Source organism: Neophocaena asiaeorientalis, unplaced genomic scaffold (assembly GCF_003031525.2).
Source record: "Neophocaena asiaeorientalis asiaeorientalis breed wild unplaced genomic scaffold, Neophocaena_asiaeorientalis_V1.1 scaffold57, whole genome shotgun sequence".
NCBI classification, from domain to species: domain Eukaryota; kingdom Metazoa; phylum Chordata; class Mammalia; order Artiodactyla; family Phocoenidae; genus Neophocaena; species Neophocaena asiaeorientalis.
In genome coordinates this window covers 1,642,541-1,714,629 of record NW_020172731.1, presented here as the reverse complement: position 1 = coordinate 1,714,629, position 72,089 = coordinate 1,642,541, and the positions used below count along the sequence as shown (strand labels likewise).

The window sequence follows — 72,089 nt, the reverse complement described above, 5'->3', positions numbered from 1 at the left end:
TTACACCAGCCTGAGGCGCGCCGTGAATTCTCCCTGGGAAGTTGTCCCTGGATCCCCGGACCCTGGCAGTGGCGGGCTGCACAGGCTCCCCAGAAGCGGGGTGTGGATAGTGACCTGTGCTCGCACACAGGCTTCTTGGTGGTGGCAGCAGCAGCCTTAGCATCTCATGCCCATCTCTGTGGTCTGCGCTGTTAGACACGGCTCGCGCCCGTCTCTGGAGCTCCTTTAAGCGGCGCTCTTAATCCCCTCTCCTCGCGCACCAGGAAACAAAGAGGGAAGAAGTCTCCTGCCTCTTCGGCAGGTCCAGACTTTTCCCCGGACTCCCTCCTGGCTAGCCGTGGCGCACTAACCCCCTGCAGGCTGTGTTCACTCCACCAACCCCAGTCCTCTCCCTGCGATCCGACCGAAGCCCGAGCCTCAGCTCCCAGCCCCGCCCGCCCCGGCGGGTGAGCAGACAAGCCTCTCGGGCCGGTGAGTACCAGTCGGCCCTGATCCTCTGTGAGGGAATCTCTCCGCTTTGCCCTCCGCACCCTGTTGCGGTGCTCTCCTCCGCGGCTTCGAATCTCCCCCGTACGCCGCCCGCAGTCTCTGCCCGCGAAGGGGCTTCCTAGTGTGTGGAAACCTTTCCTCCTTCACAGCTCCCTCCCACTGGTGCAGGTCCCATCCCTATCCTTTTGTCTCTGTTTATTCTTTTTTCTTTTGCCCTACCCAGGTACGTGGGGGGGTAGTTTCTTGCCTTTTGGGAGGTCTGAGGTTTTCTGCCAGGGTTCAGTAGGTGTTCTGTAGGAGTTGTTCCACGTGTAGATGTATTTCTGGTGTATCTGTGGGGAGGACGGTGATCTCAGCGTCTTACTCTTCCGCCATCTTCCCGGAATCCCAGGATTAGGGATTAGGGAAGGATTTAAATAGCTGTCTGTAAGAGTAAATGTAATCATTATTTCAACCGACATTTATTGAGCGCCAACGTTGTGCTAGGCACTGTTTAAGGGACTGGGAATTCCGATGGTGAACAAGGCATATGTGCTTTCTGCCTTCCCAATCTTAGTATGATGGAGTAAATAGACATTCTGAACAGTGAATTGACTCGGTGCTGACTGCTGAGTGTTATGAGATGTGAAGAACAGGACAATCTGGAGGTCAAGGAAAACTAGTGACCTATAAGAAGCAATATGAAGTCTGAGTGTTCTTAGTCAAGAACCTGCAGAGACACCAAGATTATAGCATTCCGAGAACTGAAGGAATGTTGCTGGGCAGACCCACAGGGGCCTTGGAAACAGTGTTAAAGATGTTAGATTTTAAAAAAAAAAAAAAAAAAAGATGTTAGATTTTCTTATCACAAAGGAAAGTCTTGGAGGTTGAACAGGATAGTGACATAGTAAATTTTACTTTTTAAAGAGAATTTTACGGATAATAGATTAAGTGGGACAAAATAGAAGTAGAGACCAGTTGGGAGGCTATTAGTAATCTAGATGAAACCATGGTGGCGAATGGGATTAGAAAACTGATAGAGGGGCTTCCCTGGTGGCGCAGTGGTTGAGGGTCCGCCTCCCGATGCAGGGGACATGGGTTCGTGCCCCGGTCCGGGAAGATCCCACATGCCGCGGAGCGGCTAGGCCCGTGAGCCATGGCCGCTGAGCCTGCGCGTCCGGAGCCTGTGCTCCGCAACGGGAGAGGCCACAACAGTAAGAGGCCTGCATACTGCAAAAAAAAAAAAAAAAAAAAAAAAAAACTGATAGAGGGAATTGCCTGGTGGTCCAGTGGTTAGGACTCTGCGCTTCCGCTGCAGGGTTTCAGTCCCTGGTCCAGGGAACTAAGATCCTACAAGCCGTGTGGTGCAGTCAAAAAAAAAAAAAAAGGCAACTATATATGGATCCGTATAGAGCATGGAGGAGAGAGCTAACCTTAGAGATTTGGAAAAATTTAGCATAAAGTGGATATTGAAGCCATGGAAATAGATGAGATTGTTTTAGGAGAATCTGCAGGGATGAGAGACTAGCAGATTGTAGGTTAAATTGGACTGCTGGTGGTTTAATATTATCATTATTGTTCACAGAGTGTTTTTTGTTGTTTTTTTTTTTGCGGTACACGGGCCTCTCACTGTTGTGGCCTCTCCCGTTGCGAAGCACAGGCTCTGGACGTGCAGGCTCAGCGGCTTTGGCTCACGGGCCCAGCCAGTCCGCGGCATGTGGGATCTTCCCGGACTGGGGCACGAACCCGTGTCCCCTGCATCGAAAGGCGGATTCTCAACCACTGCGCCACCAGGGAAGCCCTCACAGAGTGTTTTTAAGACTAAGAAATTGCACCTAGAAATAGGCATTTTGGAAATTCCAGTCTATATGGCTGCTTGCCTATAAAATAACAATTGGATTAAGCCAAATAGAGATTGCCATCTCTAAATGGGATTTGAACTATCTAGTTCACCATAGCCCCCATCACTTTTTAGTGTCTTAGACCCAGTACATATCATTCATTTTTACTTGCCTTTTTCTGAAAGCATTTGAATTTGGACTCTCTTGGCCTTACAGGGTCAGAATGGAAGAAGGTGTAGAACTTTATCCCTGAGAAGTATCAACGTTTATGGGTTTAGTAGGAAAAAAAGAACCCGAAAGGACAGTATGGCAGCTGGAGAAAGGAGGAAAACCAGAGGAGTATGACTTCAAGGAGGTCAATGTTTTAGAAGACAGGATATGATCAGCAGTGCGAAATGCTCCAAAGTGCTCAAGTTAAATAAGGATTAAGAATGTTCCATGGGGGGTGGGGGAGTCTAGGAATAAATAAGTAGGTTAAGGAATAATTAGGAAAATAAGTTGAGTTGACAATGACAGAACTCTCATTAAAAAATAAGGGAGGAAAGAAAGGAGTACCTGTAGAGGGTGATAGGTCAAGCCAGTTTTAGTTTTTGTGTTTTGGTATGGGAGAGACTTAAACAACTTAAATGCTGATAGAGAAGAATCCAGCAGTGGAAGATGATAAAAATACAGGAGGAAAAGGGGATAATTGTGCAAGAAAGGAAGAGACTGAAGAAGATGAAGTTGAGAGGATAGGTGAATGAATCAGCTTTAGATAAGAAGAAGAACATCTGTTAACACTGGAAGGATTAATAGATTTGGTGTTCTTAGGAGTGTAGATTTGCTTCCAGGAGGTTGAGGAAATTCCCGTCTAACTGAAAACCTCTATTTTCTCTATGAAATAGGTGGCCAGGTCATCTGCTAAAAGCCAAGATTAGGAGAAGAAAGGTGTGTGTGTGTGTGTGTGTGTGTGTGTGTGTGTGTGTGTGTTGGGGAGGAAAAGTTTGAGATTGGGAGATGTATTAGTTATTTAAGGCTGTGTAACAAATTGCCCCAAAATGTAGTGGCTTAAAATAATATTGTTATTTCACAATTTCTGTGGGTCTGAGGATATCACTTAGCTGGATTTTCAGGGTCTCTCACAAGTTTCTAATCAAGATGTTTGCTGGGGCTGCTCTCATCTCAACGCTTGGCTAGGGCAGAATCTGCTTCCAAGTTCTCTTAAGTGGTTGTTGATAGAGGTCAGTTTCCCCTGGGCTCTTAGACAGAGGACTTCAATTTTCTTTATACCACCTCCCTCCATTTGGGTCTCACAATAGGGACTGACAGCTAGATTCCATCAGAGCAAGAGAGAACAAGCAAGACAGAAGCCAAAGTCTTTTTTTTTTAATAGATTAAAAAATATATTTATTTATTTATTTTTGGCTGCATTAGGTCTTCATTGCTGCAGGTGGGCTTTCTCTAGTAGCGCCGAGCAGGGGCTACTCTTCATGGTGGCATGAGGGCTTCTCATTGCAGTGGCTTTTCTTGTTGCAGAGCATGGGCTCTAGGCACGCAGGCTTCAATAGTTGTGGCACGTGGGCTCAGTAGTTGTGGCTTGCAGGCTCTAGAGTGCAGGCTCAGTAGTTGTGGTGCACAGGCTTAGTTGCTCTGTGGCATGTGGGATCTTCCCGGACCAAGGCTCGAACCCACGTCCCCTGCATTGGCAGGTGGATTCTTAACCACTGTGCCACCAGGGAAGCCTGAAGCCAGTCTTTTTGTAACCTAATCTCAGAAGTGACATTCCATCACTTTTCTGTATCCTATTTGTTAGAAGCAAGTCACCAGATGCAGCCCACAGTCAAAGGAAAGTAATCATACAGTGGTGGAACTACAGGCACACCTCGGAGATATTGCAGATTCAGTTCTAGACTACCGCAATCAAGTGAATATCACAGTAAAGTGAGTCACGTGAATTTTTTGCTTTCCCAATGCAAACAAAAGTTATGTTTACACTATACTGTAGTCTACTAAGTGTGCAATAGCATTATGTCTAAGAAAACAATGTACATACCTTAATTTAAAAATAACTTTATTGCTTTAAAAATACTAACCATCATCTGACAGCACAGGGTTGCCACAAATCCTCAAGTTATTTAAAACACAGTGTCTGCGAAGTGCAATAAAACAAAGTGCAGGGCTTCCCTGGTGGCACAGTGGTTAAGAATCCGCCTGCCAATGCAGGGGACATGGGTTCGAGCCCTGGTCTGGGAAGATCCCACATGCCACGGAGCAACTAGGCCCATGAGTCACAACTACTGAGCCTGCGCTCTAGAGCCCATGAGCCACAACTACTGAGCCCGCATGCCACAGCTACTGAAGCCCGCACGCCTAGAGCCTGTGCTCCACAACAAGAGAAGTCACCACAGTGAGAAGCCCGCGCACTGCAACAAAGACCCAACGCAGCCAAAAATAAATAAATATTTAAAAAGTGCAGTATGCTTGTCCTAGCATGATCTTTGGGAGAAATCTTAGAAGCTGCCTACCACAGAATGGAAAGAGTTCAAATGGATCTTGAACATAATAATATCACAGTAGCATCAACAGGATCTGGTAGAGGTTGGTGACCTCGAATTTCTGTGATAGCAGTCTGTCAGACATCGTGATTTCCTCCAGAAGCATTTAGTAATCAGGTACCTAGAAGAATAATAAGGATGAGAACATAAGAATGAAGTTAGTGTTAAAACACAGTTCTCTGTGGTGCAGATTTTGTGTCAGTTAATAATAACTAGGTTTATAGATGTTCTCTGGAGTTAAAATGGATTCTTCAAACTTGAGAGTTGACAAACAAAGGGTAGTTCTGGCTACCATATTCCTGTATATGTTTTTGTTGTTGTTGTTGCTTTTGTTTATTTGTTTTTGTTTTTGTTTTTGCGGTACGCGGGCCTCTCACTGTTGTGGCCTCTCCCGTTGTGGAGCACAGGCTCCGGATGCGCAGGCTCAGCGGCCATCGCTCACGGGCCCAGCCGCTCCACGGCACGTGGGATCCTCCCGGACCCGGGGCAGGAACCCGTGTCCCCTGCATCGGCAGGTGGACTCTCAACTGTGCCACCAGGGAAGCCCCATCCTGTATATGTTTTAAAGCAACATTGGGAAGGAGATAGCCTTGTGGTTAAGAGTTTGGTTTGAAAGATAGCCTGGGCTGAAGTCTTAGTTCAACTTAATAGTGGGGTGACTTTGGGCAAATCGTTTAATTTCATTTACCTTCCATTTCATCATCTTTAAAATAGTGTTGTTAGGGGAAGCAAATGAGATAATACATGGGAAGCACCTACATTAGTACCTGGTACGTAGTAAGCTTTCATTACATGGTCTTCATTGTTATGCCCCAGTATAAGGTTTATATTCTGTTTGCTATCTGCTAAAATTTTTAAAAAGTTATTTATGGGTCAAAAAACGAAATCTTTATATTTATCAAATAAAAAATTTCCTATGTAAAAAAAAAAAAACGAAATCTTTGGGAATTCCCTGGCGGTCCAGTTGTTAGGACTCAGTGCTTTCACTGCTGGGGCCTGTGTTCAATCCCTGATCGGGGAACTAAGATCCCACAAGCTGTATGGCATGGCAAAAAAAAAAAAAACAATGGAAAGAAAAAGAAAAAAATCTTCTTGTGGTTGCCCAAAGGAACTAAAAATCCAGGATGTCCCCAGTGAGCCCACAGATACAGCAAGCTGATAAAAGGATCATAACAAGTCCAGATTTTTCAGAGCGGCACATAATATTTTACATATGCCACAAATAAGAAACTGATCAAATTATTAGGGTTATTTCCTCCTTTTCTTCCTTCAGGCAACATGCTGGAACCAGGATGTCAGTATGTGCTTGAGGACAGTTACTTAGTTGCTTCCCAACTTGTAGATGGTAACCTTTATTCTTATACTAGTCAAACTTTAATGTTGGCTTGGCAACTCCAAATTAGGAGAGTACTCAATCATTCCTGTGGAGCTGAGGAAGGCAGGACAGCAGCCGGATAGCAAAAATCACAGAAGACAGCAAGTTAAGCAGGGGATGACACACCAGACCTAGAAGTTTCTTTTCAGCATTGTTGCCCGAAGTGGCTGCTAAATCTTGAGTGTTCAAGTTCAGCTCTGGTCCCATCTTGGCATAACAACAATATGAAATGTAATAACACCCAGGTGTGGAAGTGGTTACTATTCTCCTGGAAGTTGGAGAAACTCATGAATGCTGATATTGTCAAAGGGTCCTTTAGGATCCATGCACTGTGCTTTTATTGTTAAATTTTTATTGCAAGCATGAAACTCACTGAACTCTCCTTGGCCTCTCTGGATATTCCTGTCTTCCTTAACTTCTCAATGTTCATGTGTCCCCCCCCCCATTAATTTTATTGTAATTCTAATATATTTGAGATTAAATCTATTTTGTTAACATTTGTTTTCTGTTTGTCTTACTCTTCTGTGTTATTTCTCTCTCATTTCTTGCCTTATTTTGGATTTTTTTTTTTTTTTTTTTGGCTTCTAAGATGACTTCTAAATAGGACTGGAACTAGGGTAAGGTGAGGGAGGCACTTGCCTGAGTTACCAAATTTGAGAGGGGGTCAAAACTCAGAAATCAAGATAAATAATATTCTCATATGATGTTTTTAGAAACAAAATGAATGCAAGACCTCTACTGCCAGGAAGATAGAGTAGATGTACTTTTCACTATTTAACTCACTAAGCACAACTAAAAACCTGACACTTTATGTAAAAAACAAACATAAGAAGACTCTGAAAGATAGAAGAAAGAAGACTGACTAGGGACCTCAGAACCCGAGGAACAACACAGTGGTAACTTCCTTGAGTTTTCTTTTGGCTTATGTATCCCAGATTCATAGGCAAAGAAGCCAGCAAGTCAGAGGTGCCAATGAACACACGAAAAAAAAACCAACAACCCTACAATAGCCTGCTCTCTCTAGTCAAAGGACCAAGAAAGGGGCAGCCTCACAAGACATAAAACTTTTAGACAGAAACTGCTCTACTGAGGCCAAACACCACAGAGAAGAATGTGGTCCCACCGCTACCCATGGCAGCAAAACTGAGTGAGGAGCCTAAACGTTTGCCTTCTCCAGGTTGTAGTGACGCATCCCAATTCCCCTCCTCTCCTGGGATGGTGTCACAGAAGGCCAAGTAGGAACCCAGATCTTAATCCAGACCCAGCAGTAACAAGGTTCCCCTCTCTCTCCTCCTGAGGTGATGTTACAGGAGGCCTAGTGGAGCATCAGGACTCTCACCATTATTCAGCAGTAAGAGGCCAATTCCACTGCAGTGTCAGTGAAGACCATGTGGGAAGCCAGAACATCCGCTCCTGCCCAGTAATGACAAGGATCAGCCTCTTCCTTGGGTGTCAGTGGAGGCCAAGTGGGGAACCTGGAGTTCTTCCTCCATCAGGCAGTAATAAGATGCTTCTTTCCTCTGCAGGAGAGGTGTCATAAAAACCAGTCAAAACAGAGGGTTTAAATAAAATCCAGAGTCTCATAACATGTGAAATATCCAAGTTTCAACTTAAAAAGTCATTCATCTTAAGGGGGAAAAAAATCACTTATCCTACCAAGCAAGAACCAAAAGATCTCAAACTATTTTCAATCAATAGATGCCAAAAAGATGACAGAGACATGAGAATGAGTAGACAGTTATTATCCATGATAAAAATGCTTCAAGGAGCAATTATGAACATGCTTGAAACAAATGAAAAAGAATACAAAGCCTCAGCAAAGTGATAGAAGATATAAAGAAGGACTGAATGGAAATTTGAGAACTAAAAATTCAGTAACTGAAATAAAAAGCTCTGTGGATGGATTCAGCAGAAGAATGAAGGGTACAGAGGGAAGAATCAGAGAACTGGAAGATGGAAGAATCAAAAGACCTAGCATTAATGGAAGCTGAGGAGCAGACTTAGGGGAGGGAGGGAGGAAGTATTGGGAGAAGAGACTGTTAGACTTGGAATATTTAACTCAGATTTTAGCATTGTTAGAATAATAAGACTTTATATACTAATGAAGTGGGGCTAAAATGACTATAAAAAGCAAAAGCATCTGTAGACATAAACATTTGTCCACCCACAGGCATATAACCACACATACTCAGAGAATAGTGAACAGATCTTTGAGTTACCACTCATTTTGCAAGACTTAAAACCAAAAGAACATATTTTCAGATGGTTAAATAAAGTATTCTGAAAAAAAAAATAACTCAATTTGAAGAACAGAGAGAAAAATAGACTTAAAAAAAAGAGAGAGAGAGAAAGAGAACAGAGCCTCAGGAATCTATGAGACTGTAACAAAAGATTTAACATTCATGTCATCAGAGACCCAAAAGGAAAGGAGAAAGAGTGAGGCTGAAAAAGTATTTGAAGTAATAATGGCTGAAAACTTCCCAAATTTGATAAGAGATTAAACCTAAGGATTCAAGATGATGAGCAAACTCCAAACAGGATAAGTCACAAGAAATCAAAATCAAGACACATCATAATTAAACTTATGAAGCCTAAAGACAAATTTTTTTTTTTTTTTTTTTGCGGTACACGGGCCTCTCACTGTTGTGGCCTCTCCCATTGCGGAGCACAGGCTCCGGACTTGCAGGCTCAGCGGCCGTGGCTCACGGGCCTAGCCGCTCCGCGGCATGTGGGATCTTCCCGGACCGGGACACAAACCCGTGTCCCCTGCATCGGCAGGCGGACTCCCAACCACTGCGCCACCAGGGAAGCCCAAGACAAATTCTTGAAAGCAGCCAGAAAAATAAATAAATAAATAAAATTAAAACTTACCTATAGGGGAAATACAATTCAAATGACTGTAGGTTTCTCATCAGAAACAAGAATGTCAGAGGGATGTGGCATAATATTTTTCATATTCCTTCTGTTCCATTTGCTATCTGCTTTTGAGATTCCAAATACCTGTGTATTAGACTTTCTACTTGCATTCTCTATGTCTTTGCCATCTCTTGCCTTTTCTCCTTGCTTTCACATGGACATTTTCTTCTGATCTTGAAGCTCACTGATTCTCTCCTCAGGTGTGTCTAATCTGTTAATTTATTGAGTTCTTAATTTGACTGCTATATATTTTAGTTATTTTTACCTTTTTGTTATCATTTCAAATTCTCTAAGTTTCTCAATCTTGTCTTTAATTTTCTTGTACACATTAACAGTGGTTATTTTACACTCTATGTCTCATCTGGAGACTCTGTTTCTTTGTTGCTTCTCGATTTTTTTATCATGTTGTTTTGTCTCATTTCTTAATTTTTTTATTGAATTCTGGACATTATGTGTGAAAATTTTTATAAATAATTTGAGGCCTAGGATGACTTTATCTTCCTCCATAAAGGATTTTTTAAAAAATCTATTTATTTATTTGGCTGTCAGGTCTTAGTTACAGCACAAGGGATCTTTTGTTGCGATGCGTGGGCTCTTGGGCGGCGCGCGGGCTCTCTAATTGTGGCATGCGAGCTCCAGAGTGCGCGGCTTCAGTAGTTGCGCTGCACAGGCTGTCTAGTTGTGATTCATGGCGTGCCTCCACAGAATATTTATTTTTGCTTCTGGCAGGCAGCTAGGGGCATTGGTAACTGGGATAACCTTATCCAATGTCAGAAATAGAGGTGATTCAAAGATTAACTTCTTGCCCTTTGAGGAACAATCTACTTCTTGTTCTCCTTTAATCCTAGGGTATAGGTTCTTAACCCACATCAAAGCCTCTTCTTTGTCAATATTGTTTGGATTTTTTCTCATTGTCTGTTTCTGGAATGTTATAATATTCCATAATTGTCTATGCTGGTAATCAATATTTTGTACTTACTTGGGCCAGACAGAGTTAAAGGGGAAGTAGTGCCATGCCCTGGCTAGCCTGAGGTGATAGTGATAAATAAGAGTTTTTCGAGTCTAAGGAAAACCACTGAGATAGAGTGAGGGCACATGGGTTTAGTGTGAGGATCCCTCTCTCACCACCAGGAGGTACTCCCTTTTATGTAAGCTTTAGAGCCCAGAACATTATTTTTATTGACGAAGGTAGCACCTTCTTATATGTTCACTGGTTTCTTCTGAATCTTTTAAACTCCTGTTTTGTTTTGTTTTTTCCTCTGAGGATCAGGCAAACAGAGTCCTGCAGTTGATGTCAGTCAAAAAAGAAAAATAACATTATAGTGGATATAAAGGAAGACATTGAGGATTGTGCTGTATGAACAGTCTGTTTATAACCTGTAGTGGGGAGGAGACCTAGGATGGTCTTAGTGCAGACTCTTAATTTGGATAGACTTCCAACCAAATAATTTGTCTTCCCTTGAAATAGATATAGCTCATAATCTCACTTCATAAGATGACATTAACTAGATGAAAAGAGGCAAAGTAACTTGTTCAATACATTTTGAACCTTTATTGAAATGAAATGATAGGAATAGCAGAATGGGACATGGAATTAGTTGAAAATTGAAGAATAAATGGAGTGAAATAATTTAGCATTTCCCCCCCTCACCACTAAGTACTTCAATTTAGTATCTGTTTCTGGCCAAACCGTTGTTATTGTTGTTGATACTGGTTTGTCTTGAAAGATTCTCGCATAGGGCTTAAGAAAGCTTCAGGTTCACACAAAACTGAAATGGCCTGTTAATGTGTGTCTCTCTCCCCTTAGATTGCAAGTTTCTTGAGGGTTGAGACTAAGTCTTATTTGTGGTCTCTCAGGGGTCTCTCTCATTTTTGGAAGTTCCTCACATATTAAAACACCGAGAAATCCTGAAACAATTTTCCAAAAATTGTAGCCTGTTTAAAAATTCTGATTTAATAAATTTCTGCTTTTTCACAAATTAAAGTATAATATAATATAGTTATGCTTTTCCAAAAACAATGACAGGATTTTTAAAAAGAAGATACTTAATAGTGCCAAACAGGGACAAAAAGTTAAAGTTGTAAAATTACCACCTTGCATTCCTGTCACTGTAGCTCTGTTTCTGAGGCCTTTCAAGTATATGACGTCTTAATTCAAATGGGCCTCCTGCCTCCTCTGGCTCCAACTCTCGCATTGGCCCTGGTCTTATTCATCTTTGTACCAGGAGCCTAGCACAGTGGCTGGTTCATAGCAGACATTCAACAAATGTTTGTTGAAATTTGTTTTTATTTATTCTTAATTTATTTTATTTTTTCTGGGTCTTATAATGATTTTTATTTAAATTTTTACTGGAGTATACTTGATTTACAATGTTGTGTTAGTTTCAGGTGTATAGCAAAGTGAATCAATTATACATATACATATATCCACTCTTCTTTAGATTCTTTTCCCATATAGGCCATTACAGCGTATTGAGTAGAGTTCTCTGTGCTATACAGTAGGTCCTTATTAGTTATCTATTTTATATGTAGTAGTGTGTATATGTCAATCCCAATCTCCCAATTTGTCCCTCCCTCCCAACCCCTGGTAGCCATAAGTTTGTTTTCTACGTCTGTAACTCTATTTCTGTTTTATAGATAAGTTCATTTGTACCCTTTTTTTAGATTCCACATATAAGCAATATCATATGATATTTGTCTTTCTCTGTCTGACTTACTTCACTCAGTATGACAATCTTTAGGCCCATCCATGTTGCTGCAAATGGCATTATTTTATTCTTTTTTATGGCTGAGTAATTTGTATGGAAACACAAAAGACCACGAATAGCCAAAGCAATCTTGAGAAAGAAAAACGGAGCTGGAGGCATCAGGCTCCCTGACTTCAGACAATACTACAAAGCTATAGTAATCAAAATAATATGGTACTGGCACAAAAACAGAAATATAGATCAATGGAACAGGATAAAAAGTCCAGATATAAACCCACACACCTTTGGGTGACAAAGGAGGCAAGAACATACAATGGAGAAAATACAGTCTCTTCAATAAGTGGTGCTGGGAAAACTGGACAGCTACATGTAAACAAATGAAATTAGAATACTCCCTAACACCATATACAAAAATAAACTCAAAATGGATTAAAGACCTAAATGTAAGGCTGGATACTATGAAACTCTTAGAGGAAAACATAGGGAGAACAGTCTTTGACATAAATCACATCAAGATCTTTTTTGATCCACCTCCTACAGCAAATAAAAACAAAAATAAACAAATGGGACCTAATTAAACTTAAAAGCTTTTGCACAGCAAAGGAAACCATAAGACGAAAAGACAACCCTCAGAATGGGAGAAAATATTTGCAAATGAAGCAACCAACAAGGGATTAATCCCCCAAATATACAAACAGTTCATGCAGCTCAATATCAAAAAAACGAACAGCCCAATCAAAAAATGGGCAGAAAAGGGCTTCCCTGGTGGCACAGTGGTTGAGAGTCCGCCTGCCGATGCAGGGGACATGGGTTCGTGCCCCGGTCCGGGAAGATGCCATGGAGCGGCTAGGCCTGTGAGCCATGGCCGCTGAGCCTGCGTGTCCGGAGCCTGTGCTCTGCAACAGGAGAGGCCACAACAGTGAGAGGCCCGCGTACCGCAAAAAAAAAAAAAAAAAAAGGGCAGAAGTCCTTGGGACCTCCCTGGTGGCACAGTTGTTAAGAACCCCCCTGCCACTGCAGGGGACATGGGTTCGATCCCTGGTCTGGGAAGATCCCACATGCCGAGGAACAACTAAGCCTGTATGCTACAACTACTGAGCTTGCACTCTAGAGCCCGCAAGCCACAACTACTGAGCCCTCGTGCCACAACTACTGAAGCCCATGCGCCTAGAGCCCGTGGTCCACAGGAGAAGCCACCACAATGAGAAGCACGCACACCGCAACAAAGAGTAGCCCCCACTCACCACAACTAGAGAAAGCCTGTGTGCAGCAACGAAGACCCAATGCAGCCAAAAGTAAATAAATAAAATAAATTTCTAAAAAAATATATGGGCAGAAGATCTAAATAAACATTTCTCCAAAGAAGACATACAGATTGCCAACAAACACGTGAAAAGATGCTCAACATCACTCACCTCACACTGGTCAGAATGGCTATCATCAAAAAATCTACAAACAATAAATGCTGGAGAGGGTGTGGAGAAAAAGGAACCCTCCTACACTGTTGGTGGGAATGTAAATTGGCAGAGCCCCTATGGAGAACAGTATGGAGGTTCATTAAAAAAAAAAAAAATAGGGGCTTCCCTGGTGGCGCAGTGGTTGAGAGTCCACCTGCCGGTGAGGGGAACCGGGTTCGTGCCCCGGTCCGGGAGGATCCCACATGCCGCGGAGCAGCTAGGCCCGTGAGCCGTGGCCGCTGAGCCTGCGCATCCGGAGCCTGTGCTCCGCAACGGGAGAGGCCGCAACAGTGAGAGGCCCGCGTATTGCAAAAAAAAAAAGTTAAAACTCACTTTTTTAAAAATAAAAATATGAATTTGTAAAAATGTGCTTTCAGTTTTAATTTTTCCACACTCTTATCCCATTCCCAGACTGAAACATTTAAATTTAAAATTTTAATTATTTTGCTGATTATGTCCATGTCACTAAATAATGTGTTTTTCAGAAACTTATCAACTCATCTTCTGTGGAGGATAATTGTGCTAGATAATTCCATTTTCTAGTCTCCTAACTATCTGGAATTTTTTTTTAACATCTTTATTGGAGTATAATTGCTTTACAATGGTGTATTCGTTTCTGCTTTACAACAAAGTGAATCAGCTCTACATATACATATATCCCCATATCTCTTCTCTCTTGCATCTCCCTGCCTCCCACCCTCCTTATCCCACCCCTCTAGGTGGTCACAAAGCAGCGAGCTGATCTCCCTGTGCTATGCGGCTGCTTCCCACTAGCTATCTATTTTACATTTGGTAGTGTGTATATGTCCATGCCACTCTCTCACTTTGTACCAGCTTACCCTTCCCCCTCCCCGTGTCCTCAAGTACATTCTCTAAAAACTCACTATCTTTTGTTGGTGGAGTAATAGTCTGTTTTTCTTTTCTTCATTACAAGGTTCAGTATTTTCTAAATGTTTTACACCAAGCATGTGCTATTATTAAATGTAAGCTCCATGAAGACAGATACATTTTTTTTGTTTCCTTATGTATCTGAAGTGTCCAGAACAGTGTCTTACATATAGTAGATGCTTAATAAATAATTTAAAATGAATCTTTATAATGTAAAAAATAAAATGAAAAGGGATAAATGTATTAGAATTCCATTTCCTGCTCTTCCTGGATTGTGTCTTACTTTAATATAATCTTCATCCCTTCCTTTAGAGCACCTTTGGCTAAAAGGGTCAGCAGTGGCCATACCTGCATAAGTCATCCCTAGCTCTTGATTTTTCTTCCACTCAACTTTACAAAGGTTTGCCTTCTATTCTTTCCTTTCACCTCTCCCAGCAGATATTTTTAGGAAGAGTGGTACAAAAGGAGTTTTCAGAAAAGTGGCATCAGCATCGTGGTGGAATACGTTGTCCCTTGTTTTTGTCTTCCCTGTCAACAACATTAATTTGCCATCTGTTCACGGACAGAGGTGCCTTTGTGGGAGCTGTGGGATCTCGTACCATATGCCAAGGGACCCATGAGAAGTCTTGCCCACCTGTGCACCAGGTAATATGCATTTAGATCCTGCCTATGGACACTACGGTGGTCCGTGATCTATCTCCAGCTTCCCTTGGTTGTGGCCCAGGAGCCCCTGGAAAGCACCATTTTAGAAAATCACCAATGGATGACAAGACCCTTTTGTGGAAGTCCAGGTTTCCAGAGAAGTTCTAGCATATCACTGGAGGGGAAATTACACACACACACACACACACACACACACACACACACACACACACACACACGAGTTTAGATGCATCAAAGGGTGTAAGAAAACAGCTTGACTTTACTTGCATCACCCCTCCCCCAAAGCAGCACAGTAAGGCCAAGAGAGGTTTTCTTGGTCTATGATATTCCTTATATTAAAATAAGATACACTGCTTCCCCAGCTCTGCAAGACGCTGACAAAGAGGCCCTCTCCCGCTGTGGTAGCAGGAGTGACCTTTGGTAGATGGCTAGTGAGCATGTGCATAAAGCCTGCCCAACTCTGCAAGCCAGAGTGTGCCCAAACTTGAGACCGAGCGCCACCTTTGGGAAAACAAAAGAGAGGCAGTCATCCCTAGGCCAGGTTCATTGCAGAATCCAGAGAAGGCATACAAGCTAAGAATTCTGCCACAAGACAGAGCAAGAAGAGTGGAGGAGGTGTACCTATAGCCGGTCTGAGATAGCCTCAGAATCCCTAGGAGGACTGACAGAAGACATTTCTCTCCCAAAGGCAGTTAGTAAAGCCTGAAGGAGGTGAGTGCTATTTCAAATGAGAAGACAATGATGCAAAACTTCAAGGAACATGGAAAGTCAAGGAGTAACATGAAAACATGAAAGCATACAACACACTGGGAAAGGTAAGTATATAGTCAAATACTCTAACACTGTAATATGGTGGTGTGTTAACCGCTTAACTCTAGTATAAATGTTAAAGGATAAGAGTGTTAAAAATAACTATAGCTACAATAATTTGTATGAATACATAGTATAAAAAGAGGTAAATTGTGACATCAAAAAGATGTAGTAAAAGGGTAGTTTTTGTATGCAATCAGTTATGTGATTATCAGCATAAAATACTGTTCTATCTATAAAATGTTTTATGTAAGCCATCTGTTAATCACAAAGCAAAAACCTACTGTAGATTCTCAAAAGATCAAGAGAAGTGAATCAATGCATACCACTACAGAAAATCACCAATTCACAAAGCAAGGCAGCAAGAGAGGAAGAAAGGAACACGGGAACTATAAAACAGCCATAAAATAATTAATAAGATTGCATTAGCAAGTTCTTACCTATTAATAATTCTCTATTTGGAAACAGATTAAATTCTCCAATCAAAAGGCATAGAGTGGGGGCTTCCCTGCTGGTGCAGTGGTTGAGAGTCCGCCTGCCGATGCAGGGGACACGGGTTCGTGCCCCGGTCTGGGAAGATCCCACATGCCGCGGAGCGGCTGGGCCCGTGAGCCATGGCTGCTGAGCCTGCGCGTCCGGAGCCTGTGCTCCGCAACGGGAGAGACCACAACAGTGAGAGGCCCGCGTACCACAAAAAAAAAAAAAAAAAAAAGGCATAGAGTGGCTGGATAGATTAAAAAAACAAGAACAACTATATGCTGCCTACAAGAGACTCACTTCAGATAAAATAACACACATAAGCTCAAAGTGAAGGATGGAAAAAGGTATTTGAAACAAGTGGAAACCAAAAGAGAGCAAGGCTAGCTATACTTGTATCAAACAAAATAGATGTTAAGCCATAAATGATAACGAGAGACAAAGAGGGTCGTTATGTAATCATAAAGAAGTCAATTAATGAAGAAGATATAATAATCAACATATACCCACCTAAACATGTTATTCAAATACTAACAGATCTGAAAGAAGAAATGGACAACAATTCAGTAACAGTAGAAGTCTTCAATACTTCACTTTCAACAATGGAGACATCCTCTAGAGAGAAAATCAGCAAAGAAACAGTAGACTTGAACTATACTTTATACTGAATGAAGCTAACAGACATATACAGAACACTCCATCCAACACATCCTTCTATCTGGGACATTCTCCAGGACAGACCACATCATAGGACACAGCACAAGTGTTAACAAATTGAAGAAGACTGACATCATACCAAGTATCTCCTGACCACAGTGGTATAAAACTAGATATCAATAACAGGGTGACAAATGACCAATCAAAAATATGCGGAAACTAAGCAACACACTCCTGAACAAAACATGTGTTGGCTTCCCTGGTGGCGCAGTGGTTGGGAGTCTGCCTGCCGATGCAGGGGAAGCGGGTTCGTGCCACGGTCCGGGAGGATCCCACATGCCGTGGAGCCACTGGGCCCTTGAGCCATGGCCACTGGGCCTGCACATCCGGAGCCTGTACTCCGCAACAGGAGAGGCCACAGTGGTGAGAGGCCCGCGTAACGCGAAAAAAAAAAAGTGTCAAAGAAGAAATAAAAGGAGAAATAAAAAATATCTTGAAACAAACCAAAATGGAAACACAATATACCAAAATATATGGGATACAGCAAAAGCAGTTCTAAGAGGAAAGTTTATAGTGATAAATGCCTATATTAAGAAAAAAATTCTCAAATGAGCAATCTAACTTTAAAGCTTAAGGAACTAGAAAAAAAAGAAGAAACTAAGCCCAAAGTTAGCAAAGAAAGGAAATAAAGAACAGAGCAGAAAGAATGAAAGAGAGACCACAAAAACAATAGAAAAGATCAATGGAAATAGGAGCTGTGTCTTTGAAGAGATAAACAAAATTGACAGACTTTTAATCAGACTAAGAAAAAAGTGACAGAAGAATAAAATAAGAAACATCGGAAATGGAAGAGGAGACATTACAACTGATACCACAGAAATACAAATGACCATAAGAAATTACTATGAACACCAAAAAACTGGATATCCTAGAAGAAATAGAAAATTCCTAGAAACATACAACCTACCAAGAATGAATCATGAAAAAATAGAAAATCTGAACAGATCAATAATTAGTAAGAAGATTAAACCAGTAATCAAAAACCTGCCCCAAAAGAAAAGCATAGGACCAGATGGTTTTACTGGTGAGTTCTAACAAATACTTAAAGAATAATTAACACAAATCCTTCATAACTCTTCCAAAAAAATTGAAGAGAAGGAAACACTCTAGAACTCATTTTATGAGGTCAGTTTTACCCTGATACCCAAGCCAGATATGGACACTGTAAGAAAAGAAAACTATAGGCCAACATTTCTGATAAATGCAAAAATTCTTAACAAAATTCTAGCAAACTGAATTCAACAGCACATTAAAAGGATCCTACACTATGTGAACCACAAGGATGGTTCAACATACACAAATAAAAAAATGACACACCACATTAAAAGAAGAAATGGTACAAATTATTAGATAATTTAATAGATTCATAAAAGTAATTTGACAAAATACAAAATATTTTTATGATAAAAACTTTCAACAAGTTTGGTATAGAAGGAGCATACATCAACATAATAAAGGTCATATAGACAAGCCATGCTAATACCATACTTAATGGTGAACGGTAGAAGATTTTCCTGTAAGATTAGGAGCAAGACAAGGTGCCAACTTTCACCACTCCTATAAACATAGTGCTGGAAGTCCTAGCCACAACAATCAGGCAAAACAAACCAAAACAACAACAGCAAAAAACATCCACCAGGAACGCTAGAAGTAATATTGTCTTTGCAGATGGTATGATTTTATATAATCCCAAAGACTCCACCAAAAAATTGTTGGAACTAACCTACAAATTCAGCAAAGTCACAGGATTAAAAATCAACATACAGAAATCAATTGTGTTTCTATATATTAACAACAGGTTATCTGAAAAAGAAAAAGAAAGAAGGAAAAAAAAGAAATAAAGGAAACAAACCCATTAACTGTAACATCAAAAACAATAAACTATTTAGGAATAAATTTAACTAAGGCTGTGAAAGATTTGTACACTGGAAATTATAAGATACTGATGATATAAATTGAAAAAGACACAAATAAATGTAAAATAGCCCATGTTCATGCATCAGAAGAATTAATATAGTTAAAATGTCCACACTATCTAAAGCCTTCTATAGATTCAGTGCAACCCCTAACAAAATTCATTGACATTTTTCACAGAAATAGAAAAATAATCCTAAAATTTGTATGGAATCATAAAAGACCCAAATATCAAAGCAATCCTGAGAAAGAAAAACAAAGCTTCAGGTATCACACCTCCGGATTTCAAACTATACTACAAAAGATATAGCAATCAGAACAGCATGGTACTGGCATAAAAGTAGACCAGTTGAACAGAATTGAGAGCACAGAAATAAACTCAGGCATGTACAGTCAACAAATATGTGACAAGGGAGCCAAAAATACTCAATGGGGAAAGGATAGTCTCTTCAATAAATGGTGTTGGGAAAACTAGATAACCACTCTAAGAAAAGTGAAATTGGATCCTTATCTTACACCACTCTCAAAAATTAACTTGATATGGATTAAAGACTTAAACATAAAACCTGAAACCTTAAAATTTCTAGAGGAAACATAGGGGAAATCTCCTTAACGTTGGTCTTGCCAAAGATTTTTTGGATACGACACAAAAGCCCAAGCAACAAAAGCAAAAATTAATATGTGGGGTTATATTAAATAAAACGCTTCTGTATAGCAAAGGAAACAACAAAATGGAAAGGTAACCTATAGAATGTGAGAAAATATTTGTAAATCATACAGCTTATAAATGGCTAATATCCAAATACATAAAGAATTCATAACACAATAGCAAAAAAAAAAACCCCAAAAAAAACCTAAGAAATGGTCAGAGGAACTGAATAGACATTCTCTTCTAAAGAAGACATACAAATGGCCAACAGGTACAAAAAAAGATACCAACATCACTAATCGTGAGGGAAATGTAAACCAAAACCAAAATGGGATAAAGCTTCACGCTTGTTAGAATGGCTATCACCAAAAAGACAAGAAGTAACAAGTGTTGGTGAGAATGTGGATGTACCCTGTTGATTGGAATGTAAATTGGTGCAGCCGTTATGGAAAATAGTATGGAGGTTGCTCAAAAAATCAAAAATGGAATGATCATATGATCCATCCATCCCATTTCTGGGTATATATCCAAAGAAAATGAAATCAAGATCTTGATGAGATATCTGCATTCCTATGTTCACTGCAGTATTATTCACAATAGCCAAGACATGGAAACAACCTAAGTGTCAGTCAACAGACGAATGGATAAAGAAGATGTGGTATATATACTAAATGGAATACTACTCAGCCATGATAAAGAAATGTTGCCATTTGCAACAACATGGATGGACCTTGAGGGCATTATGCTAACTGAAATAAGTCAGACAGAGAAAGGCAAATACCGTACAGTCTGACTTACAGGTGGGGGCTAAGAAAGCTGAACTCGTAGAAACAGAGAGTAGAATGATAGTTGCCAGGGCTGGGATGCAGGGGAAATGGAGAGATCTCAAAGGGCACAAACTCCAGTTAGAAGATGAATAAGTTCTGGGGGATCTAATGTACAGCATGGAGACTATGGTCAACAATACTGCATTGTATACTTTAAAGTTACGAAGAGAGTAGATAAATACTCTCATCAGAAAAAGAAATGATAATTATGTGAGGTGATGAAGGTGTTAACTAATGCTACAGTAGTCATTCTTTCACAATATATAAGTGTATTAAATCAACACATTGTACACCTTAAACTTACACAATATGATATGTCAATTACATCTCAAAAAAACGGGGGGGGGGGAAGAAAAAAAACAAAACCAAAATGTTTTTTGAAGAAAGCAGCACCGCCCCCTGGTGGCTAAATTTAAAACGGTAATGTTGATCCATCCTCTCAGACCAAGTGTGCAGATTTAGGCCACTGCAGGTTCCAGGTTTGCCCCTGAACCACAGTGTCACGGTAGAGCCTGGCGTGCTGCTGCCCCCTATGGTGAGTGGGCGGCAAAGTTCCCACTGCTTTTCTTCCAGCCTGAGGGGGCCCCAAACTTCCAGCCTGGAGGTTAACAAAGGCTGAAACTGGCTGGACTATTGAAACCACCCACAGTTCATCTCCTCCCCTCAAACCTCCCCAAATAATTGAGTCAGTCAGCAGGAATCGTCAGGCCCAGCACTGGGAGGGTGGGCTGAGATGGGGTCCCTTAACTGAGGTGCAGGACAGGAGTCCTTACCCAGTCAGCGCTATTGCCCTACTTGCAGGGGTGCAAAACGAACACGACATAGAAAGTGGACAGAGTGGATCTTCTGGCAGGGACCCAGAGCTAAACTGTCTGGGCTTTTTTGTTTTAGTTTTTGTTGTTTTGTTTTGCTTAGCTTTTGCAAATGAATTTTGGTGACCGTTGGTTTCGGAGGGGGCGACTCTAGCAGGCAAAACTTTACGTCTGCATCGCAGTTTGGTTTCCCTCTCAATTCTACAGGATTTTTGACCCAAAGTTTCCTTCCCTCTCACTTTTCTTCTTTCTTCCAACTTATTTTTCTCCCTAGATTCCCCTGCTCTGATAACTCGGAGCCTCTGCACCATCGTCATCTTTTCCAAGCCTAAAACCAAGACCGTTGTGGCCTTTGAGGGGTGTGGCATAAATGCAGATGTGTTTAAAATGAGCCCCAGTTCTCCCTTATTATCCTCATCATTTGTCTCTGCCTCTCACAGGTACACTCGAGTCCACTGTCACAGAAGAGTCAGTGAAACAAATGCCTTATAAGGGATAGACCGACGGACCAATGGAACACAACATTGAGACTTAAAACAACTCTGCACAATATGGAAGCCTCAATATCTCATAGAATATAAACACCACCATCTGTGAGACATGCCCTGACTCTCCATATGTTAAAATAAAATTTTAAAAAGTCTTACAGTCCCTCTGCATGTAACCAATGTCCAATGTTCTCTGGCACTCCCACTCCCTCCCAAACCCCTGGACCTAAAGCCTATTGTTCCCCTGGAATGGGTGCTCTTCTCTCCCAGTGGGCAGGGAGCCTTTGCAGTGGCCCCCCATTATCCCCACCTCCTGGTCTTCGTGTCCCTCTTATAATCTCCTTCTCTCCAGTGTGGCCTGGACCTGGTGATTTCCTTCCAAATGTAGAAAGGTGATTCCCTGGACTTTCTAGATTCTTTGGGTTCCTGTTGAGCAGGATGTCAGAGTTCCTCTTTCCAAGAGCTGAGGCTGAGGGGTTGGTGCTCCAGAGTGGTCATTTTTATGTGAAGTGCCTGCAAAGGCCCCTGTGCAGGAGGGAGGGTATTGGTGTATGTGTGAGTTGTGGAGGGAGTAGGAAGGGGGAAGGGTTGACTTAAGACTTTGGGGGAAAATTCCATGATCTGAGGTCTCTAAAATTTTCTGGGAGCCAAACACTACTTTTTGATTTTCTTCCCCTTGTACTATCTCCTATTCCCCTTTCTGCCTCTCCATTTTTAGGAGCCCCACTGCCCTCCCTGCCCCTTGCCCCCTGTTTTTTTTTTTTTTTTAACGTCTTTATTGGAGTATAATTGCTTTACAATGGTGTGTTAGTTTCTGCTTTATAACAAAGTTAATCAGTTATACATGTACATATATCCCCATATCTCTTCCCTCCTGCGTCTCCCTCCCTCACCCCCTCCCTATCCCACCCCTCTAGGTGGTCACAAAGCCCCGAGCTGATCTACTTGTGCTATGCAGCTGCTTCCCACTAGCTATCTATTTTACATTTGGTAGTGTATATATGTCCGTGCCACTCTCTCACTTTGTCCCGGCTTACCCTTCCGCCTCCCCATATGCTCAAGTCCATGCTCTAGTAGGTCTGCATCTTTATTCCCATCTTGCCCCTAGGTTCTTCAGAACCTTTTTTTTTTTTTTAGATTCCATATATATGTGTTAGCATACAGTATTTGTTTTTCTCTTTCTGACTTACTTCACTCTGTATGACACTCTCTAGGTCCATCCATCTCACTACAAATAAGTCAATTTCGTTTCTTTTTATGGGTGAGTAATATTCCATTGTATACGTGTGCCACATCTTCTTTATCCATTCATCTGTTGTTGGACAGTTAGGTTGCTTCCATGTCCTGGCTATTGTAAATAGAGCTGCAATGAACATTGTGGTACATGACTCTTTTTGAATTATGGTTTTCTTAGGGTATATGCCCAGTAGTGTTGCCCCCTGCTTTTGAAGTCCTGACAAGGTAGAAAACTGGATGAGTTTTTTCTTTTTTTTTTTTCCACGGTACGCGGGCCTCTCACTGTCGTGGCCTCTCCCGTTGCAGAGCACAGGCTCCAGACGCACAGGCTCAGCGGCCATGGCTCACGGGCCCAGCCGCTCCGCAGCATGTGGGATCTTCCCGGACTGGGGCATGAACCCGTGTCCCCCGCATTGGCAGGCGGACTCTCAACCACTGCACCACCAGGGAAGCCCGTTGGATGAGTTTTTTTAAAGCTTTATTGATGTGTAATTGACACCATAATGCATACATATAAAGTGTATAATTTACAGTATATAATTTAAGGTGTACAATTTGTGAAATTATCACCACAATCAAGTTGTCTTGTGCCATTTTGTACTCCCTCCACACTGTCCCCTGCCCCCTCCCCCAGGCTACCACTGACCTGCTTCTGTCAATATAGATTAGTTTGAATTTTCTAGATTAAAAAAAAAAATGGTGTTTTTAAAAACTTATGGATTTGGGCTTATCTGGTGGTGCAGTGGTTAAGAATCCACCTGCCAATGCGGGGAACACGGGTTCGAGCCCTGGTCCGGGAAGATCCCACATGCCACGGAGCAACTAAGCCCGTGCGCCACAACTACTGAGCCTGCGCTCTAGAGCCCGTGCTCCGCAACAAACCACCGCAATGAGAAGCCTGCGCACCGCAACGAAGAGTGGCCCCCGCTCCCTGCAACTAGAGAAAGCCCGCGCGCAGCAATGAAGACCCAACGCAGCCAAAAATAAATTAATTAAAAAATGTATATTTTAAAAATTTATGGATTGGAAAATGAAGCCGTCTCTTTCCTTTTTGCACAATTCCTCATCTACCTTTTCCTGCCAAGATCAATTTGTAGGATAATATGGAGTAGCCTTCAGGGAATTAATGAAATTGATGTATGGAAATATGTGAGTTTTTAAAGTATTTTTCTCTGGACTCCGAACCCACTTTTCTGTGCTCTTGTATTGTAATGCTGAGCTGGGACTCAGCAAGTCACATTTCCGCTTTGTCACCTAGCTCCAGAGTAGGTTCCCTGTTCGTAAGAAGCTGGAGGGAGACGGCTAGGCTGGAGGAAAGAGAAAGCACTTGCTTCTTCCTGGCTGCTTCCTGAGGATTTCCTGTTGGTTCCCACAAAGCAGCATTTTTCTCTCTAGAGGTGTAGTTAGCCTTTTCAAAGCAACAGCTGAACCCAATCTGCTGTTTTTCCTAACATATAGCTTCATGTTGTCCCCCTGGAAACACCACATCATCTCACCCTCTCCTCAAAGATCTGGGCCCGAGCCACACAGCCCCTGTGAGCTCAGAGAAATAGCGGCAGCTCAGTGCTGCCCCTGCCTCTCCAGTCTGGGTTCAGCTCAGCAACACCTGTTCTTTACACTTCAAAGTTTAATAATCCAGTCTCTTGCTTCTGTTTCCCCAGCTGCCCTTGCAGTTGCTATCTCTGTGATATCTTAGATTTCTCTTTTTACTCTTTCAGTTACATAATTGATAGCTTTCTACCTAGTTTCCAATTCTATATTTTAATTTCTGCTCAAATAACTGGTGTGGTTTCTGTCACCTGCCTGGATTCTGAATATTATAGGAATAGACAGATGTGTTTGTTTGATGTTCCTTTTAAAGAAAATACACAGAAGAAATTGTATACATAAAGATATGACATAGTGTTTGTAGGGGGTTGAATGGTCGCCTCCCAAAAGATACGTCCTTGTCTTAATCCCCAGAACCTATGAAATTAACCTTATTTAGGAAAAGTCTTTGCAAATATAATTAAATTAAGGATCTTGAGATGAGGAAATTGTCCTGGACTCTCCAGGTGGGTCTCAAACCCGATGACTAGTGCCCTTTTAGGAGTGAGGCAGTGAGAAGTTTTGACACAGAGGTGGAAGCAATGGACCATGGTGGCAGAAATTGGAGTAGTGCAGCCACAAGTCAAGGGATGCTGACAGCCACCAGAAGCTGCAGGAGACAAAGAAAGATTTCTCCCCTAGAGCTTTCAGAGGGGGTAATAACTGCTGACACCTTGATTTCAGACTTTTAGCCTCCAGAGCTAAGACAGAATAAATTTCTGTTGTTTTAATGACCCAGTTAGTGGTAATTTGTTACAGCAGGTGCAGGGAACTAATATAAGCTATAAACTGCCAGGGAGAATTTAAAGTGGTGGAAGCTCAATTCTGAATGCAGCATATAATGGATGCTGCTCAACTTTATGGCTTAGTGGATCTAATAAACCTATGCATAGTCACTTGGTGCCCAGTATTGGATATATTGAGTCATAAGGCCTAAGTGGCAAGTTGGCTTTTTCTGCTTCCTTGTCCTCCTTTGGACATGATCCCTCTCTTCCTCTGGGCCCCATTCAGCATTCAGAGCCTTCCGAGTCACTGACTAAATGGGTTGGAGTACTATTGTCAAGAGTGTCCTATGCTCTCTTCAAAATTGAAAGAGGCCACAAGTGCTGTGCAGCAGAAAAAGCTAACATTTATTTATCTATAATGATTTTGAGCCTCTCTTCACACACTCTTTAGCCAATTTGTGTTATATTATTATTTTTTTTAATATTTATTTATTTATTTTGGCTGCGCCAGGTCTCAGTTGCGGCATGCAGGATCTTCATTGCAGCATGCGGACTCTTAGTTGTGGGTGTGCATGTGGGATCTAGTTCCCTGACCAGGGATCGAACCTGGGCCCCCAGCACTGGGAGCGGAGTCTTACCTACTGGACTACCAGGGAAGTCCTTGTATTATACTATTCTTTTGTGAATTGCCTATTCATATCTTCTGAACATTTTCCTTTGGGTTTCCTGCCTTATCATTTAATTTACCGAGGTTATATGTATATAGATGTAATAACTTGTGAATTTTAGACTTTGAAAATTTCTTTTCCTAGTTGTCATCAATCAGTTTTACCCATGTGTCCTTCATGGTATAGAAATACTTCTTTCTATATACTATGTTTGTCATCCCATTTTGGAGAGTGTGCTGTGTCATTATTTCCGGTGCATACAACAATGACATACTTTTAGCAACTGTTGTCCCATTGTTTAATTTTTCTACATAATTCATAAAAGGAAGCTTATACTGAAGCATGATTCTTACCTGAAAGCTTCTCTAATAATTTATATATTTTCTTACCCTGGAGTTCTTCTATGCTCAAAGCAATCTGTAACTTTAAACTTGAAGGTAAGAATAAATCCCTGATTTTTTTCCTAAAAAATTGTGCTTTCTAGATTTATCTACTTGAAAGTACTAGGTGCAATTATCAACAAAATAGTATTGAGCACATCAATTTAAAAATTGTGGTTTTCACATACCAGTTACCAATGAAAGGAATCTAGTTTGCTTGGAGAAAAGACTGATTGCAGGTCTGGGGCAAGGAAAATAAAAGCTGCACCTGGGACAATTCATTGCACCAGAAAACAAGGAAACTGTAAAAGACTCTGAGATCATATGCCAGCAAAGAAAAAAGAGTGAGATTACAGGGCTGTCATTGACCAAAGATAACAACACTTGAATATCAAATAAAATAATGAGTAGAATTTATTTAAACACTCTCTCTGGTCAGGTTCTAGAGGATGCAGGGACGGAGTTAGGCATGCAAACGTTTATTGAAGAGTTATACCTATGAAAGGAAAAAAGAATGAAGGAAAGCTGTCAGACCGCTATGCAGATCAGACAGTTTCTGCCAGGCAAAGGGGTAGACTAATTCTGATATGAATGTGCTGGTGTTCTTATGCATCAGGATTCTGTCTGAACTTCAGAGCTTTAGATAAACCAAAGGGAGATGTTGCACGCTCAACTATGGGGGCCAAAATACCTCTTCGTTCCTGCCCTGCTATTATAGTCATATATTGTGCAGCTTGTTGGTGATTGATGCTGAGCATCTGCAGACGGACCCCACTGCTGGATGTCACCGAAGCGACTTCTTCCTTGTGCACCCACATCACTTGCTTGCGGTGCCTCCCCTCCTCCTTGAATTTCAGCTGTGACTGGGTTCAAACAATTCTGAGCTGGCCTCAACCTCCAACCACTCACGCAGAGCTCTTCTATTCTGGGTATCTTTGTGGGAATCTTCACCTCAGCTGTGAGTGTCCTAAATTGCCCCCGTAAACCTTGCAACTAGTTGAGCTTTCAATCACCTGCCATCTTTACTGTCCTGTTGTTTAATCTTTCTGTTTTGTTATTTATCATTTATTATTTTACCATGCTCTTCCCTCCTCCCTGCAGTTAAGCAAACTATAAAAATCTGGCTTTGAAGGGAGGCATCACATTTAGAACGTTTCTTTCTGGTCAGCAAATCAGCTACGGCAATGCTCATGGACTTGGCTGTATTCTGAATGGTCTCTTGACTGCCGCTTCGCTCTCTCACTAAGATGTAAGGACGAAAGCTGTAGCCAGATTTTCATCTTTTTGTGTGTGGCTCCAATCACAGCACCTGGAACACGGAAGGACATCAAAATGTGCTTCCTAAGTGTTGGGAATGACTGTACTTTATCACAGTAAAATAAATGTCTAGTCAAGGACATCAATAATGTAGCCACTGATGCTTTTGTCAACAGGTTGACACAGATGAAGAAGGGTATATTACAATGCAATATACCATGGATGTGTTATGTTAAGGAAAAAAATCCATTTAGAGGGAAAAAACCTCCCCTCAAAACGCAGTGTTTAACATTTGTTCTCATTAAATTATCATTCTATCCATGATGATATTGATAATAATACTTGAGCACGTTAATTTCTGCCAGGTAATCCTAAATATTCATTTTTATTATTGAATGCATTCATGAAAGCTGCCTTGTTTATTTGCTTTCCATTTCAGAGGTGACAAAAGGAGGCCTAGAGGGAGGAGATAATCTGCTGAGGGTCACTCATCCAGAGACGGGTGGAACTGCCCCTGCACCCAAGCAGTTCAGTTTCTGGAGCTTCTTGTCATGACTCTGGTCCAAATACAATTTGAAGTTCTTTGAATTGAGCAATTCACTAGGAGAGGACAAAACTGAGACAGTCAGAAAGTCCAATCTGAGAATTAGGTCACCACCCTTGGCCCTCCTTTACATCACAAATCTTCCTGTGGCATTCCCCCACCCCTGCAAGCATTCCTTTGCTTGGAGATCTGGGTTTCCAAGTCTGTTCCAACACTAGCAGTATGATTTGGGGCCTTCTACACCCATTGTCCCCCCAAACAGTTTTTTCCCCCTCGGGTGTACTAGTACTTTTCCTTTTCAACCCTAATCCCATCTATCATGAAGAGATTTAACCATGAATCATTTTATCCAAGATGATTGGTTTTTGTATTAACATTATCAGGTCTTCTGATGCAATTATCTTGTAGGATTAATGTCACCACCCAAACTCCCCCTATCTGGCCAGGAGGCCAAAAGAGCATAAAAACTCGCGGGCTGGGGGCTCCCGAATCCCAGACACTCGGTATCGCCCGGTGTGAGACCCACGCGATGGCGCAGCCCTTTCCCGACTGTGAGCGCCGGGGCCCCAGACGCCGCCAGCCCCGAGCTCAGCCGACTCTGCGCCCTGGACGCTCCCTTTCTACCCCGCCCCGTGCGAGCTCTCCTGGGACGGCCCAGACTTCGACTGGGAGATGCTTTCCAGTCCCTGCGGCGGGCTTCTGCGCTGGGACCGTTCGCGAAACGAACAGTTTGCTGGAGGCCGAAGCCCTCGCGACGGGACGCAGAACCACCTGCCCCGGACCAGACGCGCGCGACGCACCCGGACCCAGAGGCGCCCCAGGAGAGGCGGCCGCCGCCCCCGCACCCTCCCTCGGCGGGTGGCACCGCTTCCCGGACGGACTAGCAGAGCCCGAGAACGCTGACGGCGGGGACCCTATGGAGCGTCGCCCGGCTCCTGCCCCCGGGACCCGCCGCACGTCCCAAGGCTGGTGGCAGCGGATCCGACGCTCAGTGGCCCGGAAGACCCAGGGCTGCCAGGAGCCCCGAGATTTGCGCTGAGTCCCTCACTAAGTACAGTCCCACTGGCAGTTTATGAAATGTGTATTACCCTGCAATGTGAAGATCATTGATAAAATCAATGTACAATGTCTTCTGAATTTGTATAACAAGATGAAAGATACATGCTATTGTTTTAATTTCTGTATTTTTTCATTTGTAGGAATGTGAACCTCGTTAAATAAACTTTAAAGAAAAGAAATTTATGCAAGATGATTGGTGTTTTGCTTTCAACAAAACTGTACAACTGAACTTTACCTGTTTGGGATGAAATTCCTTGCTGACACAGTTTAGGAGCTGCCCATAGTTCCTTGCCAAGTAGGCCTCTACAGGGGGCAGGGAGACACAAGTTATCCTGCTTCAGTAAAGCAAGCAGGAGAGAAGAGCCAGACAGGGAGTGCCAGCAGGACACAGTCATAGCATTTAAAGTCTCCTCTTGAAAGTGACACTCCATGACATTTGCTATCCTAAGTGACATCTTCTTTTCCTCTGTGAGCTCTATCGCATATGCCCTGCTGTTTAATGGTTTGTTTCAAATAACTGGGCTGGAGAATGGTAAGGAGAAACTCTCATCCTTATTGACGCTTAGGTGAGACTAGCATGGACTTAGAGAAAAACTTTCCCTCCCTATGGCGGGCAATGGGCAGGCTGAGGTGTTTCCAGAAGGCTAATGGCAAAGGAACTCTTTCTTGGTCTCAAGCAAAGTCAGCCTTTAAGTCTTGGGAATGTGATTAGAGTGAGGAAGGAGCCAGATTAAGCATGAAGTCTTTCTCGCAGATAATTTTCCCTCTTGGTCTAGCTAAGGAGCTGCACTTTGGTCTTTAGTTTCAGGGTTCTTTCAACCCTCCACACTCACTCTACCACTAGGCTCAGCCCCTCACCACGAGACTCCAGATGCCCCAGTCTCTGGGCTACTTCAATGCCCAGCAGGGATTAGAGAAGCTCCTTGCTCCTGTCCCAGGAGCCCTGTGTTAAAAAGGTTAACACATACAAAAGACATTCAAATGTCTTTATTAGAATGGTTTATTTAATTCGTGATGGAAGGACGTGTAAGAAAGGGAAGATGTAAAACTTCAAGATAAAATATTGAGGGAGAATTTTCATCTTTTAACCTTATGGTCTCATCCAAAAACCATGATGAATATAAAACAACCATTCTCCAAACATCCTGAAGAGCAAAAGAAAAATGTGAACATTTACATATGTTATTAAGGACATCTAGATTCATTCTTCTAAGATTTCTAAAAGAAAAAGATTGTAATAAGTAAATATATTGACTGTGATGTCCCTGTTGTATTTCTTTTTGTGGTTTTTAGGAACAGAAATGAAATAACTCAAACAGTTTAAGCATAAAATAATTTATTGGGGGATAAAAAAATAACTTGTGGGGCCTCCACTGGGCCCCGCACAGCGGCCGCGGTGGCCCTCGGCGTGCGGGTGGCGCCTGTGACAGCGGCGCCGCTCTGCTCACGACCCCGGCCCCGCGCCGGTGCCGACCTCCTTGGCGCGGCGGCGTCGCCCGGTAGGATGGACGGCGAGGCGGGGTCCGCAGCGGGGGTGGGCTCCGAGGGCCGCTGTGCGAGGACAGGCGCAAGGGCTGCGACTCGAGCGGCGAGGCTGTGGTTGGGCACGTGCTGCTGGAGGCTGCCGAGCCGGTGACCCTGCGCGCGCAGCGCCTGGAGGCCCAGGGCCGCGCCACCGCCGCCTGGGGCCGGAGCGCCGGCGCCGCGGACCCCGCCGCCGCCTCGGGGATGGAGAACCTGACAGTGCGCCTGAGCCTGCGCGAGCCCCCGGCCGGCGACGGCATCCTCTTACTACAGCCCGGAAAACATGAATTCCCATTCAGCTTTCAACGTACATCGGAACCTTTGGTAACCTCATTCACCTGGAGATATGGAAGTGTTCAGTACTGTGTGAGAACGGTTTGGGAACGACCTGATCAGAGGGTTAAGCGGCAACTCCAGGTCGTCAGTCACATCGATGTCAACCCACCAGCATTACTAACCCCTGTATTGAAAACTCAACAGAAGATGGTTGGCTGTTGGTTTTTCACTTCTGGTCCAGTCTCGCTGAGTGCCAAAACTGAAAGAAAGGGATACTGTAATGGAGAAGCTACTCCAATCTATACAGAAATAGGGAATTGTTCCTCTCGTCTGATTGTTCCCAAAGCTGCCATTTTCCAGACGCAGACGTATGTGGCAAACGTGCGCGGGAACCACATCGCCTCCGGGAGCACCGGCACCTGGAACGGTGCTCAAGATCTTCAGCACGGGACGCCGTGCTGCATCATCCGAGTCGACTACTCCTTAGCTGTGTATATTCACATTCCTGCTGCTAAAAAATTGATGCTTGAGCTGCCCTTAGCTTTGTGTCCTGGCAAGAATCTATCATCTCAGAGTCTCAACTCTGAAACCAGGCAATCCTCTCTTAAATGCTAAATTACTAGACATTTGTCAGCCTTGCTTGACGAGCAGAGAGTTTCTTTCCCCAGTGAATGGAAAAGACAGGGACTGGACCTCTCTCCCCAGGGACCTGCCTCTCCTCCCATCCCCCTCCTTAAACACCATCACCAAACCCCTGCCAGCAAGATGCAGTTTTTCTCCTTAATCTCGCGAGGCTCCGAGGCAATTTGCAAGGCAAATGAGTGTCTATCCCCACTTATCTGGACTTGGGTTTCCGATCTTCTGTACTAGACAGACCCTATAAAAGGCACACTCAGCATGGGGCTGAATCATTCGCCCCTTTGCTTAGACCCGCTACGAGTCTGGTAAGGAGGCTGCAGCCATGGAGCCGCACGCGTACTACACCTGGGAAGAGCTGTCCTGGAGGAGGGCGCACCCAGAGCCCCACATGCCACCGGGCCTCAACCGAGAACAGGCCTGGGCTTGGGCTCTGGATAACTTCCCTGCGCTGAGCCGCCCCTCCTGCCAAAGCCCCCAGTTCTGCGAGGACGCGCACTACTGTGCATGTGGGCTGCCGCGGCGCGCTTGCCCCGGACACGCAGACGGTCCCCAGGCGGAGAGCGGCCACAAACGCTGGCGAGACCCACAAGCCCAGGAGCCAACGGCTAACCCGAGGTGGAGCGACAGTCCCGTCAAGAAGAGGCCGAAGCCACACACCGCAGGACACAACCGGGCCTGAACAGCCAGGAGATGCCCGCAGCAGCGGAGGCCGACAGACACGCGGCCAGATGGCCTCCAGGAGCCCAGGACGATCCCCATCCCCTACCCCGAAGCTGCGGAAGCCCTGTGGAGGCTTGAAACCCTGTGGAACTCGGCAAGGAAAGGAGTCGCAGGATTCTGTCCAGCCCACGGCGCCCCTTCAACCCATGCCCTGGCCTGGACTTCTCCCCTGGACCCCGCCTTGCTCTGGGATGAGCCTGGAGGACCCTGTGGGGAAGACCCGTCCTTATTTGTCCCTCCTTTCCTGGATTACTGACAGCTCTCTCAATTAGAAATCTCTCTTCAGGGGATCCATACTGTCTTAAGGAGCTTTCTTGCAGTTGTACGCAGAATTGTCACGTTTCTTATGTTGATTCCAATTATGAGCAATGATTAAAACCTGCTTCCCTATTCTCTGCCTGTGGATTGATTTCGGTGGGTAGAGTCAGGCCTGGAAGAGGTATAGGGGCTTCTGTGGCTGAAAGGGGAGCTGGGACCAGGGCCATGGCTCCTTAAGATCAAAGAAATGTAAAGTGAAACCATGACATATAACTTTAACTACCACAGTGGTCTGTATTAATCTTTTCCATTTGTTCTAATATTGCTAAAGTAGTAACTCCCCAAAGCAGCTTTTGAGGAATGAATTTGAAAGGATCTTTGGAAAGCCAATGTGACAATATGCATTAAGCATTTCAATATGAATACCCTTGGGGACTTCCCTGGTGGTCCAGCGGTTAAGACTCCGAGCTCCCAACGCAGGGGGCCCCCAGGTTTGATCCCTGGTCAGGGAACTACGTCCCGTATGCCATAACTAAGCCCACTCGCTGCGACTAGAAAAACCTGCACACACCAATCAAGAACCTGCGCACCAAACGAAGACCCAGCGCAGCCTAAATAAATAAATAAATCTCAAATATATATATATATATATATATATGAATACTCTTGACCCAGAATTCCAGTTTTGCAAGCCAGAAATTGTGGTTAACAGGCGATTTTCCAATATAAAATTAAAAATAAATGATAGTCATATTTGCACAGTTCCAAACTATGCTGCTCTTAGAGGTAGAATGGAAGGCATGACTTTGCAAAGATACCCAGAGGCTGAATGTACCAGGCTGAGCCCTGGACAGGTTGTGACTGTAGCAACTAAGGGTGGTTCTAAGCAAGTTGGAAGGGAAAGCACTAAGGCACAGCCACCCATTAGGCTGAGAGATGGCAGGGTTTCCAGAGCCTTGCCTATGCAAGGCTGCAGTTCCTTCCACAAGTGCCTACCTTGGGAATTTGCAACTGAGACTTGGAATTTGATCATAATATGTACGTCAAGCATCAAGTTGCCTCCCAATTTCTTGTTACCTGTCTCAAGTCTATATGTAAAGGGATTTTCTCATGTCTCTTCCTGGATTGACATACAGCCCACACAGTCCCCACTGCAGTCCACCAGGGTATTCCCAGCTCCTCTATAAGAAAACTTTGCATCACTGCTGGTCTCCCTCTGGATGCCAGGACATGGTCACCAATAGCACACTGTTGTCTGGGAGCTGGTTCCAGAAAATGGTTGCTCTGTTTCAGGATGCATTTCTTCTAGTGCCCATTCTTTAATCCCACCAAGTATCATCACACAAGGTTGAACGGCTGTACCAGTTTTTATCGAAGGATTGGGATAACTGAAGGAAATTACACAGCAGAAGGGAAAAATTTAAACTAAATATTGAATTTTTTTAAAGTTATCATTACTGAGAGTACCTTATGACCTACTATAGAAAATGAACCTCTTTAGAATTCGTTTCCTTACAGGGCACGATAATGGTTCCAAGGAGAATCAGAATGTTTACTGACCCTGTGCACTAAACCGTGCCAACCAGGTTTCCCAGACTCTCCAGACCACAGTTCTCCCTTAAAGAATGTGGACCTGTGGCTGTCACCTAATTGTGCTGCTAGGGCTGAGAGATAGCACTGTGGTTTTCCTCTTAGGAGCCTGCGTTTTGTTTCACTTCTTTCTCAGAAGCAAAAAGATTAGCAATAAGAAGACAATCCAGGGCTTCCCTGGTGGCGCAGGGGTTAAGAATCCTCCTGCCAATGCAGGGGACATGGGTTCGAGCCCTAATCCGGGAAGATCCCACATGCCGCGGAGCAGCTAAGCCCGTGCACCACAACTACTGAGCCTGTGCTCTAGAGCCCAGAGCCACAACTACTGAGCCAGCGTGCTGCAACTATTGACGCCCACATGCCTAGAGCCCATGCTCCGCAACCAGAGAAGCCACCGCAATGAGAAGCCCGCACACCACAACAAAGAGCAGCCCCCACTTGCCACAACTAGAGAGAGCCCGCGCGCAGCAATGAAGACCCAACACAGCTAAAAATACATAAAATAAAATAAATTTATTTAAAAAAAATAAGAAGACAATCCATAGGCAAGACCTCCTCACCCCAAAACTGGAATCACAACCTGCAGGAAAAGGAACCCATTTTTTGAACCATATAGTTAGGATCCCTGAGAATATTTTCCCCACACTAAGACTGTCCCTGACTGTCTCACCAGAAGGCAATCCCTGCCTATACATGTCCTTGTTAACTCTTCTCACAGATCTATCTATATTCTTTCATGACACCCTTTTCCCTAACAATAGACCAAAACTTATTTTTGGTATAGGTGGAAAAAGAAATGGACCTATTTTATTCTAAAATCCATCTACTTTATTTCACATCCATTTCAATGATTATTTGTGGAATCTATAAAATACTCTTTCTGCCTTCCCTTCTTGAAATCACCTCGTTCCTGTCTTGAGAAAATAGCTACCTGGTAGATATCTTGCTATTTCACATGCCCAGTATTGAAGGATGAGTTTGCTCCGTGCTGGTCTATACGGTCAGTGGAATTTTCCTATTTTTGATGCTCAGAAAGGTTGTTTATGAGTGAAACTTTAAAAAAATAGGTGAGACATTGTACTTGACATACCCTTTTCTTCAAAAAAGAAAAAGAAAAAAAATAGAAGAGTTGGGGAAATCCTACAGATTAAAAGAAGTATTAAGACATCCCAACTGCATGTAATGGGTAGACTTTATCCGAAATCAGTTGTTCCCCCCTTTGTTGGTGACTGGTATTGGTCATCTGCAGTCTGACCGCATTGCTGGTTCTCACTGTAGTGGCTTCTTTCTGCTGCATGCATAACACAGGCTAGCTGCTGCTAACTTCTGTGGGGAAAACCAAATGTCACTGGTGTTCAAACAACTTTCTGAGAAGGTTCTACACCACCAGGGCCTATTGGCGCCATGTTGAGCCTTCAAAGGAAACAGTGTTGTTGTCCTTGCCTTAAATCCGGCCAAGCAGAGTTTTGTGTCTTGAATATCTTTATTAGATTCCCCCAAGTCAGTTACAGTCATTGCATGCTGGTCTAATGAACCCCTTCAACTCACCACTATTGGCTGCCTTGCCCAGAACTTCCAACTCTCTGCCTCTTGCATTGTCTATACTTTCATCTTCTTTATTTCCTTATTTTTCATTTTTGGTTTTGATTCTCTTCCCTCTTTTCTCTGTTTCCTTATATCTCTTATTTTTTTACAGTTACTTCTTTAAATAATTAATTAATTAATTGATTAATTTTGGCTGCATTTGGTCTTCGTTACTGTGTACGGGCTTTCTCTAGTTGCGGCAAGCAGGGGCTACTCTTCGTTGTGATGCGTGGGCCTCTCATTGTAATGGCTTCTCTTGTTGCGGAGCACGGGCTCTAGGCGCACGGGCTTCAGTAGTTGTGGCACATAGGCTCAGTAGCTGTGGCTCGTGGGCTCTAGAACGTGGGCTCTGTAGTTGTGGTGCACCGGCTTAGTTGCTCCACGGCATACGGGATCTTCCTGGACCAGGGTTTGAACACATGTCCCCTGCATTGGCAGATGGATTCTTAACCACTGTATCACCATGGAAGTCCCCTTATTTCTCATTTTTATTGATACCATTTCTTTTTACCTCAGCTCATGCAAAACACTGGCTTTGCTGGGAGTCATCTTAAACGTTAGAGTTTTCCTTCCTGGCAGAGAATCAACTTCCATAAGGAACAAGTTTTAGCTGTGTCCTCATGGTCTCTTAACTGTGACTTTGCTCTTCCCTTAAAATTCAGCTCTGCCAAAGCAGGACCCAGTTCTACAACTCTGTGCAGCACCACCACAGCAGCTTGCCCGTGGCAGGTTGTCAAAACATGCTTGTTAAAAACTCTGAATTTAACTGACTGTTACATTGAAGATGAATGACTGATCAAGGAAGTCTAGGCTTAGAGGCACTGACATGTTTGCAAACAGAATGTCTGAAACATCTCAGGAAGGATGTAAGGGAATATGATTTCACTATAGATCTGACACAAGAAGGAAAAAACAATCCATTCAGATCAAACACACACAAAAAGACAACATTTTGAGTTTGCTATTCATTGATGTTATGTTTAATATCCATGATCATGTCACTAAGAATTACAATGAAAATAATAATAATTGTAATTGAACAACTTATTTTCTGCCTGGGAATATCTAATTACATGACCTTTGTTATTGAATTTAATCATAAAAGTTACCTTGTAAAATGTTAAATTTTAGCTACCATCCAGGCAAAAACATGAGGATAAGAGAGGTTAGGTAACAAGCTGAGTCATATAGAAATAATAGACAGAACTTGTACCCAAACAGTCTGCATCTAGATCTCTAGACTTTGAGCCCTCCCCTCCTACATGTTGGCTGGAAGTCTGAAGCAATTTTAACTTAGAATTGAAGATCAGAGTGTCAGTCTGACCAGCACTGTGATTTCATGCAAAGATGGCCAACTTCTCACTCTGATCATCTGGGTAAAATCTGATGATACTTTCCAAGCAGAAGGGCCCTGAGAATCAATGGACATACAGTTAACTAAAAGTGTCAGGCACATAGGATACTTTTCATAAAAGAGTAACCTTCCGGGCTTCCCTGGTGGCGCAGTGGTTGAGAGTCCGCCTGCCGATGCAGGGGACACAGGTTCGTGCCCCGGTCTGGGAAGATCCCACATGCCACGGAGCGGCTGTGCCCGTGAGCCATGGCCGCTGAGCCTGCGCGTCCGGAGCCTGTTGCTCCGCAACGGGAGAGGCCACAACAGTGAGAGGCCCGCGTACCGTAAAAAAAAAAAAAAAGAGTAACCTTCCAAAGAGCTCGTCTTGGCAGAGTCCCTGTACCTGTAATTCTTAAAACAACAACAACAACAACAAAAATTTAATTCTATCGAATCAACAAAATCGATTCAACTTCGAATAACTACATCCAAGATGATTGGATTTTCCCCTAATCTCCTCAGGGCCCGCCTTCTGAAGCAATCTGAAACCTGACAAAATGGCATCAGGGAATGCAAAAAATATCCTTCTCACCCATCTGTTAGACCACAGGGTGATACTTTACTTTTTTAGACTCAAACAGAACTTTTCCATTGAGGCCTGAGCATGGGAAACATACAGCTCATAACAAGAGGATGCGATGACATGGGTGTGTGTTGTAGACACTGCTATGTCTTTATTAATGTGCTTTAATTTCCTACTTTGTCTTTTATTTCTTAAAGAGTGTATATGAGAAATGAAATCAGTGAGAACTGGAAATAAAGAAATCACTTTTAAGTTTCATCCTCACTTCTTCAGTAGTCATTTCAAATACTTAATCTCTTAGGCGAATAAATGAAATAGGCCTTGAATTCCTGGAAAGACAGAGTTCTCTATAAATTCACTTGTCAGGAGTCACTAGCAGTGTGTGGAGTACAGTTCTACAGTTCCTTTAGTGATTCTAAAATCCAAAATTTTATGGAATCTACCCTTTTGTGTGTAAATTTTGGTACAAAACTCATTTGACAGCAAACTATGGCATAGACTGATGTGAGGCCGTAGTGTTCTCTCTCCAAAGTAGCACAAGTATTCATAGGAATGACTGATTGCTGGGACTGTCCTAGACCATGCAGACAGGTACACTCTAACAGGCAAGCTCTTATTGTCACTTTAAAATTCCTTACATTTTAGATTATAACACACATCTAGACCCCAGTATTTTAATAAATATATTCGAGTATCTTTAATATTAAATAATGTATCAGCAATAGCTAAAAATACAAGTATAGGTTGTTTTGGTTGTACAATTGACTAGTAGTGCTGAATACTGTAGAAGTGCCCTTTGCTGGTAGAAAGCTGGAGTCATTGCAGTATTTGATCATCCGTAACACTGTCAAAGAAAATTCTGTTCTGGAATAGATTGCTTCTGCCATTACCTGTAACTATTTCTAGTAATGGGATTTGCATGCTCCATTTTTTCTTTTCTTTTTACTTAAAAAATTTTTTTAAATTGACTTGTATTAGCCACCTCTACCCCTGCCCTTTGTACTTCCCAACAGCTAAAGCAATGACTCACAGTATAAAGAGTTTTTTAAGCTGTTAGGTTTTATTATCAAAAAAGATTGTTTTTTTTTAAAGAAATGTTTTTGTGTAATTTTTAAGTAAGGGAAAGGAATTTTCACAAATGTACACAATGTCAAAATTTCTTACATGATTGCTAATTTATGCAATTGAATATGGGGCATGTGGAGAGCAAGGTAACTATGCGTAGCTATTTCCTCAAGTCTAGAAATGGATAATTTCAAGAAGGGAAGGCAGGCAGGGGACACGAAAGCAAGAATAAACTAATGGGACTACATCAAACTAAAAAGTTTCTGCACAGCAAAAGAAACTATCATCAAATTGAGAAGGCAACCTACTGAATGAGGGAAGATATATCTAATGACGGATTTGACAAGGGTTAATACCCAAAATATACATAGAACTCTTACGTCCTCTTAAGGTTTTAACTCAAGTTATACAACTCAATTTATATGATTTAAACTCCAAAAAAAGCAAACAACCTCCTTGAAAAATGGGCAGAGGACCTCAACAGACATTTTTCCAAAGAAGACACACAGATGGCCAACAGACCCATGAAAGATGCTCAGCATCACTAATTATCAGGGACATGCACATCAAAACCACAATGAGATATCATCTCCCACCTGTCAGAATGGCTATTCTCCAAAAGATAGTAAATGACAAGTGTTGGAGAGAATGTGGAGAAAAGGGAACACTCATATACTGTTGGTGGGAATCTAAGTTGGTGCAACTACTATGGAAAACAGTATGGAGATTCCTCAAAATCTAAAAATAGAAATACCATAGGATCCAGCTTTCCACTCCTGGGTATACGTCCAGAAAAAATGAAAGCATGAATTCAAAAAGATACATGCACCTATTTATAATATCCAAGACATGGAAGCAACCCAAGTGCCTAAAAAAGGATGACTGAATTAAGATGTGGTAAGTATATACAGTGGAATATTGCTCAACCGTAAAAAGAATGAAATTTTGCCATTGCAGCAACATGGATGGACCTAGAGAATATTATGCTTAGTGAAATAAGCCAGACAGAGAAAGACAAATAGTGCATGATATCACACATATGTGGCATCTAAAAATAATACAAATGAATGTGTATGCAAAACAGAAACAGACTCACAGATACAGAAGACAAACTTGTGGTTACCAGAGGGGAGAGGGAAGAGTGAGGGACAAATTAGGGGTATGGGATTAACATATACAAACTACTATGTATAAAATAGATAAGCAACAAGGATATACTGTATAGCACAAGGATTACAGCCATTATCTTATAATAACCTATAATGGAATATAATCTGCAAAAATACTGAATCACTATGTTGTATACCTGAAACTAACATAATATTGTAAATCAACTGTACTTCAATTTAAAAGAAGATGTGGTATATATACACAATGGAATACTACTCAGTCATAAAAAGAATGAAATCCTGCCATCTGCAACAACATGTGGACCTTGAGGGTATTACCTTAAGTGAAATAAATCAGAAGATAAAAGAAAAAACTATATGATTTCACTTATATGTGGAATCTAAAGAAACCCCAAACCAACCCCCCCCAAAAGAAGACTAAAACAAAAAAACTGAACAAACAAAACAAGAGAACAGATTGGTATTTACCATAAGGGATGGGTGTTGAGGGCTGGTTGGAATGGGTGATGGGGGTCAAGTGTATGGTAATGGATGGTAACTAGATTTTGAGGATGATCACTTTGTAATGAACACATGTGTTGAATCATAATGCTGTACACCTGAAACTTCTATACCAATTTTACCTCAATAAAAAAGAAGGAAAGGCAAAAAGAATATTTTATAGATTGCATAAGTGATCACTGAAATTGATGTGAAATAAATGTAGATGGATTTTAGAATAAAATAAGCTTCCTTTCTTTATCCACTATTCCTACCTACAGGATATATCCGAAGTCATACACCTAATGAATGCCTACACAATCTATTCAATTTACTTTTCTTCAGGAAGGAAAGATAAAAATAATATACACTTCCTGGAAGATTTGGGGGAAATAATGTGGCTTCAAAAGAGTCCCTGTCCAGCAACAAATCCAGAGAAATGAGCCTGCACCCTGCACTGCAATATCCAATCTAGAGAAAGGACAGATAAATACTATTTATTCTAGTAAATAGAGAGCCTTATTTAGAAACTAGAATGGAAACTCCTGAAACCAGAAATTTCAAGCGTCTCTGTAAGTGGACTCTAGGTGTCTAGATGGTGGATCCTGAGAGCAGGAGCAGCTTCGAATGGCAAGTGATTATTGGGGGAACTTCAGAAGTGGTCCCGGGAAGCTGACTGCAGCTTTGCTGTGCTAAGTAGCAGAGATAGGTCTGTTCAGGTGTGAACAGTGAATGGATGTTTGCATCGTCGAGAAAGGAAGGTGCCTGGATGGCTGTAACACACAGAGGAGTGAGGTTTCCCAACGGGGACCCCGATTCCCTAGACAAACACCTACTGAGCAGCCCTCCAGCTGACATCTCTCTCCCTCCAAACCGTGCAGATCATGGCATTAGTTCCTTTCAACTTCCCTAGACAGAAGCTGCTCACTAAGAGGGGAGATGATGTATTAGGGGAACTTCAATTTACACACTCCAGATTACACTGTTATACTATTTAAATCAAATTTTACTGTTCTCTAGTGTCTTGGAAAAGCTTCTTGAATAACACAATATTTTTCTCTTCCACTTTATTTATTTTGTATCTACCCTGGAAAATACAGTGTCATAACACAGAAACTAAATAAACTAAATATGGGGTCATATAATCTGACAGAGTGAAGAAGAAATTGTGAACACACCTTCAAATACCATCAGTTAGGTCTCCCCTATCAATTCCTTGGCTACATCTATGGTCAATCTGATAACTGATTAGGTCAATATCATATGTGAGCAGTCAAAGTCAGCAATTAAACTATTCAATCAAATCTAACACAAAATTTAAACCTTTCATCATAATTACCTATTAAGTATGATTGGATGCTAGCAGAGACAGAAGACTGAGATTGCTGTGGTACAGATATATCTCACTAGGGCCACAGAAAGCCAGTATCTGCCTTCCCTCCATCAATGACCTTATTAGTCTTTTTCTAGGTTGAGCCTGTGAATTGGATGTTCTCTCTCGATGATGAGATTTTCCTTCCTCTAGATTTTCCATCACACTACTGAGATCTAAGTTGAAAGGACATGCTCATATCTCTAATAATGTTATTTTGACTCTTCAAGGTAAGTATAGTACCCTCCCAGTTACCTTCTTTCAATTAACTTAGAAAACATTCTTTATAGCACTTATACTAAAAGACTTCTGTTTGCTTATTTATTGGCATGTTTACTGTCTGTCCCTCCCATGAAACTCAGACACTTTAGGACTTCCCTGGTGGCGCAGTGGTTAAGAATCCCCCTGCCATTGCAGGGGACACGGGTTCGAGCCCTGGTCCGGGAAGATCCCACATGCCGCGGAGCAACCAAGCCTGTGTGCCGCAACTACTGAGCCTGCGTGCCTAGAGCCCGTGCTCCGCAACAAGAGAAGCCACCGCAATGAGAAACCCACGCACCGCAATGAAGAGTAGACCCTGCTCACCGCAACTAGAGAAAGCCCACGCGCAGCAACGAAGACCCAATGCAGCCAGAAATAAATAAAAAACAAATTAAAAAAGAAAGAAAGTCAGACACTTTATGGCAGGTCCCATGTCTGCTGGTTGATGGCTTTAGCTCCAGGATCATGTATACATGTAGTATAATATTGGTGCTTAGTAAGGCTTTGGGAATGAAAAAGGAATGGATATAGAAAAAAAATTCTCCAGGCACAGGCTGAACAGAGGAAGATCAGATATCACTGAAAAGGAGAAAAATAACTCTTGGGAGGATTTATTTGTTTGTTTTTCCTTGCTGCTTCTCAGAAATGCTGGTAAACGTGCTGTGAGCATCAAATGCTGGGGTGACCCAATCAATCAGATCTGACCAAAGCCACATTCAGCTCGGTTTTATTGGATGTCATTCAGAAGAGTATATTAATTTTTTTTTTTTTTTTAGTTTCTAAAGCATTTATCTTTTTTTTTTTAAACATCTTTATTGGGGTATAATTGCTTTACAATGGTGTGTTAGTTTCTGCTTTATAACAAAGTGAATCAGCTATACATATACATATGTTCCCATATGTCTTCCCTCTTGCGTCTCCCTCCCTCCCACTCTCCCCATCCCACCCCTCCAGGCTGTCACAAAGCCCCGAGCTAATATCCCTGTGCCTTGCGGCTGTTTCCCCCTAGCTATCTACCTTACTACGTTTGTTAGTGTGTATATGTCCATGACTCGCAAAAGAGTATATTAATTTGCTTCTTCTCGGGGGTCTGGTATCCTGAAGCAATGTGCACTGAAGGTTAACACCAACGTCTGTGTTTCAGCATCTTAATTCTGATGTCTTAGAGGTCCTAGGCTAGAGGACATCTGCTTCCTGCTTCTCTCTCTTGGCCCAGTCATGCTGTTTCACGGTGTAAGAGAGTGAAGGTTTGGAACTTCATCTGTCTTGCTGTGAGGGTTCGGTTGTCTACAAGCAAGAGGCGGGAACCTGGCTACTGCCTTCCCTGCTCTGGGTAGTAGCCTGCGCCTGGACAACCTCCAGGGACTGAGCAGAGGCTCAGGGGAATGCTCCACTTCTGGTAGGATAGGACCTACAGTGTAGGAGAGAAATAATGAGGACTCAGAGACTTTTTCTGTGCCATGAGTAGTTTGGAAGCTCCCAAAAAGGCCTGCCTGGGAGTTGACACTTGGGTTCCTGCCTGGTCCAACTTCAGCCCCAGAGAAGCCGAATATGGCAGATCAGGTGGCTGCCTGGATCTGGAAAAGCTACAAAATCCCGGTGCAGGTAGTCACGGGGTGCCCACAGGGCAAGGACCTGGAATTCTGCCCTCTCTAAGCCTACCTGGTTGGCTATCTCAGCGCTTTCCCCTCTAACTTGGTTAGAACCATCCCCTTGAATTCAAGTCCCATTGCTACAGTCACCTCCTGCCCAGGGTTCTAGTTCCCCTACTGTACATTTGTTCTCTGGGATATCTTTTCAAAATCATGCCTTCCATTTTATTTCTAGGGCTGCATAGTTTGGGATTCTGCAAATATGCCTATTGTTTATATATTTTTTAATCCTGTATTGGAAAACACGTCCGTTTTTTAACCACAATTTCAGGCTTGTAGAACTGGAATTCTGGGTCAAGAGTATTCTTTTTTTTTGAGAATTATTTATTTATTTAGGCTGCGCTGGGTCTTCGTTTGGTGTGCAGGTTCTTGATTGGTGTGTGCAGGTTTCTCTAGTTGCAGCGAGTGGGCTTAGTTATGGTAAGTGGGATCTTAGTTCCCTGACCAGAGATCGAACCTGGGGGCCCCCTGCATTGGGAGCTCGGAGTCTTAACCGCTGGACCACCAGGGAAGTCCCCAAGGGTATTCATATTGAAATGCTTAATGCATATTGTCACATTGGCTTTCCAAAGATCCTTTCAAATTCATTCCTCAAAAGCTGCTTTGGGGAGTTACTACTTTAGCAATATTAGAACAAATGGAAAAGATTAATACAGACCACTGTGGTAGTTAAAGTTATATGTCATGGTTTCACTTTACATTTCTTTGATCTTAAGGAGCCATGGCCCTGGTCCCAGCTCCCCTTTCAGCCACAGAAGCCCCTATACCTCTTCCAGGCCTGACTCTACCCACCGAAATCAATCCACAGGCAGAGAATAGGGAAGCAAGTTTTAATCATTGCTCATAATTGGAATCAACATAAGAAACATGACAATTCTGAGTACAACTGCAAGAAAGCTCCTTAAGACAGTATGGATCCCCTGAAGAGAGATTTCTAATTGAGAGAGCTGTCAGTAATCCAGGAAAGGAGGGACAAATAAGGACGGGTCTTCCCCACAGGGTCCTCCAGGCTCATCCCAGAGCAAGGCGGGGTCCAGGGGAGAAGTCCAGGCCAGGGCATGGGTTGAAGGGGCGCCGTGGGCTGGACAGAATCCTGCGACTCCTTTCCTTGCCGAGTTCCACAGGGTTTCAAGCCTCCACAGGGCTTCCGCAGCTTCGGGGTAGGGGATGGGGATCGTCCTGGGCTCCTGGAGGCCATCTGGCCGCGTGTCTGTCGGCCTCCGCTGCTGCGGGCATCTCCTGGCTGTTCAGGCCCGGTTGTGTCCTGCGGTGTGTGGCTTCGGCCTCTTCTTGACGGGACCGTCGCTCCACTCCGGGTTACCCGTTGGCTCCTGGGCTTGTGGGTCTCGCCAGCGTTTGTGGCCGCTCTCCGCCTGGGGACCGTCTGCGTGTCCGGGGCAAGCGCGCCGCGGCAGCCCACATGCACAGTAGTGCGCGTCCTCGCAGAACTGGAGGCTTTGGCAGGAGGGGCGGCTCAGCGCAGGGAAGTTATCCAGAGCCCAGGCCCAGGCCTGTTCTCGGTTGAGGCCCGGTGGCACGTGGGGCTCTGGATGCGCCCTCCTCCAGGACAGCTCTTCCCAGGTGTAGTACGCATGCGACTCCATGGCTTCAGCCTCCTCCCAGGCCAGACGCGTAGCGGGTCTAAGCAAAGGGGCGAATGATTCAGCCCCATGCTGAGTGTGCCTTTTATAGGGTCTGTCTAGTACAGAAGATCGGAAACCCAAGTCCAGATAAGTGGGGATAGACACTCATTTGCCTTGCAAATTGCCTCGGAGCCTCGCGAGATTAAGGAGAAAACTGCATCTTGCTGGGAGGGGTTTGGAAATTCCGAGTGGTTTTGGTGATGGAGTTAAAGGAGGGGGATGGGAGGGGACGAGGGTCCCTGGCAGCTTCCATTCACTGGAAGAAGCGTCACTACTTGGAAGGAACAGCTATGCATATCACACCTCAGGTTCTCTTCTTTTAGCACAACAGAGAGGATGGACCAGTGTTAAGAGATGAAACAGCCAGGTTCCATCTTTGCTAGAACACAAAGGTAGTTCATGCTGCAGCTGGACTGAGATTCCAGGTTCTCCTACTCCCTCATCAGGTGGGGAGATGAGGAACGGAGTGATTAGGTAGGGGCGGGAAAAGGAGAGTCCCATGCCTACTTAGAATTCTAATACTTCTATTTTGGTCTACACTAGCTCAGCCGAATCAAAGGGACACCTCAAGTTTGCCCTGATTTTCAAAGATACAGGGCACATTGAATTGAGTGAACACCATGTTTTTAATCGTGTTTGTTGGTAGGGCCCCTATCCTGTTTTATGTAATTATGGACATTCTATCATTAGTGATTCTCTTTTCTCTGCTCCCCTTAGGTGTAATTTTTCCTATTAATAGCTATTGTATTTTTAATGTGTATTTGGTATTTTTCAGTGTTGTACTATATGTAATACTGTTTTGCGTGCCCACGTATTCAATTCATGTAAAGGGAATGTGTTCTGTTCTGATTTTATTCATTACTTTCCATTCGTTTGCTAATTTACAAGATCTTTATATGCAAATTTCATCTGCTGCTCCCAATTCATGCCTATTCCCCTCTGATGAGTTTCTGTCACACTTTACCCCTCCACTGTACCCCAGGGGACCTTCAGATTGCTACTGAGTTACCATTACCGTATGGAATCATCTCTTATGGATCAGTGAGACACTTCCTCTAGGATAGGTACCCATAAGCACAATTGTGGCACAGAAAATGTATAAGCCCAATTTAAGAGACTACTACCAGATCATTCTTTGGGATGATTGTGTTACAGCAGGCAGGTAGCTAGAGGAGCAGAGGAATGGGGGCAGGGGCCGGGTGGCAGGAAATTACGCAGCTTGTAAACAGCAGGGGTCCATGGGCAGACAAAGAAAAGCAGGAACCTCCAGACTGACAGGAAACCACGAGTTAGGCGTGATATGTGTCCTGGAAGCAAAGAAAGGTGAGGAAAGGTGGGAATGTCCTGCACCTGAATGTAACCTGTTGCTCATTATGCTCTCATTACAATAAAATTATCCTTGCAGATAAGAAGTACCCATCATCTTTTCAATTATGTTCGCAGCCACCTGTGCGATGCCGTTCGCTCTCCAACTCTAGCGCCTTCTCTAGCTCCCCAAGCTCGAGCTGAAGGTGAAGGGGGGTAAGTAAGAAGGTCTCTATACCATGGCTCTTACAAAGCAGACTGCCACAAATCGACCGGTGGAAAAGCACCAAGGAAGCAACTGGCTACCAAAGCCGCTGGCAAGAGTGCGCCCTCTATTGGAGGGGTGTAGAAACCTCATCGTTACGGGCCTGGTACGGGGCATGCCCTGAAATTAGGTGTTATCAGAAGTCCACTGAACTTCTGATTCGCAAACATCCCTTCCAGCATCTGGTGCAGGAAATTGCTCAGGACTTCAAACCAGATCTGCGCTTCCGGAGTGCAGCTATTGGTGCTTTGCAGGAGGCAAATGAGGCCTATCTGGTTGGCCTTTTTAAAAAAAAATAAAATTTATTTATTTATTTATTTGGCTGTGTTCGGTCTTCATTTCTGTGCGAGGGCTTTCTCTAGTTGCGTCGAGCGGAGGCCACTCTTCATCGCGGTGCGCGGGCCTCTCACTGTCGCGGCCTCTCTTGTGGCGGAGCACAAGCTCCAGACGTGCAGGCTCAGTAGTTGTGGCTCACGGGCCCAGGTGCTCCGCGGCGTGTGGGATCTTTCCAGACCAGGGCTCGATCCCGTGTCCCCTGCATTGGCAGGCAGATTCTCAACCACTGGGCCACCAGGGAAGTCCTGGTTGGCCTTTTTGAAGACACCAACCTGTGTGCTATCCATGCCAAACGTGTAACAGTCATGCCAAAAAGACATCTAGCTAGCGCGCCGCGTGTGCGGAGAACATGCTTAAGAATCCACTAAGATGGGAAACGTTTCATTCTTTAAAAAAAAATTCTCTTCTTCCTGTTATTGGTAGTTCTGAACGTTAGATATTTTTTCCTCCACGGGGTCAACAGGTACCTAAGTATATGATTGCAAGTGGAAAGATAGGGGACAGAAATAAAATATTGGCAGTTTTTCCATTTTCATTTGTGTGTGAATTCTTAACATAAATGCGGGGTCATAAAGCATTAATGCAAGTCAAAATGTTTCAGTGAACAAGTTCCAGCAGTTCAACTTTATAACAATTATAAATAAACCTGTTAAATTTTTCTGGACAATGCCAGCATTTGGATTTTTTTAAAACAAGTAAATTTCTTACTGACTGAAACTAAACGGTGTTTGTAGCATTTTTATCATACAGTAGATTCCATCCATTCACTATACTTTTCTGAGTTGTCCTACATGCAAGTACATGTTTTTATTGTTGTCTGTCTTCTGTGCTGCTCCTGTAAGTTTGCTATTAAAATACATTAAACTATATAAAAAAAAAAAGGTACCCATGATGCACCGATGCCATGACACTTCTGATCTAAGCTAAATAAAGACAAAAAGGCCTCCTCCCCTCGGGAAGATGGAGCTGGGATGAAAATCAGGGAATATGACCCCCAAACTCCTCCTTTCCTAGTGAATATTCCGCCCCTTCATTTGTATGCCCCTCATAACTGGCTTGCCAAAGAAGCCCAGGGCAGCAACTCCTCACCTGTCTGCCTGCTCTCCTTCTGAGAGTGTATTCTTGCTTAAATAAAATCTCACTTTACTTTCTTAAGCTCCCTGCTTCATCTCCGAATTCTTTTGCGACGAGACAAGAACCTTAAATTCACCGGGACCAAATGCAGCCTTGACAGACAATAGTGCAGGAGGATTACAGATTACTCTATGCATACATTCCCCACATATTTGGTATGACCCAGCATTCTACCTCATGCCATGAGCTGCATGGTTCCAAAGAGAGCAGCTATGGTGGGTGTTCTGATTCAACATTTTTCTTTTTTGATTTCTGACAGTGTCTCTCTTGAGGGGCCAGTTTACAGTTTGGTTCTCAGAGTCTTTTCCCAAGGAACGTTCAGTCTGATGTCTGAGTCTTCCTTTTCCATCAAATTTCAGTTATCTTCTTCCTCTAATAAATCTCATGTGTAAACAATTCCAGGGTTCTGTTTGTTTCCTAAAAAGCATAAAATAAATAAAACAGTGACAACACACTCATCTTCATCCTTACTAACTTATTACAATCTTCTTTCTTTAATTAACCTCTTAGAAATGAATCTATGGGCTTCCCTGGTGGCGCAGTGGTTGAGGGTCCGCCTGCCGATGCAGGGGGCACTGGTTCGTGCCCCTGTCCAGGAGGATCCCACATGCCGCGGAGCGGCTGGGTCTGTGAGCCATGGCCGCTGAGCCAGCGCGTCCGGAGCCTGTGTTCCGCAGCGGGAGAGGCCACAGCAGTGAGAGGCCCGCGTACCGCAAAAAAAAAAAAAAAATCTAGGTGCCCTGAATGAAATATATATTTTTGAAGTTTACTTTCTGCGTTCAGGGTATTTTGAGGATGTTTGTTTTGTTATGATCATGATTTTTCAATGAGAAAAAAGGAAAAAGAAGAAAAATTCCTCACAATATTTCATCTTGAACTTTTACAGTTTTCCCTTTGTACGTGTATTTCCATCAAGAAATAAATAAAATATTTAAATAATGACGTTTTGTTTCTTTTCTATGTGTTACTTTAATTAATGTAGGATCCCAGGACAAAGCCAGGAGCTCTTCTGATCTTTGCTGGTCACTAAACTAGACCAGGGATTGGGGCATCAGGAGTCTGAATATGGGGAGGGGCCAGGAGTGGTGGTAGATGAGGGGCGCAGGGAATGGAGAGGAATTGAAACTGAAGATGGAAGAGCAGCTCCTTAGCTAGACCCAGAAGGAAAATTATCCAATAGGAAGGTTTCTAGCTGAACCAGAATCCAGAGCCACATTCGTCTTGGTCCCAGATTTGAAGGCTGACTTTGAGACCAACAATTGGAACTCCTTTGCCACTGGCTACTCTGAACACCCACCTCATACACACTCCAAGCCTAGGGCTAGGAAGGGCACCTGCCCACATACCAAGAGGAGGAAAGAGCTTCTGGAAGTCCATGCTAGCATGACGCTCGCAAAAGTCAGGATCAGAGATCTGTCCCCTACCCCTTTTCATTTGCAGACTATTAATTGGATGCAAATCATTAAGAAGCCAGAGGAATGAGGTAGAGATGCCAGAGCACCTGGAAGATCTCAGAAAGGCCCCTGAGGAGGGCTAGGACCCTAGGAGGTACAGGAAGACTTAGTTGGGGTAGATCCCAGACCCAGTGACGTTCTCAGAGATCCTGTCTGCCGGATCTCCTAGACGACCAGTGCACGTCTGCAAATGTGACAAGCAGCCACCTGGCCACCTCCGTGTGCACAGGGGACTCCACCACCCTCCTCACGTCCAGGAAAGTGAGAGCACCAGCCATCTCCACCCCTGCACTTCTTCCATCGCCAACAGTCAAAGTAGGAATAGACCTGAGAAAGAAGAATTTCGCATTTATGGACAATTTTATTAAAAGAGCAGAAAAAATGGGTACACATTGTTTGAAGACACAATGTTGCTCATCGTGTGAGCAAACGGAGGGATGTTGTTGCAATATCCATAGCCGAGGACCACCCAATGAAGGGTTTCAGCGGAAATCTCACGCTCCTAAGCGCCGAAGATGGAGGCAGCCCGTATTCTTACAGGTCTCAGCTCGTCGGATCCGCTGCCACCAGCCCTGGGACGTGCGGCGGTGGCTCCCGGGGCAGGAGCCAGGCGATGCTCCGAGGGGTCCCCGCCGTCAGGGTGCTAGGGCTCCACTCGTTCATCCTAGGAAGCAGCGTCACCTGCTGAGGGAGGCTGCCTGGCTGTGGCTGCAGAGCTCCTCGTCATCGGCGGCCACCTCTCCCGGGGGCTCCTCTGGCTCCTGGTGGGTCGCGGGCATCCCGTCCTGGACTGGCGGCTCTGCGCCCCGCCTGGAGATGGTCTGGTTTCTGAACCCTAACGCAGAGGCTCGCAGAGACTGGAAAGCAGTTTGCAGTTTAAATCCAGGTGATCCCAAGAGAGGTGGCTCGGGCGGGGTCCAGAATCTGTCGATCTTTAGGCTGGGGGCGTCTTTGGCGCTGGCGACTCTTTTGCGCAACCCCAGGCCCGCTGCTCACCACCGGGAAGTTCTATTCCAGCACGTAGCTCTCAGACCAGCTGACACAGAGCACCATGCTAGCAGTGCTGGAGTAGAGACTGAAGCGCAGGTCCCTCTGCCCAGGGGAATGGCCGTGGAGGGGACGCCTAAAGGATGGTCTGGGATGTGGGAACCAGGAGGATTGGGGTTTCGGCTTCTGATCCTATCCCACGGTGAGCCAGCTCTCTTGGGACCTCCAGTGAGAATTGCTTTCCGGTCTCTGGACTTGTGCATTGCAACTGTCGGCGACACAGACCCAGATCGCAGCGCATCCAGTGGCGGGGCGCAGAGACGGCCTGGGGCCGACCCCTACGACCCGTAAAGATTCATAAGAGGCGACCCCAGGAGAGGCGGACGCTGCGGAGACCCGTTGATGACGGATCTCAGAACCTCTCCAGGCGGGGTCGCCCGGCTCCGGGGGCTGAGCACTGGAGCCTGAGATCTCTCCTGGTGTGGACCCTTCCAAGCCTCATAGCTCAGCTCCTGCCCGCAAGGAGCCACCATCACCCGGCCCAGTGCTGCTGGAAGCCGAGCCTGTGCCTCCGCCGTCTGAGCTCCTAGGAGCCCTGAGACTTCCGCTGAGACCATTCATTGGACAATGCCTCTGGTTTCACTCACACGGGATGGGAGGGCTCAACAGAATAGGCTTGTGGAATAGATAGAAACAGCGGACAAAGAGAAACCAGAAGGCTGCTAAACTTAGGAATCCTAGGAACAAGAACAAGCTAGCACAAAGAAAAGAAAATTCCAGGAAAAAAATTTAAGATCAGAGTATAGGAAGGTTTGAGAATATGAAAGAGAAGGGTTGACAGTAAATAGTGTAGAACAGGGAGAAGGTAAGAAAATAAATAGCATGTAAATGGAGCTTGTAGACTGAAAAAATGCACAACATAAAAGTTGAGAATTATGTTTTATTCAGTGGACTTTCTGAGGACTTCAAGCTGGAGAGGCAGCCTCTCAAATAGCTCTGAGGGACCGCTCCAGACAAGGAAAGAGCCGGGATATATGAGTTTTGCAACGAAAACCAGGTAGTCGGAACATCACAAGATTACTGTTAATTTTTAGAAAACCTATTTTTCAAGTTAGTGAATTTAGCGCTTTTCTATGTATGGAAGATGCAAGAGTCTGGGCTCATTGAAAACATTTCTTTGATGTGCACCTTAGCTATCTAAGGCCAGTAACCTGTTCTTTCCCATCTTGAGTTCCCTCAGGACTCACCGTCTGGGGTGGCTGTAGTGCCTGATGGCTTGACGGCCCCAGCATCCTTTGTTTGCTGTTAGGGTAGGCAACATTTTTCATCCACAGGCTGTGATGAAAGAAATTGAACAATAGGAACCGAATATCATGTGTCTCTGATGTGGTAACTGTTGAAAATTAGACTGTGTCAATTCATAATTTTTTTTGAGCGGTAGATTTGTCAGTTTAATGCATTATTGTAAGCAAGTAATAAATGTAAATGTATGCACCATTTGGGAAAATGTGTCTTTAACAAAAGAATAGGATTACTCTGTTGCTCAATATCATGTTTCTAATGGGGGAAAAAAAGGAAAACCTCTAAGTATTCTGTAACATTAAAAAAAATTTATTTATTTTATTTATTTTTGGCTGCTTTGGGTCTTCATTGCTGTGCGCGGGCTTTCTCTAGTTGCGGCAAGCGGGGGCTACTCTTTGTTGCGGTGCTCGGGCTTCTCATTGTGGTGGCTTCTTTTGTTGCAGAACACGGGCTCTAGGCCCATGGGCTTCAGTAGTTGTGGCACATGGGCTTAGTTGCTTCGTGGCATGTGGGATCTTCCCAGACCAGGGATCGAACCCGTGCCCCCTGCATTGGCAGGCATATTCGTAACCACTGCACCACCAGGGAAGTCCCTTTTGTAACATTTTTACTCTGAAAACATTATGGGTCAAGGAAAAAAAATGTGAATGGAGGGGGAATTTGGCAACTGTGTGTTTGGCAGACGACTAGTCATTTAAGGATGTTTTATTCTATTTCCTCACATCTTACTTTCTTGCAACTTTGTAAAGATAGATGAGGCAACTCTCTGAGCCATAGTTACCCACTGAGGATGTGAAGTACTTTGCACAGCTCCTTCCTCAGGAGTTCAAAGTTAATGATATGGTTTTCATATTCTTTAGCATTTTACCACTTGTTGTCCTTGCCCTGGGCTTCTGTTCCCAGTTGTCCAAACAAAACTGAATGTAAATTCAGAGCGTAAAAAGAAAAAGATGAACACAAATGTTAATCTTTGCTCTCTCTCCCCTTAAAAAAATAAAACCCTAATAAAAGTTAAAAGATCAAGAAGAAGTGGGGGAATAATTTAAATTTTTTACAAAAGGTTAAATTCCATAAATAGAAAAAGCTCTTTCAAACAAATAAGAGAGATGAGACTGGGCTCATTAAATTTTTTAAAAATGCAAATTAAAACAATGAGATATAATTTAGACTAATATATGCTAATATGTGAAACTTTTCATTATAACCAACGTTGGTGAACTAGTAACTCCCAAACACTACTGGTAGGAATGAATTTGATAGGATCTTTAGAATCGTAATATGGCAACATGCATTAAACATTTCAACATCAATACTCTTTTGACTGGAAATTTCGTTTCTTGTATAAGCAAGAAATTATATTTAAAAACAAACGTGTTTTTCAGTAAAGGACTGAGAAAAATAAATCATGATGCATCCGCACAGTCTAAACGTATGCAGTCCTTAGAAATAGAATGGATGCATTATTTTGAAAATACATCCCAGAGGTTATCATTATAGTGTGGGGTCCTCAGCTCTGGACAGGCTGGTGGCCGTAGCACCAGGGTTTGGAAGGCATAGTCTGAGTGGGAGGGAAAAGCACTGGGGTTCCCATGCCCAGCTACGAATAGAGAAGAACAGAATTCCAGGACCCCTGCCTCCGTGAGCACTGTCTCTCGGTTCTGAGTCCAAATGGGAAATTCTGGCATTTCTCCATCACATGCAGCTACTTTGTATGCAGCACTCTCCTGTGCTGGAGCTGAATTAGGCTCAGACGGGAGCGCCAAGACTCGGTCCCAGAGCCTCGAGCACCTTGGAACCAATCCCAGTCCAGCTGACCCCCGCAGGAGAGAGGGACCCGGCTGAGGAACTCGACGGCCCCGTGCTCCAGCAGCTTCCCTTGGCCAGGCCTGCCAGACGCGGCGGCGACAGACAGCAGGACATCGAGACTTCTGACAGCGGGCCCCCTTCTGAGAGCCGCCCTCCTCCGGTCCCCGCTTGGTGGAGCCACGAGCGTCTCCTCTCGGGCTGCTTGGAGCGGTTTGGTCGCACCCTACGCACCTTGAGCTGCGGCTGCTGCAGGTCCATCTTCGGCGCCTAGGAACCCTGAGATTGCAGCCGGAGTTTTGGGCACTTGCCCCGTGAAAAGATTCTGGGTTACAAAACCTGCCCTCTTGCATGGAATAAAAATGCAGTAAGACCTAACTTCCGAGTTCGTTATCAATATTTGCTTCTCTTTCCCCTTGAGTTTCTCGTTGCAGTTCTGGTCGCTTAGCACTTGCAACTTGCGTGTTGGACAGCGAGCGTAGGGAAAAAAAATACTGATATATCCGCTATTTCGCCCAGCTGGTCGTTTGCCCGTGGCAGTACCGCCCGTGTTGCGGAGCCGGCGATTGCTCGCCGGCTGGCAACAGCGGTAGTCGCCTCCTGCGGGCGCTCGCTCCTTCCCGGTACTTTTAAGCGTCCGGGGACTGTTTTCTGGGTCGAGCCTCTGATTGGTGCACCGGGAGGGCGGTTTCCCCGTCCATCCGGAAGTGTTTCCGAAGGAGCGCGCCAAACCCGGTCGTGTTTCTGGGCCGCAGGTGGGTTGACTCTTTCTCGCCGGCAGCACAGCTACTTGAGCAGCCCCGGGTGTTTTCCTTGGCAAAAGCGGTAAGCTGCACTGAAACCGCCGGTTTCTCACCCTCTAGTTCCATCGGAGTGCGGGGCGTGGCGAAGCTCTCCGCTGCAGAATCCCTAAATTCGGCCTGGAGCTAACTGGGTCCTAGCATCGCCGCAGCCCCGCCCTCCCACGCCTATCTCATAGTCGTATCCCTTGGGGGTGGCACGGAGCCCCTGTTCTCGTTGGCACTTTCCGCGGTTGTTCTGAGCCCGAGGGTTTTCTCTCACAGAACGCGTTTGCCTAGATGTGATTACGGTGAAAATAAGAACCTTTTTTTAACCTTTGAAATTTTGGTAATTACTTTGGGGCTGTCCAGACTGCACAGTTTGATTATAAGTGATTACCTTGTTCCATTTCCAAAGAATGACATTCTTTAATTCCTATCAGAGGCATTTTCAAGAAATAACATAAATTCAAGTGTTGCTTATGTTTATGAGATAACGTAGATTTAATTTTGCTTAGGCGGCCTGAACGGTTTGGTTGGCTCTAGTTATTTTGAAGCATGGTGGATTGTACATTCATTTATCATTCTTCATTAAAGGTACTGAAGTTTAAAATTTTTATATTGTTTTATGTACACCTTTAAGTAATTAATTTTCAGTATATTAGCTTATTTGGAAATGATTTAGATATTCAAGGAACATCCATCATTTAACTTTGTATAAACATTTATGTTACTTATAGCTACTTACATTGCTGTGTATTATGTGTATGTTTGGATTTGATATTAGACATTTAACTGTCATCTTAGGTTATTTTTCTTGCTGACAAATTTTGTTAGATAGAGATAGCATGAGCTTATTTGACCAGTAAGCTCATGTAGATAAAGTTTTATGTTTGCTTTATAGGAATCTTTACAATTCTGAAGACATGGGCATTTTATTGAAACCTAAAAACTTAAAGTAGCCTATATTAACCAAAGATTATTCCAGGACATATGAATTTGAAAAACCTTTTGGGTTAGTTTCTATAATTCTGAGAGTTCATGACATAATTTATATAATTACTTATTTTTCTTTTGCCAATTAGAGATCTTTAAACATATCACACATACATAACATACATACTTACATATACATAAACCTGTAGATACACAGTAACAGATTTACACAAATAGACATACACAGATTGTAGATTTGTAGATATTGTAGATTTTATTTTAAATTTTTAACTATGTGTCAGGTGCAATAATACAAAACTCAAAAGATTAGCTGATTCAAAACTGTGATGCTGGGAGATGGATTAAGTTAATGTTACCCGTTTAGATGGCTAAAGCTTTCTACTGTTTTTTTTTTCCATTATAAAGATTCTTTTAGTGAAGCTATTTATGGAATCATTTTGTCTTTTAGTAGCTTCTGCATACAAATGAAAGAATGAATTCTATTGCCTCCAGAGTTTCTGGGATTCTGTTTTTCTGGGAACCCTGAAAGTGGTCTCATGTAAAAGTTCCCCGAAGTGGCCACAGTAATTACAATTGTTGATGAAAATTCAGTTAACAATTAAGTTAAGAAGAAAAAAGGCAATTTTATTTGAGTCAAACTGAGGATCATAACGTGGGAGACAGGATGTCTGAAGCTCTGATAACTGGTCCTACTGTTAGCAAAGACACAATCATTTACATTTTTGAAACCAAGAATCCTTCATCAAAATGACATACTGACGTTTTACATAAAGTCTACCAAAGATACACAGTCTAGGTAAACACAAACGAATTGAGCAGTCTCAATGACCACCTACAGAGTTGGAAAGAATGCTAATCTTTAAGAAGTCACATTGCTAGCATCGGAAGGAACAAATTGATCTTTGCTGTGGAGCAGCAGGCACTCCCATCTTTGAGGAGGTCTGGTTAATATTTGATGCAGATGCATTAGGGAGGGAGGAGGCTCAAGTGAAGAGAGAAGAGAGAATTTTATGCTTAACTTTTCTTTACCTGTCTTAAAATATAATTTCCTTTTTCACTTTCCCCTTTTGATCATTAATCTTTAGATAGCATTAGGTGATCAAATATTTGTTCCCCCAATAACAGGGTCTTTGCTTATTTGCTCTGGATCCATCATGTCCCTCAGTCTTATTACCCCAGTTCTTTCTTTCCTTTTTAGGAGTTATGCTAGTAGAATGCCTGGCAAAGGCTGATAGACAATCGTGCTCCAACAGACGCTTACAGCTTTTTTTAAAAAAATAAGGTCCAAACCATATTTGTGTGGTGGGGTCAAAATTCCCCGTTTTTGTTACCGTATCTGTTTGTCTTCTTTAGTAGCAATTTCTTGAGCTTATAGATGACATCTTTTACTGGATTAGCACAGTTAACAGAGAGCAGTGGACAGAAAATTTCAAGGCTTTATGGTGTGAGTATTTAAAGCTGCGTGTTTGGCCGCAGCATCAGCAAGCTGATTTCCTTTAGCTTCCATAGTGTCGGTTTGGAATGTCCTGGTGTCAATAATTGCTAACTGGTTTTTTGGCAGTTGTATAGCAGTTAATAATTGCAATCTGTTTTTCATTTTTTAGGTTGTCCTGAAGAGGTTAAAAACCTCATTGTTCCCATAGCATTCCAAAGTTGTGTGCCACTCCAGAAGGCATTGCAACTGTCAGTATAAATATTTGCTAGCTGGTCTTCAGCAAGTTGAAAAGCTAAGGTTAGGGCAATTAATTCAGCTTGTTGTGCTGACTTTTTCTGGTAAATAAGAGCTTTCACTTATGTTCACTGTGAATGTTATTGCATATCCAACTCTATAATGCCCCTGCTTATCCTTTAAGTAGAACCCATCTGTAAATCAAATTAGATTAGCCTTATCAATAGGAGCTTCTTGTCATTCCTGGGAACAAGAAGATAATCTGTTAATAAAATGCAGTCGTGATTGTCTTCTTCCTGTAGTTCTGGAAGCAAAGTTGCAGGCTTAAGGTTATTACAGAAAGCAACAATACTTCATAAGAAACTAGTCGGTTTACAGAAGTGCTGAGTGTGGTGAGAGTTTAGAAGGACTCAACTGAGGGTGGAGCATAAATAAACAATACCCCCATTGCTATTTCTTCAATAGTCTTATGTAAGAGTGAAATAGCTCCCATACAAGGTAGAAGTCCTTTTGCTACAGAATCAAATTTAGTTTTAGAGCATAAAAGCAAGTCATCTACAAACATTTTTGTAAAAGCATCAGAGTAAGACAACTCTATAAGTGACAAAACACTTAAAAAACATGGTTAAAGACCTGATTACAATGCAGTTGTTAAGGAAATTGGGCTATTTCTGTGACATATAACACTTTAATAACTAGAAATATGACTGAGAACATAACACAACATTTCAAATTTTAGGGAGTTCATATAATTTCTAGAACATTAGAACCTTCTTAGAAGGTTTATCATTACTTATTTGACAATATTTCCCATGTAATTTAACATACCAAAAAAGGCTAATTAGTTTAATATCTCTCTTTGAGGTGTTCAGGGACCCTCTGAAACATTCCGAAGTTAACTAGAGGTCAAAAGAACATTTAGAATTTGATTTACTGCCAACAAACACATGAAAGAATGCTCAACATCATTAATCATTAGAGAAATGCAAATCAAAACTACAATGAGATATCATCTCACACCAGTCAGAATGGCCATCATCAAAAAATCTAGAAACAATAAATGCTGGAGAGGGTGTGGAGAAAAGGGAACACTCTTGCACTGCTGGTGGGAATGTGAATTGGTACAGCCACTATGGAGAACAGTATGGAGGTTCCTTAAAAAACCAAAAGGTAAAAAACAAACAAACAAAAAAACCAAAAGGTTTTAAACGTTTGGCTAAGTAGGATCATAGTCGCTGTGAAACAATAGTCATTTAACCAAAGTGACAATAAAAAATTTCAAAGACAAATGCAGAAAGTTACAACAGATTGCTTAAGAGTTAGTAAAGAAACTTTACAAGCTATTTATCAAAAGAGATCGATATTTCAAGAAAACTTTTTTCTCTTAACAGAGTAAGAAAACAATTTCTAGTTTTGTACAACTTTACTATCAAAATTCATTCACTTGATTAAATTCAGTCTATTCTTAGTCTTTCCTGACCATGCATAAAACTCTTTTTTCAGGGTTCCTTTTTAAAAATTTCTTTTATTAAAATTTTTTTTCTGATCCATGCATCCTTCATTCCATCACCAACGGCTGTGCTGCATCCAAGCAACAGTACACAAACTGGCAACCAACCGCAATTCACCTGTACAACGATCGGAGGCTTACAGTACATTTAATGCTTTTAAATTTGGAAACAAATTTTTTTAATAAAACCAAAGAACCCTCAAACCCAAACCCCCAACCAATCAAGTAGTGTAGCAATTTTAAGCATCTTACACTTCTGATGCTTACTGGAGCAACTCCAGTGTGAAAACCCAAATAACTCCTAAACTAGAAAGATTAGTTTAGTGAAATTTTAATTACATAAATTTTTCAAAGCATAAACTTGTAATTTTTTGTCTTGGAAGTGTTATTAAATTTTTAATAGAAAACATAGGAATAAAAACATATTAACAGGGACTTCCCTGGTGGCGCAGTAGTTAAGAATCTGCCTGCCAGTGCAGCAGACGCAGGTTCGAGCCCTGGTCCAGGAAGACCCCATATGCTGTGGAGCAGCTAAGCCCGTGTGCCACAACTTCTGCGCCTGTGCTCTAGAGCCTGTGAGCCACAACTACTGAGCCCACATGCCACAACTACTGAAGCCTGTGCACTTAGAGCCCATGCTCTGCAACAAGAGAAGCCATCACTATGAGAAGCCCATGCACCCCAACAAAGAATAGCCCCCGCTGTCTGCAACTAGAGAAAGCCCACACGCAGCAACAAAGACCCAATGCAGCCAAAAGATAAAAAAATAAAAATAAAAAAATGAAAACATATTAACAAAATGTAGGCAATCATTTACATTACAAACAAGGAATTTGCAGTTTGTTGTAGACTGACAAAAGAAAACTACCCATTAAGAATCTATGCACAATGTAATTGCAAATATGTACAGTACTTCAAAAAAGCCTACAAGGAGGACTTTACAGAAGGACAGTTGGCTAGGTTCTTTGTTAGACCAACCAGACGAACGAAATATTAAAACGCTGGACTAGTAATAAGTTTACTCTTAAAAAAGAACCCAGGGCTTCCCTGGAAGCACAGTGGTTAAGAATCTTCCTGCCAATGCAGGGGACACGGGTTCGAGCCCTGGTCTGGGAAGATCCTACATGCTGCGGAGCAACTAAGCCTGTGTGCCACACTATTGAGCTTGCGTTCTAACTAAGCCTGTGTGCTCCAACTACTGAGCTTGCGCTTTAGAGCCCATGAGCCACAACTACTGAGCCTGTGTGCCGCAACTACTGAAGCCTGCACGCCTAGAGCCTGTGCTCCGCAACAAGAGAAGCCACCACAATGAGAAGCCCATGCACCGCAACAAAGAGCACCCCCGAGGGGCTTCCCTGGTGGCGCAGTGGTTGGGAGTCCGCCTGCCGATGCAGGGGACACAGCTTCGTGCCCTGGTCTGGGAGGATCCCACGTGCCGTGGAGCGGCTGGGCCCGTGAGCCATGGCCTCTGAGCCTGGGCGTCCGGAAAAGACTACCCCCGCTCGCCACAACTAGAGAAAGCCTGCGTGCAGCAACAAAGACCCAACGCAGCCAAGAATAAATAAATATATTTAAAAAAAACCAACCAGTTTCCTTTTGTTTAAGAATATTCCAGAATATTCTTAAGAATATAATTTATAATAATTATAAATATTATGTTTATATGGTTCCAGTTGATGAAGCTGTTCACAACAGTTCCAGTAAATTACCCTTTAATTGATTTGTTTGGGGGAAAGATCGGCATGTTAACAAAAATTAACGAAGGAATTTTCATCACAGTGGTTTCCAGTTACACTATCACAGTTTCACAAGTGGATTGGGCCCCTCATCCAGTGGCTGAAAGAGAGCTGCAGGTCAAATACTGAGAATGAGGATGGAGAGAGGTTGAGTCCTGCATAAGTGAATCCTACTGTGATGGGTTAGGTAGAGAAAGGGATGTGAGTGAGCATCCTTTTTACAGCATGAGAAAACGGTCCCCCCACTCAGCTCTCATTCCCATTCTGCAAAGCAATGAAGCTGGAAATCACAACTGTTCAGTTTAACGTGTGTGAGTTGGTAGAACCTCTAGATACAAAAGACCAAGATGTCCTCAGGTCTTTGACTGATTAGGACGCCAGAAAAGCTGGGCACTTCCTCGTGATTACCACGCCATGACAGCTATCCAGTTAAAGGATGTGCAAAACAGAGGACTCTTGTAGATAAGATAAAATCAAGTCATCTTGAGGAATTAGGAAGTTCGTGAGATATGAACTGTTTTAGTCTTTCTAGGTATTGTGCATAAAGCTCTATGTCATTATGTCTTTGACCCAGAGGGGCTCCACGGCCCGGGAACAGCGTTCATACATGGCCAGGCCATGGGAGAAATCGATGACCTCGTCCTTTGTACCGTGAATGACCAACACGGGAGAGGTGACTTTAGATATCTTGTCAATGCTGGGGAAAGCATCAAAGCACTATGTTTTCCTGGTATTGGGAAAAGCCACACGCAATCCAGGCATCAGAGGCGAACGGAGAATTACGGCTGCACACTCATACCCGGAGGCCAGGTGTACAGTGGGGACGGTCCCAATGCTCTGACCATACAGGATGATGTTCTCAGCACTTACGCCATACCAGGTGCGCAGCGCCTGCCACGTGGCGTCGATATCAGCGTAGAGGTTCTTTTCAGAGGGCTTGCCCAAGCTGACGCGCCGTAGCTGGAGTAGTCGTAGGAGAAGATGTTGCAGTTGATGCGCGAGCGGAGGCCGATGTATCACATGGAGCTACACGTCTGGCCCAGGTCCACGGCACTGCCGTGGGAGAAGAGCTGCGTGTAGCCGCTGGAGGGCGCGCAGCGCATGAACATGCAGCCGAGCCGGTTGTCCCGGACCGTGCGTGAGAAGACCTCGACGGCGTCCAGCTTGCGCCGTTAGTGCTGACAGTCGGCGCGCTAGCTCAGGTGCAGGCTGCAAGCGCCGGGCCCCGTGCCCTCCTCGGGCCGCTGCTGCGCGGGCTAGGCTGCTGCGCCGGCTGGGGCCGCGCTGCTCGGGCGCCAGCACCGTGTAGGTGGGCTCGGGCCGCAGGAAGGCCAGCTTGGCGGCGATGCGGCTCGGGCAGGGCGGGCAGCAGAAGAGCCAGCACAGCTCTCCCGGCGAGAAGCCGTTCATCCTGACGCCTGGTTCGGGCATCGGGGCGGCCTCGAGCGGCCAAGCAAGGCGGCTGCAGTCCGTCGGCCCTGCGGCAGGAGGAGGAGGAGGAGGAGCGGAAGGAGAGGCGCAGGAAGGGCGAGGCGGGGCTGGCCTGGCCGGCGTGGCGCTTCGAGCCTTTTTTCTCCACTTTCGGGTTATCCAGGGTTCCTGTTTTTAGATTTAAATTAATTTCTACAAACGCACCACTTCATAACACAATCTTACAATAAAGCAGAAAAGATATTTATTAATAGTCTGGAACATATTCTGTGTCTCGGTAATAAGAGGTCAAAAGTTGGTAAACAAATTCCTTTAGCAATTAATGTTCAGTATTTTATCTTTATTAAAAAATGATCTAAAGGGAATTCCCTGGCGGTCCAGTGGTTAAGACTCCGGCTTTCACTGCCATGGACCCAGGCTGGATCCCTGTTGGGGAAACCATGATCCCACAAACAGGGAAGCGAGGCCAAAAAAAAAAAGATCTAGACATTCAATGAATTTCCATCTTTTAACTTAATTTAGCAGAACTCTAAAGCTTCAAGTTACCAAATACCTGGAGAAACTGTTTTTAGGCAGATATAAAACATAATTATTTCTAAAGAGCTCACCCAAAAACTTTTATCTTATTTATCTCTATTTCATTACTTATGAAAATATCATACCAAGTTAATTTTATTGTTGACCAATTTTATAACAGAGATAACATGAGCTTACTGATTTTCAGTAAACCTAGGTTTAGTATAGTATATTGTATAGTACATTAAAAGTACTATACTTAATGTTGATGACTCTAAGTACATGTCTATATCAATTAAACCATCAACTTAATCTTATTTTTATTCATTAAAAATCCTAGATCATGTGATTCTTTAAAATTTTTGGGCTAGTTTATGTTATATTTAGAAATATTTGATTTGTAAGTGCTTATTTTTAAGTCAACTCTTTAACAAATTAATTTCGATAACACCATCCGAAGGTAGACACATATTATATATATAACATACACACAGACATATGAATATCCAGAAAGACACAGAGATCTCATAGTTTTCCTGCTTGAGTTTAAAAAGGTTTCTTTTCCCTTTTATTCTCTCAGTTTTAAGTTCTAATTTAGCCAGAGCTGTAGTCTCAGGCGATGAGCGCTGTGTTTAAATTTCAAGGGCATGGTAAGTATTATAAATCCAAGCTTTCCCCTAGAAATACTTTTATTCTCTGAGTCAGAATTTTGGAAACATGTTTTATCAAGCTGGCTTTCTCTGCTTATGAAAAAAACAGTTTTGGAATGTCAGAAGAGCTCTATCCTGGCCATTTAAGAGTTAAGATAATGCTTACAAGCGTTGGCTTTGTTCCAATTGTACATGAAGCCAGCTGGAGTTCCAGTGCCTGGCTGTCCATCAGGGAGCTGTAGAGCCTTTGAAGCATGTTTTCCCATTACTAATTTGGTAGTCTAATTTAGATATGATCTGAACAAATTTCTCAGGGCAGTGTGATGAATGCCATGTGTGCTGCTTCTGAACCTAGCTCCCCAAGGAGTTACCCTGGAGTCGGTTCCACTCTTCTGTGTGTCTCGGTTTCTCCCTCTGACAGTCTAAAACTGCTGTGAGTGCTTGGAGCACTGGGTGATCAGCCATAATTATTGTGCATCCCCATGAGCAGAATTTACTTAATGGTTGTAGTGGGATCCCCTGTGGGACCACTGCTAGTCATGAGGATTGACCCTCAGACACTTCTGCTGGGTTCCCAGTTGCCTGAGAATGCCTTGTGGCCGCAGGAGCAAGGGTCCCTTTTCTTTTGAGCTGCAGGCTAAGTCTCTCATTTCACTAGCAAACACATATACAACATATACACCATATATACATATACACCACATATACACAATATTTCCAACTTAAGCCAAAAACTTAAAAAGGCAGCCAAGCCAGTTCACTCTAAAATTCCCCCTAGGTCCTTGCCTAGGAAATGTCAGTACATCCCTGGGACTCCAAGTCCCAAGAAAAATAGCTTGCGTAAAATTTAGGATGTCATTTAAAGCAGTGACGTCCGGACATCAGGAGAACTCACCAAAGCACCTGAGGAATACCTAGAAGCCTGTGGGGCTCAAAGGGCCGGGGCTGGTACCAAGCACCGGTTCGGGGTAGACTCCAGGTTTCCACTGGTGGGTGTCTCTGATATCCTGCCAACTATGCCAAGCAAATGTTTACAGAAATTCAATTAACAATGAAGATAAGAAACAAAAGAGAATTTTAATTCAAGTCAAACTGGGGATTATAACGCAGGAGACAGAAGCTGAGAAGCTCTTTGAACTGTTCCTCCTGTTAGTAGAAGGCACAGTCATATACATTTTTGAGACAAAGGATCCCACAACCAAATGACATGCTGACATTTCACATAAAGTTCACCAAAAATACATTGTCCAGGTAAACACATACAAAGCAAGCAGTATGTCACTATGACCCCCTATAGAGTTGTGAAAGAATGATAATCTTTAAGAAGTTGCATTGCTAGCGTCAGGAAAAGAAAAAAAAAACTTTGCTGTGGAGCAGGCATTACTGTCTTTGAGGAGGTCTGGTTGATGTGTGATACAGATGCACATTAGGGAGGGAAGAAGGAGGCCGAAAGGGGTGCAGGAAGGGAGAGAGAGAGAGAGTTTTATGTTTAAATTTAATCATCCGATAGTTCACCCATTTTCCCAAAAGGCTCAAGATTGTATTTCCCGTTTTGGACCAAGTAGAACCCATCTTTGCCTCTAGATTCCCTAAGGCAACTTAACTCTGCCCGTTTTTCAACAGCGGTTCAAAAAACATGGAATCACTGAGTTTTCCCCCTTTTGAACAGAGCAGGGTGACTTACCAAGAAGCTTCCACAAAGGTCCCTCAACAGAATTGGAGGGCACAACACAAAGGGAGTAGAGCTGGGTTCCCAGATCAGTCACAAATCAGTGAGCGCAATGGGTTCCAGCATCAGTTACTCACCAGCCTTTAGATTCTTAATGGGTCGTCTTTCCATCCTACTTTTATTTTATTTTATTTTTTTTTTGTGGTACGCGGGCCTGTCACTGTTGCGGCCCCTCCCGTTGTGGAGCACAGGCTCCGGACGCGCAGGCTCAGCGGCCATGGCTCACGGGCCCAGCCGCTCCGCGGCATGTGGGATCTTCCCAGACCGAGGCACGAACCCGTGTCCCCTGCATCGGCAGGCGGACTCTCAACCACTGCGCCACCAGGGAAGCCCTCCATCCTACTTTTAACGACAATAATTGTTAAAAGAAAACTCAGAGTTTTACTGGATATTGAGGAAGAAACAAACTTCGCAAAAATGAAGATTTCAAACAAAACTCGTATGAAGCTCAAAGGCTTGACATCTCCGGGAAGCTTATAAAATAAACAAGAGGAAGTTGTTTGACCTTTACAATGATTGGCTATTAAATACAATGGAGGTTTCCAGAGGGCAGGGGATTGGTTAAAGTGATTATCTTTTTCCGTTACAGGAAGACAAGGGTTTTTTGTTTTTGTTTTTAAATGATTTTCAAAGGTATTTACAAGAAATAGCTTGAGTTAAATTACCCTTATGTTTTGAAATAAACTCGATTTAGTTTTGTTTACGTGGCTTATTCGGTTTTGTTTGCTGGGGGGGGGGGTTCAAACCTGGTTTCTATTTTACTTCATTTCACCCCACTTCATTCACCTCATCTTATCACCTGCAACTCCCATCTTTCTCGGTGTGAGCACGGCTCAGTTCTCAGTGTCCGCAGTTTCTAAGTGGCAGCACCCTCGAAAGCGCCAAAACGCACATTTGACTTTGGCCACAACGCCGCTATCTGCGCTGTGCCTCCCTTGCTGTGTCCCGGCACCCTTAGGCGCTCTGTGTCAGTGTTTGGTCGGTCGCGGTCCCGGCAAGTGCACTAGGCCGGCGTTTTCTCAGAAGTAGTTTCCACTAGAGTGCAGCCCCGCGGCCTTCCCCATCCCTCGCAGCGGGTGGCTGGCAGCAACGCAATTGCTTTGAGCCATTTTCAAATATTGAGTTCCGCATTAGCTATGCTGCACATTTCACTTATGCTAGTCGGAGTGTGCCCGGGAATGCGCTTTGGAGCGTGGCAAACACCGATTTAGCGAGAGTGACAGCGATCATCTAATCCTAGGACTGCCCCTTTCAATGGTGTTTTGCTGTTTGTTTCTCGCAGGGCTAGTTTCTCTGAACGGTTGGCTTGTAAAAATTCTTTTTCGGTGTGTTTTGCTCTGTTGTTTTGTTTTCACATGTATCTTCATTTTAGGATTTCTTATGCATTTGTAGTATTTTAATTTACATGTAGTTTTCTACCGAGTTCCTGAGTGTGTCTGCGCTCAGCGGCAGCTCCCTGGGCCGCCTGCGCCCGGGAGCGGAGGAGCGCCGCTGGGTCTCGGCCGCGCTAGCGCCCCATTCCGCGCGCCGCGGGTGCTGCGCGGGGCCCGGCTCCTGCTGCCCAGTCCGCGTTTTCTCAGCCGCACTTTCGCCAGCAGCGTCGAGCGGGCGCTTTCACTTTGGCCGCCACCCTCAAGGCGCCAAAGGGAACTCTTCTCCCTCGCGTGGGCCTGGGTCCTATGTGCCGTCGCCTTCTCGGTCCTAGCACCGCTCCGTTCGTGGCCAACCGGTTCAGCGTCGCGGCACCGTGATTCGCGCCCGTCTGGCGCTCCGTTGGCGTTTTCGCTAGGAGCGAAACCGGCCGCCGTTTTCCTGACAACGCGAATTTGCACCCAGTGGGTGTCCAGTAGGCTGCAGCACCGTTCCTTCCTCCAACCCCGAAGTTTCTCGGCCGCTGACCGCTAGTTTCTCAGAGTTTCTTGGGGACTTTCCAAGGCGCCAGGCGCCTTACCTCGCTGAAGAAAAGGGGAATTCAACTAGAGTATACGGCGCGTGCGGGGCTGACATGAGGCACTGTTGCGGTTCCGCACACACCTGCGAACTCCCCCGGAGAGGAACCAGCACCAAGGAAGAACACCAAGAGCCAGTGTAGATCAAAAGTATATTAGTACAATCTTTTTTTAAAAAATTTATTATTATTTTTAACATCTTTATTGGGGTATAATTGCTTTACAATGGTGTGTTAGTTTCTGCTTTATAACAAAGTGAATCAGTTATACATATACATATGTTCCCATATGTCTTCCCTCTTGCGTCTCCCCAAAAGTATATTAGTAATAGGCGTTTATTAAGCACAGAAACACAAACCGATCGATCGGGGCCTCTCCCAAAAGAAGGGTGAGACCCCGAGCCTTCACACAGGTGCTGTTTTATACCCCAGGGTAAACAGGATGTTCGTGCTGATCTTAACATCTCGGGTCGGCCACCTGGAACTCAGAACTTTCCTGTTCACAATATGCTTGGCAAGCAAAGCTCAGTTTTCCCAGAGGCTAAGTCACGTGGTTAGCAATAAAAGCAGTTGCAGTACAAACAGTTTCAAAGCAAAGCATTCCACCATTGATTCCAGGCATTACAATCTAAACTATAAGTTCTGGGACAATGTGTCTCGCCACAGCACTGAGTTAGAACCATGTCCAGCACCGTATAAACGCTCGGTTAAGGTTAACTACAGTTCTGCTTATACTCGTTCTCCTACTGCGATTTCTTAGGGGCAGCAAAGTTCAAGAGGATTGAACTCGGCGGTGTCTGAAAATTTGTACTATCTTCCCTGGGAACTATCCCCTATAATCGTCTCACCTCGCTTTTCTAGTTTCCGGCACCGCAACCCAACCGCACCCTCCCCCTCGTTTCCCTGCCAGGATTCCATGTGCCACCTTTGTAGACGTGGGTGCTGTGACTCAGCTGTTAGAGAAACCCTGGCCTGTTAACTGGGAATTGCAAACATATTATTTTTATAATCTGTTGGACCACGGGGTGATAGTTTACTTTTTCAGACTCTAAAAGAATTTTTCCAGTAAGGGCTAGCTTGTGGAACATACAGCTTTAACAAGAGAGCTGCTGACGTGTGTTGTAGACACTGATAGGCCTTTATTAGAATACTTTGGGTTTCTACCTGTCCTTTGTATACATGAGGAAGGAAATCAGAAAGCACAGGAAATAAATGACATTCTTGAATTTAATAAAATTTTCATTTAATCCTCAACATTTCCAGTTAGTATTTCAAAATACTTAATTTGGGGAGAATAAATGAACTATCCCTTGAATCATGGTGAGAGTGATTTATCTGTATTAACTTGTTTGCCATTATTACTGGTAGTATTTGCAGTACAATTCTACAGTTATTTTGAGCAATTCTAAAATCCAAAATTTTCTGCAGACATACCCCTTTGAGTTTAATCTAAGAGGTTAAAGTGTACTCTATATCCAGTTATCATGAATATTAATAGGAATGGGTGATTACTGGGTAATGTCCTGACCCCACAGGCAGGGTTACTGTCTTGCAGGGCAAGCACATATCATCGTCACTTTATGATTTACACATTCTGAATTCCAACCAAAATAATTTCTGAGATGATTTTGTGAACCTGTAATTTTTCTAGTTATATAGAAATGAAAAACAGAAATGGAATCATGATACACATACCATTATGTAACTAGCTCTTTTTTACTTAATATCTTATATCTACATAATAACACTGCATTTTTCAAGTGCATATGTTCCATTTTGGATTCAAGTTTTTAAATTTGTAATATCTTATTGTTACAGATTTCCTAACATCCATGTTTTGGCTTTGATCATCCTCAACTTGTGGGAATTTTGTTTGTGTGTGTACTACAGTGACCAAAAGTTAACATTATGTGTCAAGAATATGTTCATTGTGAATTTAATTCGTATCTTTATATTCCCCTTTAGATTACTGTACCAAATGTACTGTCACTGCATTACAGAAGGTGTATATTGCCCTACAATGTCATGATCATTGGAGTAATAAGGTATGTTTTGAATTTATATGATTGTTTAATATTTTGTTTTTATATTTTGGTGAGTTTGAACATCATTTTACTCTATTTTATTTTATTTATTTATTTATTTTTTGCTGTACGCGGGCCTCTCACTGTTGTGGCCTCTCCCGTTGCGGAGCACAGGCTCTGGACGCGCAGGCTCAGCGGCCATGGCTCACGGGCCCAGCTGCTTCGCGGCATGTGGGATCTTCCCGGACCGGGGCACGAACCCGCGTCCCCTGCATCGGCAGGCGGACTCTCAACCACTGCGCCACCAGGGAAGCCCTTTACTCTATTTTTAAAGAAGCTCATGCTATTTTATTGCATTATGCTTTCAACAGATATTTTATAGCTAATTTTTTTGGATTATGTTTAAATAGACTTCATTTTACCCTATTACCAAAAAACCGTAGGTGAAAGTGAGGATGGCCAATTTAGTTATAAATAAAGCAAACAAAATTTTTAACTACATTCAACTTCTAATTGATATAAATGATGGGACAAAATCCACTAGTTACATTATGCAATTACTGTTTTATGAACCCTTCTCTCAAATATTCTTACATTCTCACCCACTACTATGTCTTTTCTTATGTATCTGGGTTTTATTCAAAGCCCTTCGTACTTGCTAGCTATGTGATCTTGAGTTTCAAATGAAAACTGCAGTATTAATACGTGACATCTATGGAGTAAATATTTAAATCCTAATACTTTATGTCGTAGAAGATGATTGGAATAAGTGAGGATACCTTTGTTCCTCTGGATAGAAGCATGTAATTTAATTCCTTTGGAAGAATACTATATTTATGGACTTGATGACATATTTATGATCGTTTAGAAAATAAAAATGAAGTAACTATGGTTCAGGCCTCCAAAATGGAGCCAAGTGGCCATTGTGGATATGGTTTCAGGCACCTTTCTACCTCACTGAGAACCTGAACTTTCTGAACTGTATCAAATTCAAGGACACCACCAGTCCTTTTCAAAACAATACCTGCTAGCAGCTGCTAGCCCAACCTTGTAGTTTCAAAGTTCCTCCCCTTCACAACTATGTAATGATTTCCAACACCAACCAAACCCTGCTTAGCAAGCATTCTTACTTCTTGCCAAGGCCAATCCTAATTATCGAAAAATAATTCATGTAACCGTGCTCTATTTTTAAGCTTCCCCCATTTTGTAGTTCATCAGAACACAATTCAAGTGCTTTCTTGAATCTATGCATCCCCTGGTGCAGTCCTAACAAACCCCAAATACAAGGGTTTTGTTTAACATCTTTATTGGAGTATAATTGCTTTACAATGTTTTGTTAGTTTCTGCTCTATAACTAAGTGAATCAGCTCTATGTATACATATATCCCCTGTGTTCTTGGAATTTTTGGTTAACAGACTTGTGCACTTGCAGAAGCTCAAGCATATAAAAGTCTAGCAGAAAGGGCTCACCGCTAGAGGTTGAATTGTAGGCAATGGCAACCTTGATCTATTCCAGAAAAGAATCTCCTGTAACAGTCAAGTGGATGATCAAATATTGCAATGACTCCAGGATTACAATGAGCAAAGTGCACTTCTACAGTATCCAGCATTACAGCTTCATAATCGAAAGAGCCTATGATGGTGATTATGTATGCTCTAACACACTATCTAAATATTAAAGACACTCTAAAATATTTACTAGAATCCCATTTATATATCAAACAACGAATAGGTTCACCAGAAAGAAATTTACTTAAGTCCTTATCCTTAAATGTTTAAGAAGATTCCAGCACCTTGATTCTTACAGAAGTTAAGTCAAATGCACCCAGCATGGTTCATCATTATGTCTTACATGATTTAAGGCTTTGGCTAGTTCTGTAGACGGTTTCTTCATCTGGTCCTTCAGTGGTTACTGGCTGCAATCGTCATGGTTTCCAGCAAAACAGAATCAATATAAAGGAGATTCTCAAGGTATCCTTGAGCTTGTGCAAGCGTACAATCCTTAAATATGGTTTTCTTCCAAAAGAAACGAAGACCAAAGTAGAAAATGAAAGTATTTTGGAATAAAGGCATATCAGTGTCCACAACACACATCAGCAGCCCTCCTGTTAAAGCTTTCTTTCTGTTGGCAGTCTTAGAGCCTTCTGTTGTCTCATCATTGGGTCTTATCCCCCTTTCAAAGAAGCTCTCCAGCAACGTTTGTTTTTTACTCATCTTGGCTAAGGCTAGCTTGTTGGCTTACCAAAACTGTGACTGAGAAAAGTGTGCAGTGTGGGAAAGAGACATGGATGGAAGTGGTAAATAAAATAATAGGTGGGCTATGCACGGACTAAAATAAGTGTCAGATTCTGACTGCCACCAGATGCAGCTGTACAATTGAAGTACATCAACTCACTTGCCACTATAAAGCCTGCCACCAGATGCACCTTAATTGTCACTTGCCTCTCACTGATAGGGTTTTGATGAATCTGCAAGCAATTGATTTATTATGGTCTCTCTGCTAATGATAATCTGTATTTGCAGCCGCTCCCCAGCACTAGCATCACTGCCTCAGCTCCACCTCAGATCATCAGGCATTAGATTCTCATAAGGGGTGCACAGCCTAGATCCCTTGCATGTGCAGTTCAGAGTAGGGTTTCCGCTTCTATGAGAATCTAATGCCTCCGCTGATCTGACAGGAGGAGGAGCTCAGGCAGTAATACGAGTGATGGGGAGCGGCTATAAATACAGATGAAGCTTCACTTGCTCGCCTGCTGCTCACCTCCTGCTGTGCGGCCTAGTTCCTAATAGGCCACAGACCGGTTATCTGTGGCCCAGGGGTTGAAGACCCTTGTCCTAGAGTAATGAAAATAAAGGCAATAATAAACTAATGGGACCTAATTAAACTTAAAAGCTTTTGCACAGCAAAGGAAACCATAAACAAAACGAAAAGACAACTCACAGAATGGGAGAAAATATTTGCAGATGAAGCAACCGACAGGGGATTAATCTCCAAAACATACAAATAGCTTATGCAGTTCAATAAGAAAAAAACAAATAACCCAATCAAAAAATGGGCAGAAGATCTAAATAGACATTTCTCCAAAGAAGACATACAGATGGTCTGTTTTGTTATGTTTGTTCCTTTGTGTTTTTAGATTCCACATATAAGTGAAATCATACAATATTTGTCTTTCTCTGTCTCACTTATTTCACTTAGCACAATATCCTCTAGGTCCATCCATGTTGTCCCAAAGGGCAAGATTTCATTTTTTGTTTCTGAGTAATATTCCATTGTATAGTTATACCAAATCTTCTTTATCCATTCAACTATTGATAGGCACTCAGGTTGCTTCCATATCTTGGCTGTTGTGAATAATGCTGCAGTGAACATAGGAGTGCATATATCTTTTCTATTCAGTGTTTTTGTTTTCTTCAAATAAACCAAGAAAAAATGTAAAGATT

At 43.2% G+C, this 72,089-nt stretch overlaps 3 pseudogenes; 2 read left to right on the top strand and 1 right to left on the bottom strand.

Moving 5' to 3' along the window:
• The first annotated feature begins 30,504 nt into the window (after positions 1–30,504).
• Positions 30,505–31,415, top strand: LOC112396584 (arrestin domain-containing protein 4 pseudogene; annotated as a pseudogene).
• Positions 31,416–46,654: 15,239 nt separating this feature from the next.
• Positions 46,655–47,373, top strand: LOC112396553 (histone H3.3C-like; annotated as a pseudogene).
• A 12,933-nt stretch (positions 47,374–60,306) lies between these two features.
• Positions 60,307–61,813, bottom strand: LOC112396603 (alpha/beta hydrolase domain-containing protein 17C pseudogene; annotated as a pseudogene).
• Between the last annotated feature and the right edge of the window lie 10,276 nt (positions 61,814–72,089).